The sequence below is a fragment of the Megascapheus bottae genome, chromosome 31, assembly GCF_031878675.1.
Source record: "Megascapheus bottae isolate mThoBot1 chromosome 31, mThoBot2.hap1, whole genome shotgun sequence".
NCBI classification, from domain to species: Eukaryota; Metazoa; Chordata; class Mammalia; order Rodentia; family Geomyidae; genus Megascapheus; species Megascapheus bottae.
This window is the reverse complement of record NC_143539.1, coordinates 6,403,428-6,464,006: the sequence shown is the minus strand read 5'-3', so window position 1 is coordinate 6,464,006 and position 60,579 is coordinate 6,403,428. Positions and strand designations below refer to the sequence as shown.

Sequence of the window (60,579 nt, the reverse complement as noted above, 5' to 3'; positions counted from 1 at the left end):
TAGAGCTCTAACCTTGAGAAAGTCCGAGGACAGTGCTCAGGCCCTGAGCTCAAGCCCAGGACTGGCAAAAAAAAAAGCAGCTGCAGGCTTAGTCTAGTTTCCTTTTTCCTAACAGGAAAACCCAGGAGCCTGCGTTACTGCCATTGATATTCCTGTTTGTGTGTAAGTCTGATCCAATGGCTTATGTGATGGTTCCTTATTATCCTAAAGCAAATCGGAGTGCAGTTCAAGCCAGTAGGCCTTTAACTGCAGAAGAAGCTTTCAACAATGTATTTGCTTTCAATCGTAAACAAGGAACTGTTGGCGATTTTGACTTCACCAAATCAGTGTGTCAACAAAACCAATGAAGATAGAATCCCCAAAGTGGATCGGTTTCATTTGGATAATGTCAAATCCCTTCTCTAACTTTAGAAGTTCGGTGACTTCTGAACCAGCTTTGAATGCTGAATGCTTCTTGGTGCCCAAGGGGAAGTCAATTGCAAACCCAGAAAAAGAGGTGGAATAGAGATACTTTGATAACCGTGTGGGTACCAGAATGAGACACCACTGGGACAGAAGAAATAAAGCATGCAGATTTAGTAAGCCACTGCTTGGATGGCAGAGATGGTGTCAGATCCTAGAGTCACTTGTGCTTGGCCATTCAAAATTAATCAAGAGCCAGTAGGTCATAGAATAGTTTGTAAGCATGCCTTACTAATGTCCATGTCTACTGGATAGGAACTTGTCAGTCATCTGTAATAGTCGGTAGTTTACAATCCTGAACCCCATGTTTGCTCAAACCTCTAGCTGAGTGAAATTTGGAAATTCAGGAAAGTTCATGGATCTGAGGCTGTGTCCCTATTGATCTGTTTAGGTCTACACTGACTCCTAAAATATAATCCTGACAACCCCTTGGTAAAATAGGCTAAGCTTTTAGGGTCCCTAGCTAAGTATGGAGACAACGCCCCTGAGTCAACATGAAGAAGTTATAGAAAATGAACCTTCGCCCATCAACCCCCTTAAATGAAGGGACCAGAAATCATTTTTGGAAGATGAGACAGGATAATCTCAACCCTATACTGTCCTAAAAACCAACGGGGTGCCAGCCAGCAAAAATGCGTAAAAGCAACTAGGAAATTATTGGGAGACTTTACCACAGTCAGGCCTTAGGGTCAGCTTCTCTAACCAGTCTGTGCAGAAATTTGCAGATGACCCAGCAGGAGGGGTGGCATTCCATTGGAGCTGCTTAGAGCTGAGGCTGCTGCTACACATCCTGTCCTGCCTTATTCCACCACAACCCTGCAAAACCCTTGATGGTGGGACATTCTATCTGTGCTAAGTTCAAAGTCCCCTAGGTTTTTGCAGCCATTCTGTAGACTCTGGATGGGTGAAGGTAATTTTCCATCCAGTGCTGAACAGCTTAGACGTAAAAGGTGCTACATGTGAATGAGGGCTATAGGAAAGTAAAGAAGAGAGAAAAAGTTTAGTAAAGAAACCCTTTGGAAAGGAATTGAGCAAACAGAAGAATAGTTTAAGGATAAGGGAGGATCTGGAAAGAATTGTCTTACAAAAAAGGGAGAAAGACAAATCCTAGCACTAGTTAATGGCAATCCACATCTCCCTTGGAACCAGAGCTGGCAGGAGAACTTTGGAATCCCTGGGATAGGACCTGAGCTCACAGCTTCTATGTCTGCCCAGCCCACTCCACTGGGCACATAGGGTGGAGTTCTCCTGTAAAGGAAGATTTGATTAGTTCTCTGGCTGAAGTAGTTATGCAAAACAGGAGAGGGCTAGATTTACAGCAGAAGGGCCTCTGTGCCGCCCTCGGTGAGGGGTGCTGCTTTTATAACAGACAATGGCTAAGGTGAGGGAAGGTTTACAGAGGTGGAGACGGGAACTAGAAGACTAAAATGATTTCATAGAGTTAGTAGAATAGTAGCCAGGGTTGGCTCCTATGGAACAAACAGAATGGGGGAATGTAGAGACCCCCCCCAGACCCACCCCCTTCAGTAACTTCTGAAAACCATAAAACTACTCTCTTGACAGTAGAATGGGACCCAGCTGAGGTGAGAACTTTCCCTCAGTTTCCACCAGCCTGGGAAGCTCCCTAAATCTTATCTCACTCGACCACATGATGGCTGTAATTTTTGCCTTTAAAAAGGCTGTGTAAACCTTGATAGATGACTCCTCCTAGCCTCGCTGCCAAGTGCCTGCAGATGAGTTCCCTGCCTGGCTTGTATCCCGCAATAAACCTTGCTTTTGCATTTCGGATGCTTGTATCTTGGTGGTCTTCTTTGGGGGACCCCTCATCTGGGCACATACAAGCACTCTACCACTAGGCCAAACCCCCAGCCCACCTTTCCTTCCTGACTTTCTTTTTTATGCGGTGGAGTGAGGGTTCATAGGGCTTGAACTCGGCCTGGGCGCTGTCCCTGAGCTCTTCAGCTCAAGGCTATCATCTCCCTACCATTCAGCCAGGCCCACTTCCCATCTTCTAGAGCTTAATTGGAGAGAGGAATCTCAGGTCCTTTTGTGCCCAGGCTGGCTTTGAACTTTGATCTTCAGTAGTTAGGATGACAGGTGAGAGCCACCATGCGCAGCTTTGACTTTCTTAATCTTGGCTTTCTTAGGGAGAGATTCCCATCCACACATCCTGAGGATAAGAAGTAAATCTAAGAATTTCATTTCTACTGTGGAGCCCCTAAGTACATCTCTGTGAGGCTCAGCTTCAGTGCTGCTTTGAAAATCTCCTCCCCACCGGATCTGAATTCAGCCTGGATTCACGAGCCTGAGAGTATGGCATTCCCCCCACCGCACCACGTGTCTTGTTGCTCCTGGCTGTGGGTGTCATGATCTACAGGGGAGGGGGATGAGATTGTGCAATGAGGTGACACAATTAAATAAATAAGAACAAAGGGTTCTCCTATCCCCATGAAGCAGTGAACATGCACTGTCCTACCCATTGCCACCTGTCCCCTCCCCAGCTGCCATGCTGGCCTCAGGCATGCATCTGATCCTGGCATGCCTGAGCACCATAGCTTGAAGCTGTAGTTCTAGAGGAAGCTGCCTCCTGGCCCCAGCCCTCTGCCCCTCCCCTCACAACTAGGGAGTCACCCTTCAGATGTTCAATGTCTTGATTTCAAAATCAGACTAAGTGGTGGCACCGCTCAGTTGAGCTCATGCCTGTCATCCTAGCAGCTCAAGAGACTGAGAGCTGAGGATCTCAGTTCAAAGGCACATAGATCAGAAAAGTCCAAAAATCACGCTGGAAGTGGAGCTGTGACTCAAGTGGTTGAGCACCAGCCTGCAGCAGAAAAGCTCAGAGACAGTGCCCAGTCTGCAAGTTCAAGACCTAGGACCTCAGAGAAAGTATGCAAGACCTAAGTTCAAGTCCCACGTCTGACCCACAACATGAAAATGACACTACTGATATCAAGCTTGCTACTCCAGTCTGCAAGTTCAAGACCTAGGACCTCTGAAAAAGTATTCAAGACCCAAGTTCAAGCCCCAGGTCTGACACACACACACACACACACACACACACACACACACACTTACACACAAGAAAATGACACTAGTGATATCAAGCTTGCTACTCCACTGTACTAATACTTAATGATATGTCCTTTATTTTGACCTTACTGTGTGTGTGTGTGTGTGTGTGTGTGTGTGTTTGTGTGTGTGTGTTTGTGTGATAAAACTGGGCTTGAATCCGGGTCTGGCCACCATCTCTGGGCTTTTGTTTTGTGTTGAAGGCTGATGCCCTACCACTTGAGCCACAGCTCCACTTCTGGTTGTATGGAGATAAGGGTCTTTATGACTTTTCATGTGTGCGCTGGCTCTGATGAGACCTCAGTCTTCTGAGAAGCTTGGACTATAGGGTTGAGCCACTGATACCCAATGTAAAGGTACTTTTAAAAAATCTTTCTTTTACTACTCCGCAGGCTGAGATCTGAGGATCATGATTCAAAGCCAGCCTGGGCTACCACCATTACCCTTGAGCCAAGCCTCCCTTCCCGTTTTGTACAGGTTAATTGAAGATAAAAGTCTCAGGTCCTATTGTGCCTGGACTGGCTTTGAACCTGATCCTCAGATCTCAGCCCCCTGAGTAGCTAGGATGTTAGGCATTGAACATCAAATCCGGCTGCGTTTGTTTTTTTTTTAAATCACCTTTTTAAGATTTCTACTCAGAGTTAATTCATGGCCATTTTTCTGGTATTTCACAAAGGAAGACAAGTGAGGCTGGATGATCGGGAGTGGTCAATAAGGACATAGAATGTAGCAGGCTACCAGTGCTTATGCCTGCATCCTCTCCTCAGGAGGCTGAGATCTGAGGATCCCACTTGAAAGACAAGCGAGGTAGAAACTTCAAGAGACCAACTGTGGTGTCTGACCACCAAAACGCTGGAAGTGGAGTTGAAGCTCAGTTAGCTGGGGTTTGGGAGGCAGCTCAGGTTCTGAGTTCAAGCTTATACACTCAAAATAAAAAAAAATAAGTGGAGCCAGGTGCCAGGGGCTCACTCCTGTGCTCCTAGCTACTCAGGAGACTGAGATGTAAGGGTCATGGTTCCAAGTCTGCCTGGGAAGAAAAGTTCTCCTCCCTCCCCACTCTTATCTCCAGTGAACCACTGACAAACTGGAAGTGACGCTGTGGTAGAATGCTAGCCTGGAGGCCCTCAGAATATGCCCCGTCACCAAGTAAGTAAATAATAAATACAATAAAATAAAAGGGATTTTTTATCAAATCCTTTTATATTTAGTATGTATCAACTCATACACACCTCATGAAAACAGCCAAAGACTGGCCAGTCTCCTTGGTACCAAGAAGCTCAGAGAGCAAAGTCATCTCTTCCAGGGACATGACAATGAAGAAGGAAGATTGCAGCCAGGCTCCGGTGCTCGCACCTATTATCCTAGCTAGAAGCTCAGAGCTGTAAGTCATAGCTCAAAGCCACTGAAGAGAGGATAAGAGATCATGAGACTCTTTTTTTTTGCCAGTCCTGGGCTTGAGCTCAGGGCCTGAGCACTGTCCTTGGACTTTCTCGGGGCTAGAGCTCTACCACTTGAGCCTCAGCACCAGTTCCGGCTTTTTTCTATGTATGTGGTACCGAGGAATCGAACCTGGGTCCTCATGCATGCTAGGCAAGCACCTTAACCACTAGGCCAAACGCCCGGCCCCTTCCATGAGACTCTTATCACCAATGAGTCACCGAATAACAAAATAATCCCCAAACCAACACAAACACACACACACATTTCTCATATCTGTTCTTCATCCTTGTCTTGACCTCAGGGAAACTGAGGGTCAAGGATGGAGAATGAGGAGGGAGATCCTTGGTTGTGCATACCTTCACTTGCTCATTTTGTCCTGAGTCACTATGGCTGACCCATGTCTCCCCCACCGGTAGAGAACCTTGTTGCACGTTCCAGAAAACAGCATGAGAACAAACACAAGCAAACTGTATCCTTCAGTCCTTCTCCTATTGGCCTACAGCAAGCCTACACCTTGGGAGAATCTCAGCTCATGGGAGCCCATCTCAGCTCTCAGGCTACTTCTTGATGCATCTTTCATGAAGCACTCAGGTCTCCAAATGACTCTTATCCAAGTAGAAGAAGAGAAAAAACAACCCAAAACCCAGAGAGGAGATAGAGGCCTAAGCCAGGGACCAGCCCAGGTGTAGCTGGTCCCGCTGATAGGGAGTATAAATGTCTGGCAGGCCCCCTCCAAAACTAACAAACACCTTTTCCATCTCTGGGCTTTGTTCTCTGCCCTTTATGCACTCCACAAAGGACCCAGAGCTCAGAAAACTAGAATAAGAAGCAACAAACTGCAAGTGACAGGCCAGGCTAGGGGTGTCTGTGTCACCCTCCTTCTACCCATCAGTTGTCCTGAAGCAGGCAGACAAACTCTGCAGTGACAACAAAGTTTGTACAGTTACTGCTTGCCAAGGTCTGTGACACAATCCATTTGCACACAAACTCACCGGTTATCGGAGGTTATGTTCAAACCTTCCCATGAAACTTTGGTGACCTTCGCCTGATTGGACTCTTCTCCATTTGAGGTGGCAAGCTCAAGGCCAACCTGGACCTAGTTGACCCTCACAGGACAGCTATGCCTAGCACAGAACTCATGGAATGCAGGGAGGGCTTGGCAAGGCAATGGAGGGTGGAAGGGAGTGAGTTCCAATGCCAGCTTCCTCACACTCTCCCTGGGTCACTTCAGTGGAGATGATGAGGCAGCATCTTCATCACCACCACAACCTAAAGATCATGCAGCCAGGCACCTGTGTGCACCTCGGCAGCTCAAGACTATGGGATCTAAGACCCTGGTTCAAAACCAGTCTAGGCTGGAAAGTCAGTGACGTTCTATCTCCAAGGAACCACCAGAAAAGCAGTAGTGGAACAGTGGCTCAGAGTGGTGGAGCACTAGCCTTGAGCAAAGAACCTCAGGGATAATGCCCAGGCCCTGAGTTCAAGCCTCACAACTGGCCAAAGATTCTTTCGTGTGTGTAATTCAGGCATAAACTCTGGGTTCTATGCAGAAGACAACTACTTGCAAAATAGGCAATAGTTAGGGCCGGGAGTGTGGCCTAGTGGTAGAGTGCTTGCCTAGCATGCACTAAGCCCCAGGATTGATTCCTCGGTACCATATACATGGAAAAAGTCAGAAGTGGTGTTATGGCTCAACTCGTAGAGCTCTAGCTTTGACAAAAACCAAGGACAGTGCTCAGGCCTTAAGTTCAAGCTCCTGGACTGGCAGGGGATAAAAAGGCAATAGTTACAGATAACCATGACAATTGTGGCTATCTAGTAAATCTGAGTGCACATGCCTAGGGGGTGGAAATCCAGTCAGGATTCTTTGCCAGTCGAGGCACTTGGGATTTTCTGCCACATTGGTGGCTATCATTTCCTGAGCCTGGCCTGTCCCTCAGCCCACTGTGACCATGGAATTCTGTCTTTAGGCTGTGTAGTGTTCCGCTGAAATGTGACTCTGGGGGTCAACGGTGGGGACTGGTGGGTGGCAACACTGTGGCCCCCAACATGACCTTCACACCGGGGTATCAAGTACAGCCCATGGCTTGAATCACAGCAGGGCCACAGATGGGCTCAGGTGATCACTGTAGATTCCTGCCGGCTGTCTTCCTCCAAGCTCACAGTTCTGGATCTCTCTTAGCTCATGCCCCTCCAATCCATCAACTCAGAACTTCCCAAAACTCACCTCACTGAAACACTGTAAAATCATAAGCCCCCATCTTCTACCAGTCATTGGAACAAAGCCCACACCTCTCCTGAGACCCTAAAAAACATCCACCCATACTTAGTTAGAGAGACCCTCTATCTGAAGCTCAAAGAAAGTTACCCTGGATGTGGAAGGGAATGGGTACACAGTCTGGGGGCCCTTTCTCCTCCAGGGCCACCAGCCCAGCTGTTTCTCCTTAATTCTGAGGTCCTCTCTTCCCTGGCCCAATGGCTACATCTCAAACTAGGGTGGGGTTCACAGGAGGAGAGAGAGGGAAAATAAGTCACCTGCAAGGAAAACAAGACAGTGTTGAAATCAAGGCCAAAGTCCAGGCTTCCATTCCACAGATAAAAACACAGCAAGACACCAGCCTCAACCACCACCATCTGACTGACTCCCTGGCTTCCACCATGCTGGCCTCAGGCATGCTGCTGGTGGCTGTGCTCATCTGTCTGACTGTCCTAGTGGTGATGTCTGTCTGGCAGCAGAGGAAGCTCTCGGGAAAGTTGCCTCCAGGCCTGCCGGGGCCAGCCGGCAGCAAACCAGGGTTCGCGGATTGGGATTCCTGAAATAGGGGCAAGGACTAGGAAAAAATAGAAGAGAGACAAACAGATGGAGTTCGGGAGGACTACAGCCCAAGTCAGCAGTCCAAGAAGGCTGTGAGCTCCAGACTGCCGCCTAAGACTCTCTTGTTTATTTTAAGTTCTGACCTTAAATACTCTTCTTAAAACTAGGGAACTGCCAGAGGCTACATTCATACAAAATAGTAAACAAATCACATATAGGATAAATGAGAAAGGATTAACATTGCTTAAAGTCATCATGATAAGAACTGATTGACATTGCTTAAAGTCATCCTGATAAGAACTGATTGACATTGCTTAAAGTCATCCTGATAAGAGTTACTTCCTTGTGTATACAGTTGTGTAGGTCCAAGGTCAGGTCCAAGGTCATTGACCCCACAGTCGGTCCCCAACATCTCCCCCGTCTTTCTTTTAAAAGATGCGGACTTGCTTGTCTTAGGTTGGGTGGATCGCTGACTCTGCCTTACCCGTCATGGGGAACTTCTTCAGATCAAGCTGAAGGCCCTGTCTTAGGTTGGTCAGAGAGCGTCCCCTCTTATCCCATCCTTGACTGCGATTCCTCTCGGGGGGGAATTCATCCATCTGGGGCTTAGATCTGCAGAGTTGTTCGATTGGTGACTGTTGCAGATGTGACCATTGGACGGGTACTGGCCATAGGTGTTGATTTGTTCCCAGCCATAGTTGTCACTTTACTTGGAGTAGAAACAACAGCAGTTGGCTTCATATTGGCTGTTGGTGGATCTGAAGTGCTGGCAATTCCTCATTCTTCAGAAGCTGCAGTAGTTTTCAACGTGATCTCTCTCTGCTGTTCTGGGACCTTACTAGTAGGTTCTTGAGGCTCTTTTCTCGGCTCTAAGTGCCTCCCTTGATGCTCTCGGAGTTCTCTCTCCAATTTACTGATTCGACCTTCTTAATGGGACTTAAAAGCTGTCATACGAACATCAAGTTCATTTTTTTTGCTGATCTAATGTTCCATTCTCCCCCTTCTTTAAAACAATGCAATAATTCAAACCTAAATGATTTTCTTGATTAAACCTTGAACATGTTCACTCACTCATTCACACACATTCATACTCAAAGATTTTAAAGTGCAAAAAATTAATATTGGCCATTCATTTTCCGGAAGTTTGTGTCAAGAGAGCTTTGCCAATTTTACTCTTGCAGGTGAGAACCAGGTTCAAAACAAAACTTTAGAAAAACCATAAGGATCCATATTTAAAACTGGTACCAATTTCAAAGACAAAACTGGACAAGAAAAAATATGTAACACGAACAAGACAAAGAAACAGAGACTTTTACACTTAACACAAAAACATGAATTCAGGTCTTTTCCCCATTACTGGATGCATTACTGGAGGGTTGGGGGTGAAGGTCCAGTGAGTCGCTGCTTGGATGACCACTGTCACTCTCCACAATCCGAACATAGCGTTCGGGCAGCCAGCGGGCATCATTTTCTTCCTGTGAGAAAACACATACATGCCCTCTACCCCAGGTTAGAACAGGATCTGGTCCGTGCCATGCACCAGTTAGGGGATCCTTCCATTTTACTAAGGCAAAAGCACGCTGCTCTCTTTTTTCCCAGAATCGCGGAGCAGCAGATAAATTATTTGAATCCAGATTCAAAAAATTTAAAACAAATAAAGCATGATTAAGTATATTCACAGGAGTAACGGGATACGACTCTCCTTTCTGTATTTTAGCAATTTGATGTTTTAATAATCCATTAGCTCTCTCCACGATGCCCTGACCTTGAGGATTGTAAGGAATGCCTGTAATATGAGTGATATTATAAGAATGGCAGAAGGAATGAAATGCTTGGCCTGCATAGCCAGGGCCGTTATCTGTTTTTATTTGCGAGGGAATCCCCATCACAGCAAAACATCGAATTCAGTGAGAAATACAATGTTTAGTAGCTTCCCCAGCAAGGGGGGTGGCCAGGATAAAATTAGAATAAGTATCTACAGTAACATGAACATATTTTAATCGGCCAAATGATGGAACATGTGTGACATCCATCTGCCAAATGTGATTAGAAAGCAGTCCTCATGGATTTATACCTAAATGAGGAGCTGGTGAGAAGGGCACACAGTTGGAGCAAGTTTTAACTATTTGACGTGCCGCTTCTCTAGATAATTTAAACTGTCGGCGCAAGGCTCGGCTGTTTTGATGATGGATGGCATGTGACTGCTTAGCAAGTTCAACTTGAGTTAAATAAACTCTGGTGGCAGAATCAGTAACTGCGTTACCCTCACTTAAAGGGCCAGGAAGATTAGTGTGAGCTCGAATGAAGCCAAAAAAACAGGGGTGGTTGCGAGAACAAAGCAAAGTTTGTACTTGGCGAAATTGGGTCTGGATATTGGAGTTAGTAGTTCCAATAAAGGGAACAGTTTCTATGACTTGAAGAGCACGAATTACATATTGGCTGTCTGAGTATAAGTTAAAGGGCTCGTCTTGTAACAGGATGAGTGCTTGTAAAACAGCCTCTAACTCTACCTCTTGGGCGGAGGAAAAACCCGTAACCCAAGATTGAGTTTTCCCATTAATGGTCAAAGCAGCCGTTCCATTAGAGGATCCATCTGTAAATACTAAAGCGGCAGAAGATAAAGGCGAGGCCCGTACTATGGAAGTAAATAGAAACGTATGACACGCAGCAAATTGGAGGAGTTTGTTAGACGGGTAGTGATGCAAAATTTTTTCCCATATAATTGGCCCAAGCAATGGCCCAAGAATCGCAATGGGCGAATAGCCAATCTTGTTGTTGTGAATTATATGGGACACAGATAAAATGAGGTTCCTGACCTAAATATTTACGGGAATCCACTCGGCACATATGTATCAGATTAGCTACCAATTCGTAGTAGGGGGTCAGCACTTTGCTGGGTGTTGATGGTAGATAAAGCCATAAAAGTGGGCCATCCTGCCACAATACAGCAGTTGGGGAGTGAGAAGTAGCTAAAATGTAAACTCCCCATGGTTTAGAGTAGTCACAATAGGTCACTTGTTGCTGGGAAATTCCCTTTTCTACTATTTGGATGGCCCTCCTGGCGTCAGGATTTAAATTGCGCAAGGATGTAGGGTTGGTATCTCCTTTTAAGAGATCAAAGAGGGGTTTTAACTCTCCTGTGGACAGCTTTAGATAAGGCCGAAGCCAATTTATATCTCCTAAGAATTGCTGAAAATCATGAAGAGTTCTTAAGTGTGAAGTTTTTAATTGTATTTTTTGGCTTTTAAAATAGTGTGGCCTAATATATGGCCTAAATATGTAAAAGGGGGGTGTTCCTGAACCTTTTCAGCTGCTATTATAAGGCCAAAGAGGCTCAGATCTTGCTTTAGTTGTCCAAAGGCTTGTCTTAGCCCAGTCCCCTCCCTCCAATCCATCACCCAAGAACTCCCCAAAACTCACCTCATTGAAACACTGTAAGCCTATAAGCCCCTATATTCCACCAGTCATTGGAATAAAACCTACACCTCTCCTGAGACCCTAAAAAAATCCACCCATACTTTCAGGGTCCTTAATCAGAGAGACCCTCTATCTGAAGTTCAAAGAGAGTGACCCTTGATGTGGAAGGGAATGGGTCCACAGTCTTGGGGCTCTTTCTCCTCTAGGACCACCAGCCCAGCTCTTTCTCCTTAATTCTGAGGTCCTCCCGTCCCTGTCCCATTGGCTACATCTCAAACTAAGGTGGGGTTCACAGGAGGGGAGACAGGGAAAAGAAGTCACATGCAAGGAAAACAGACAGTGATGAAATCAAGGCCAAAGTCCAGGCTTCCATCCCACAGATATAAACACAGCAAGACACCAGACTCAGCCACCACCATCTGACTGGCACCCTGACTGCCACCATGCTGGCCTCAGGCATGCTGCTGGTGGCTGTGCTCACCTGTCTGACTGTCCTGGTGGTGATGTCTGTCTGGCGGCAGAGGAAGCTCTCGGGAAAACTGCCTCCAGGCCCCACGCCATTGCCTTTCATTGGAAACTGTCTGCAACTGAACACGGAGCAGATGTACAACTCTCTCATGAAGGTGTGTGGGATGGGGGCTGGGACAGGTGAGCCCGGATCCCAGGGGCAGGGCACTGACCACAGACGGGGTGAGCCTGAATTTTAAATAGGGGATTTTGTTCTCAGACATGGGGGTGGGTGGGAATCATTAGACTTCAGTTTCTATACAGGTACTGTACTCACACCTGTCATCGGACACTGAGTATTGGGGTTCAAAACCAGTCCAGACAGGACAGTCTGTGAGACTGTTATCTCCTATGAACTACGAGGAAACTGGCAGTGGCACTGTGGCTCAAAGTGGTACAGTGCTAGGTTTGAGCAAAAGACCCCAGGGTCAATGCCCAGGTCTTGAGTTCAAGCCCTCAGACAGGCACAAAAACATTTGTTTGTTTTTCTGAGCAGGAAAAGACCACATGTAGGAATAGGTCCGTCTGTTGACTACCAGTATTGGGTGACTACACCCAATAACTGGAAGCTGGTTCCTCAGACTTCCCATCCACTCTTCCCCCAGATGCGAGATCGCTATGGCCCCGTGTTCACGGTTTACCTGGGCCACCGCCGTGTCGTGGTGCTGTGTGGCCAGGAGGCCGTGAAGGAGGCTCTGGTGGACCAGGCCGACGAGTTCAGTGGACGAGGCGAGCTGGCCATTGCAGACTGGCTCTTCCAAGGCTATGGTGGGTAGGATGCACATGGTGCCTCAGTTTCCCCAGCCTTTCTCTTCTGCATATTTCAAGCTTCTGGCTCTCCTCAGACTGTCCCAATGTCTTTCCACTCTGCCTCTTGGGTCTCTGTGGACAGAAACCCTTCATTCCTTTTGCTTTTGAAAATGCACTTCAAAGTCAGCTCACCTTTTCTGGCTCCTACCTCTCCCCTTCTCCTTCTTTCCCCCTTCCCTCCATAGGCCCGCTGCCTCTGTGCATGGAAATGTGAGGGCTTGCTGTCTCCTCTTCTCTATGCCCAGGGGACCCTGTCTCCCTTGTCTGTCTCTTTCCCCATGATCTGCACACCTTTGGCACTGAGTCTGAGCTTTTCCCTCCCAGCTCAGCAGCCCCCCCTCTCCTGCCCCTAGGACTTTCCTGCTGTCTCCACTTGCTCTCTGCACAATGTGGCCTCTGGGCCTCTCCTGGCTACCCCACGGCCCCAGAGGTGCTCTCTGCAGGTAGAGCGTCCCCTATTTTGTACCCCTTACACTCTATTGGTCACCTGGTTTGACCCTCCCTGCTCCCCAGGCGTGATCTTCAGCAATGGCGAGCGAGCCAAGCAGCTGAGGCGCTTCTCCATCACCACGCTGCGTGACTTCGGCGTGGGCAAGCGTGGCATTGAGGAGCGCATCCAGGAGGAGGCAGGCTTCCTCATCCAGGCCCTGAGGGACACGAGAGGTGAGGAGGGAGAGCAGGGGGAGGGAATGGGACGGGGAGGAAGGAGATCCTAGGACCCAGGCAACCTCTCCCCAAAATCTTTCCTATCACACTGGCATCTGGTCACTTGGTTTGGTCCTTTTGCTCCAAGAAAGTTCTTTCTGGATCCCCCACTGTCTCTTGCTCTCCTCCTTACAGACTAAAGGCTTCACCCCTGTAAACCCTCACCCTCCATTTCTGTATATTTCCTCTCAATTCCCCTGCAGACTCCCACTTTCCACACTTGCAGACTCCCCAACCGTGAACCCCTATATTACTCTCACTCTCCATCCCTGCAGACCTCCATTCTCCACTCCTGCAGACTCCTCATTCTCTACCTCTGCAGTCTCCACCCCCCACCCCTGCAGGCACCTTCATAAACCCCTCACTCTCCACCCTGCAGACCCCCTTCTCCACTCCTGCAGACTCCTCATTGTCCACCTCTGCAGTCTCCACCCTCCAGCCCTCAGGCACCTTCATAAACCCCTCACTCTCCACCCTGCAGGCTCCTTCATAGATCCCACCTTCTACTTGAGCAGAACCGTCTGCAATGTGATCAGCTCCATTGTGTTCGGGGACCGCTTCGATTATGAGGACCAGGAGCTCCTGTCTCTCCTGAGAATGATGCTGGGAAGCTTCCAGTTCACAGCCACTTCTTCCGGGCAGGTAACCTCCCCACACCCCTGCTCCAAGTCTCAGCAAAATCCAGGTCATGGACCTTACTTGAAAATAGCTGGCACTGGTGGCTCACACCTGCCTTCCTAACTGCTCAGAAGGCTGAGATCTGAGATGTGTGGTTCAAAGCCAGCCTAGGACAGGAAAGGCTGTGAGACTATTTTTTGCCAGTCCCGGGCTTAAGATCAGGGCCTGAGCATTGTCCTTGGATTTTTCTCAAGGCTAGAGCTCTACCACTTGAGCCTCAGCACCACTTCCGGCTTTTTCTAAGTATGTGGTACCAAGGAATCGAACCCGGTAGACTGCTAGGCAAGCACTCTACCACTAGGCCAAATTCCTGGCCCTAGGCTGTGAGACTTTTATCTCTGGTAAACCACCAGGATATCAGAAGTGGAATTGTGGCTCAATTGGTAGAGTGCAAGCCATGAGTAAAGAAGCTTAGGGACGGTGCCCAGGCCGTGAGTTCAAGTCTCACAACTCAGAAAAATAACCTAGCATGAAGGCCAGTGACTCAATTCTGTAATCCAGCTACTCAGGAGGCTGAGATCTGAGGATGGAGGTTTGAAGCCATCCTGAGTAGGAAAGTCTGTGAGATTCTTACCTTCAATTAAGTGAGGCGTGGATCAAGTGGTAGAGCACCTGGGAGACGCAGCACAGTCCTCACCAGGACTGGCAGGGCGCATCTGTCAGAGGTTGTAAAGTTGCTTTGCTGCCACCTCGCAGCCCAGGAGCTAAGCAGGGGGTGGTGTTGGCACTCTTCCAGCAGACTCTGTTTTCAGCCCATGGTGGAAATGCCAGGGTGACCAGGAGAACTGGGGATTGCTCACTTGCTCTAGGTGCTGGTGTAAATTTCCAGGTGTACAACATGTCGAGGCTGGTTTTAAGGGGGCCTTGGAGGCAGGAGGATGTCAGATGGTCCCCGTGGCCTGTGGAGTGCACTGACAATGGGGGCAGGGGTGTGATTTTGCTTTTTGTTTTCCTGGAGATTGAGCCCAAGGCCTGTGCATATGAGGCAATCACCTGTCATGTGATCCACATCACCATTCCTTATTGTATTGTATTTATTCATTCATTTATGTCTGTGAGGCAGGGTTGCCTCAACCCTGAGGCTTTTCCTGACTGCAGCTGCAGAGTAGCTGGGATTTAGGTGTGTAATCTGCTGCCTGGTGAATGGAGGTCTTTTCCTTGCTTTCTCCCCATGACCCCCTGTCCTCAGCTCTTTGAGATGTTCTATTCCATCATGAAGCACCTGCCAGGCCCACAGCAGCAGGCCTTTAAGGAGCTGCAGGGGCTGGAGGACTTTGTAAGCAGGAAGGTGGAGCAGAACCAGCGCACCCTGGATCCCAACTCCCCACGGGACTTCATCGACTCGTTTCTCATCCGCATGCAGCAGGTAGGTCCAGCTGCCTGGGGGTGGGCGGAGATCCACAGCCAGGCAGAGGGGCCTCAGATGGGGCTGGGTAGAGAACAAGGCGCTCGGAGATTTATACACTTCATCCTCAGTCATCTACAGAGCGATCCTACTGAGCATGGGTGCTCCTCTACACAACATCATCCGTGGAGACCATGCTGCAGCCAACTGCACTGCATTACCTGTGGTATCCATGCTTTTTTTCTGTTGGTTGTGGGGCTTGAACTCAGGCCCTGGGCGCTGACCCCAAGCTCTCTCTCTCAAGGCTAGTGATCTACCACGTGAGCCACAGTGCCACGTCCAGCTTTTGAGTGATCAACTGGAGAGAAGAATCTCACAGGCCCTTGTCTGCACCAGCTAGCTGTGAACCCTGAGCCTCAGATCTCAGGCGTCAGAGTAGCTGGGATGACAGGTGTGAGCCACTGCCACCTGGCTATGCTACACAGTATTTAGTGCCCATCAGTGCCTTTTGTGTCTGTTGGTGTCCTGGAGGTTGAACTAAGTACCTGTCCTTGAACTTCTTTTGTTCAAGGCTAGCACTCTACCACATGAACTGCAGCACTACTGTTGGTCTTTTCTCTGTATGTGGTATCAAGGAATCAAACCCAGGGCTTTGTGCATGGTAGGCAAGCACTATATCATTAGGTCACACTCCCACCCCAGTTTTTTTTTGGGGGGGGCGGGGAGTTGGTTGTTACCTGGAGTAAAGGGACCCACAGACTTTTCTCCCAAGCTAGCTTCAAGCAACCAATCCTCTGGCTCGGTTTACATACATTAGCCATAGGTACCTGGCCCATCTTAGCTGTTGAATGAAGTTATTTTATATTCACAACAAGGAATCAGAGGCCAAAGAGCGTCGGTGATCTACCTGAGCTCACACAGCATGAAAAGTTGTGCCAGCTAGCTTTCTCCCTATCTGTCTTGAATGCTCGTTGTTTAAGTCATCAAATCCAATGGAAGTGAGTGGTCTAGAGGTAAAGTCCTAGTGCTGGCATACACACACACACACACACACACACACACACCTCAGATAATTAGCAGGGGCATGGAGGCCTGGATCAGTTGGTAGAGTGCCAGCCAGTTGGTGAAAGCATCAGGTACCAGATTGAATCCCAGTCTTCAATCATATATGGAAAAAAAAGGCTGGGTGATGCTATGCACATGGTATTGGAAATATAAACACAACTATATAGACATAATAATTTATGACTCTATAGACATCATGTTTTTTACATACTTTACTATGTATCTATGCCATACAAACCCTCAGCCTAATTTTAGTTATGTTTTAAAATCTAAGTACCAGTGATTTTATAGAGATTCCCTTCTTGAATACTTGTTTGTTAAACCCATCATTTAAAATATGTTATACAAATCAATACTAATAAATTCTTTAATAAGAAAAACAGCTGGGTGCAGGAGATTCACACCTGTAATCCAAGCTACTCAGGAGGTTGAGATCTGAGGATCAAAATTCAAAGCCAGGCTGGGCAGGAAACTCCGTAAAACTTTTATCTCCAATGAATCACCACAAAACTGGTAGTAGTGCAGTGGCTCAAAGTCATAGGGTGCTAGTGTTGTGCCTAGAGGAGGTGTCACTTCAAAGAAGACCATCGAGATAGAGGCGTCTGAAATGCAAAAGCAAGGTTTATTGGGGGATACAAGCCAGGCAGGGAATTCGTCCAAAGGTACTTGGAAGGGAGACTGGGAGGAGTCGTTAATCAGGGTTTACACAGTCTTTTTAAAGGGAAAAATCACAGGATTACACCCATCAGGTGGTCGTGTGAGATAAGACAGGAATTAGGGAGCTTCCCAGGCTCGTGGAAAGTGATGGAAAGTTCTCACGCCAGCTGGGTCCCATTCAACTGTGGGAAACAAATGCTAGTTCCTGGAGCTTCTGGACGGCTGAGTAGGGTTCAGAAGTTCCTGTTTGTGCAGCCTCTGGGTTTACTGAAGGAGTTGGGTCTGGGGGGTCTCTACACTAGCCTTCAGAGAAAGAGCTCAGGGAAAGTTGCCAGGCCTTGAGTTCTTGCCCGATGACTCACGAAATCAATCAATCAATCAATCACTCAGACAAAGGTGAGAAGTATATTTTCACCACAGTCAGAATCATGGGCATAATTCTGAAAAGTGGACAGAGAGGTGGCAGATTAATTTTCCACCTGGACCTCACAGAAGTAGATCCCCAAGAGAATGTTCCAGAAGATTCTTCAAAGGCATGAGAAGTGGGGTGGACTTGAACTCATTTCTTTCCCTACAGGAGAAGAAGAACCCCAACACAGAATTCCACATGAAGAACCTGGTGTTCACCACACTGAACCTGTTCTTTGCGGGCACAGAGACTGTTAGCACCACCTTGCGCTATGGCTTCCTGCTGCTCATGAAGCACCCGGATGTGGAGGGTAAGGCCGGGAGGGGCGGGGACAGAGACTGGGGACGGTGGATCTTAAGAGCTCTGATAAGTCAGCTGCATTGTCTTCATTTGTCCCAAGAACCTGAACCCTCACACAGGCTTTGCCTTAATCAACAGAGCGGGGAGAGTAGCCTGTGGATTTGGCTATTCAAGTCGTAGGCATAAAATCACTGGAATCCGGGTGCTGTGGCTCAGGCTTGTCCTCCTATTTAGTCAGAGGGCTGAGATCTGAAGATCATGGTTCAAAGCCAGTGTAGGCATTAAAGTACAGGAGACTCTCATTTGTAATGAACCATGGAAAAGCTGGAAGTGGACCTGTGACTCAAAGTGGTGGAGCACTAGCCTTGATTGTAAAGGCTCAGGGACAGAACCTAGGTGCTGAGTTCAAGCCTCATGACTGCCAATATATACATATATTATATATATACATCTATAATATTTCTATACATATGCTCCCTGAAAGGATTGGTAAATTCCTGATCTAAACCATGAAAGACCTCACTGCCTGTTTTTCACAGCAGCGCCCCTAAGACTCTTTCTCCCCTCTTCTTTTTCATCAGTCTGGGCCAGGGCGCTGTCCCTGAGCTCTTCAATTACCTACCATGTTGAGCCATAGCTCCACTCTCCATTTTCTGGTGGATAATTGGAGCTAAGAATCTCATGGACTTTCGGGCCTGGACTAGGTTTGAACTGGGAACCTCAGATCTCAGCCTCCTGAATAGCTAGGATGATAGGTTTGAGCCACTGTTGCCTCCCTTAATACCACCAAGAGAGTGAGCCAATGGCCAACAGCTGTTGTGAATGAATGATGAGCCTGTCGTTCATTGTTTAAGGCCTGCACCCAGTTTTGTCTTCCTTCCTCCCTTCCTTCCTTCCTTCCTTCATGTTGTGGGGCTTGAATGCAGGGCTTCGACACTGTCCATGAGTTCTTTTGCTCAAGGTTATTTTGAACACAGCAGCACTTCTGATTTTCTAATGGTTCACTGGAGTTAAGAGTCTCAGGGACTTTCCAGCCTGGACTGGCTTTGAATTGGGATCCCCAGTCTTGGCCTCCTGAGTAGCTAAGATGACATGGCTGAGTTACCAGTGCTCTTTTTTATTTTTTTAAATTCTCATCCCCGCTTCACAGATTTCACATACCTAAACACATTTTCGGGGTTTTTGGGGTTTTTTTTTGGCCAGTCGTGGGGTGTGAACTTAAGGTCTGGGCACTATCCTTGGACAGTTTTGCTCAAGGCTAGCACTCTGCCACTTGAGCCACAGTGCCACATCTGTGTATGTGGTACTGAGGAATCAAATCCAGGGCTTCCTGCATGCTAACTGAGCACTCTATCACTAGACCACGATCCCAGCCCACATTTCCTCTTCTCTCCTCATCCCCAGCCAAAGTCCACGAAGAGATCGATCAAGTCATTGGCAGAAACCGCCAGCCCAAGTTTGAGGACCGAATGAAGATGCCCTACACAGAGGCCGTGATCCACGAGATCCAGAGATTTGGAGACATAATTCCCATGGGGCTGACCCACAGAGTCACCAAGGACACCAAGTTCCGGGAGTTCTTTCTGCCCAAGGTGCCACTAGCCAGACCCCGGGACCCCAACTGTGTTACACTCTCTCCACACCCTGTCTTCCTTCTTAATCAAAGACTTCCTCACCTGCCATGCCCCTTCTTTCCTACTCAGGGACTTTTCCCTCCTGACTCCCCTACCCCAGCTCCCCGCAGAAGTCCCTGCTCAGGAGATTCAAGCCTTCACTTGAGTCTTCTTAAATCAAGAGATGCAAATCCAGCAGTGGTGACTCAGGCCTGTCGTCACAGCTACTCAGGAGACTGAGGTCTGAGGATTGACGTTCAAAGCCAGGACCTGCAGGAAAGTTCGTGAGACTCTGTTTATTAACTTATTTATTTTTAAAGTTCCAGGCCTGACTCATCATTGTCTAGGAGTTTCTTTTGTTTAAGACTAGCACTCTACCCTTGGCACCACAGCAATACTCCCTTGAGAATTTTATCTGCAGTTAACCACACACAAAAAGGCTGGAAGCAGAGCTGTGGGCTCAAAAGAGTAGGACAGCAGCCTGGAGCAAAACAAAGCTCAGAGACAATACCTTTGCCCTAAGTACAAGCCCCAGGTCTGGGACACATACAGACGCTCAGATACCACACAGAGACACACATAGACACAGACCCACAGACACACATGCACACACGTGAGAGAGAGAGAGAGAGAGAGAGAGAGAGAGAGAGAGAGAGAGAGAGAGAGAGAGAGAGAGAGAGAGAGAGAGAGAGGAGGGAGGGAGGGAGGGAGGGAGGGAGGGAGGGAGGAGAGAGAGAGAGAGAGAGAGAGAGAGAGAGAGAGAGAGAGAGAGAGAGAGAGGAACCCCTTATTTACCCAGACCTGCTGCTTAACAACAAAAATCTCCAGACTGCAATAGATCCTTCTAGAGGCTCCTGAACTCACAGTTGTGCATATCTTCCTTCCACGTCTCTCCTCCTGGCCCCACCCCGCATCCCCATCCACTGCCTGGGGAGCCAGGAGCTATAGATCTTCAACCTCCAGCTTCAAGAAGCCTCTACCCTGTTAACATCAACCATCTGGTGTCAGAGAACACAAACTTCTACTCACCCCTAGGGACCTGAACCTCATGGTCCTGAAGCCCCTTCCTCCACCCTCACCCCACCATTCCACATCCTTCCCCCTCCCACCCCTTCCTTGGGAGTTTCAGCCCCTTCATCTTTCCCTCTGCTTCCCCAGGATCCCATTTTTTGTCTTCTTTTCAGGGTACTGAAGTGATCCCCATGCTGGGTTCTGTGCTGAGAGACCCCAAGTTCTTCTCCAACCCCCAAGATTTCAACCCTCACCACTTCCTGGATGACAAGGGACAGTTTAAGAAAAGTGATGCTTTTGTCCCCTTTTCCATTGGTAAGTGACCCGTGTTGGCCACCAGGCCAAAGCTCATAGCAAAGGGCACAGCTGTGGGTGCCAGCCCCCTCTCGAGCCACAGCCTCATTAATACCTTTCTCCAGCTTGGTGGTTCCCCTCAGATCTACTCTGTGATCAACCACATGTACCTGCCCCTCCCCACATAATTCCCAAGCATCCTGTATGGGAGTCTAGGAATGAGAAAAAGGATAATCAGATTTCATTCAGAGATGAGGAAAATCAAGAACAGACTGCGATAGTCAGGTTGTTTGTGGCTCACATCTGTCTTTCCTAAGTGCTCAAAGGAGTCTGAGATGTGAGGTTCATGGTTCAAATCCAGCTCAGGAAGGAAAGTCTGTTAGACTCTTATCTCCAATAAACCACTAGAAAACTAGAAGTGGCCCTGTGGCTCAAAGTGGTAGAGCACTTGCCTGAAGTGAAGAAGCTCAGGAGAGCACCCAGGACCTGAGTTCATGCTCCATGACTGACCACAAAAGATAATGTAAGTGTAGGTGTGGCTCAAGTGCTAGAGCTCCAGCCTTGAGGGAAAAAGCTTAAGGACAATGCCTAGACCACTCACAGACTCAGTAAAGTGAGGCTTATGGGGGATGGGATCCTTTATGAAAAGTCCCTCAGGAAAGAATTTTACAGCCCATACCCTCCCCACCCTCCTACCCCTGTCCTTTAGAACACTCAACTCTGGACTTGGGGTTTGTGAGTGACATGTCAGAGAGAGCAGTTTCATCCCTGCCCTCCCTCCTCTCCTCTGCAGGCAAGCGGTTCTGTTTGGGGGAAGGCCTGGCTAGAATGGAGCTCTTTCTCTTCCTCACCACCATCTTGCAGAACTTCCGTTTCAAGTCCACACAGGCGCCTGAAGACATCGACGTGACCCCTAAAAACGTGGGCTTTGCCACAATCCCACCGACTTTTACTATAAGCTTCCAGCCTCACTGAGCTTTGGGGCTGTGATTGGTGGAGGGGAGAGGAGGGCATGGGAGGGGCAAGAGGTGGAGACACTGGGAGGGGTGAGGAGCAGGGCAAAAAATGAGTGGGACATGCGAGGATGGATAGATCAGATGGGAAGAAGAAGCAATCCAGATGGCTAACCTGTGGTGCATGTCACATTAAGGAAATGAAATGCTGTAGAAGGCCTTCCTCGTGGTCCAGTGCTCACTTCCTGGTTTTGGGGCCCAATCTGCCTGTCACCTGGTTGGAAGGCTTGGCTGTGGTTTGTGATGTCTACCTCTGGGATTGGCATTGTACACTTCCACCCTCTCTGATAGCACACATTCTACCTGCCCTGCCCACCTTTGTGCTGATTGGGTTAAAATAGGATGCAGGAGCCAATGTACTTCCAAAATAAATGAGTTTTTCCATGACAAATGTCCCTGGAGTGTCCTGAGTGACTTCCCTCCCATGAGGGAAGGTTGGGTGTGGCCACCAACTGGCCCTTTGCTTTCTTGGTCTTGTTTTAGTTGGGGCGTGTTCTCTCTGTCCCTCTTGTGGGTCAGGAGGCAAGAAAGAGTAAAAACCCCAAGATTCTGGCGCCCAACGTGGGGCACGAAAAGAACGCTCATTAGAGGTGGAACCGTCAGCGAGTCAAGCCAAGCAGGTTAGGAGGCAAGGGTGTCCCTGAAAAGATGGGGCAAACTCACACCAAGAAGGGCCCTGCGCTCACAGCGTCTAGATTTAAAAGCAGAGGTTTGGAGATTTCAGCTCCCCAGGCTGAGAAGGTCTGGGAGGTCTTAACACGCGCCACTTCTTGGTTAATGGTGGCCAAGCTTTTCAACTGGGCTGCATGGGACCACATAGAGCGCCTGGTGAGAAGGAGGGAGATTAACTTGGGAGAGGACCCTCCCCTCGGGGTCTCTCCAACTTTGTCTGCCCTTAAGGCCTGCTTCTATCCTGGCTCAGTTACATCTAGGGCCAAGGAAACTTCAATGGAGGAGCGCTCAGAGTTGTGGAGAGTTAGCCCTCCTGACAAGGAGAGCTCAGGGTTGTGGAGAGTTGGCCCTCCTGCTGCTCAGGAAAAAAAGGGTTTAGAGCCTCACCCTGAGGAGGGATTTCTGGTCCCTTTGATCCTGGGTTCGGGCCCCTGAGCCCTACAGCAAGTGCAGACAATTGGGGTGTGGAGCGGCCTCCGCCATTTTACTATCCCTCTTCCCGCGAAAACTCTTCACCACCTCATGTTAAACCGGAAGAGGAGGCCAAGCCGCCATTTTACAGCGGCGGCTCCTCCCCCAAACTGGAAGAGGAGGTTAAGCTGCCATTTTACAGGGGCAGCTTCTCCCCCAAAACCGAAAGGGAGGGTTAAGTCGCCATTTTGCTCCTCCCCACCATGGTTGGCATTCTGGGTAAATGCTAACCTTGGGGGCAATAGATCCACCCTAAAAGGTCCTAAGAAAGCAGTCTCTGAGGATGGGCATTATTCGCCCTGGGCCGAAACCATCCGCCAAGGCCTGGCTCACCAGCGGTGCACCACCCAAGACTGGAAAAGTTTAACCAAGGCTGTGCTCCCTGGCCCCCTATACCTCAAATGATGTGCCTTTTTTAACGAGGAGTGCCATGCCCAGGCTGAGAGGAACCAGGCTGTTAATCCCCAGTCCCTGTGACTTATGGGATCTATGAGGATCCAGTGATGACTTTTCCACAGGCCTCCAGCAGGCTGCTATCCCTGCCCCCTACCAAGAGCAGGTGTGGGCTTTGGGACTGGCTGCATGGAAGAAATTGGAAGAAGGCCCCTCAGAGCCTCCAATACTCAGAAGGCTACCAAGGACCTTGCCACCTTTATAGAAAGAGTAGAACGGAGCCTCCAAAGAAAGTTCCCCTAGGGGTCCCTCCAAGAGCAGTTTATGCTGGTCTGGGAAGGGATGACCACAGACCACAAACTGGCCTGTGCAGGAATGAAGGAAAGATCTATGGGGAGGTGGATAGTTGCCACTAAGGATGTGGGCACTCAGACCCACCAGTCGCAGACGCTGGTTGTGGTCCAGAAGCCCAAACGGCTTCACTTGCCTAGGCACTTTCTACCGCCCTTACATCTTTCAGTGGGGCTAGAAGAGGAGTTTGTTATGGGTGTGGCCTGCAAGGCCACTTCAAGATTGCCCTAGGAGATGGCTAAGACCTGATCCCCCACAGGGGCGTCTTTCAGGTCAGACAAAAGGCCTAACTCCACCTAAAATACCCTGTACCCAAGGAGCTACTATCTCCTCTCAGGCCTTAAGTTCCCAGCTCCTAGAAACTGCCGCATGCCCCAGCTTCTGGGCATAGCTGGCCTAGCAGCATCTTAGCAAATGGCACTCCCCGTTTCCTGGCCAGAGCAGAGCCATTCAGCCTCTGTTCTTAAAGAGGACCTGGCCTATAATCTCTAGGGTGAGACAGGATACGGATGTTGTGGCATTCTATGATGACTGCATTAGTTATGAAAAAATTGGCATAGAACTGCTCCCCCAATTCTAGGGGCCACAGTCTAATCGCATGGGTGGAACAGTGGCCTATTGGAAGGAAAAACAATTGGAGCTACTACAGGAACAGCTTCAGAACTCCCCATATTTGTTATCATAAGGATCAGGCAAATACAAGTTTCAAATACAGATTTCTTCACGATCTCCCTTCTGTGTGCCCATGGAGCCACTCAACCAGGGCTCCCAAGTCTTTCATCAATTCTTAATAATTTGTATATTTATGCTATTGAGATAAAGGATTTCTTTTTTCTATAAACAGTGTTTTTCCTTTACTGTCCCTTCTATAACAACCTTTTTTGGAAAAGACGCCCAGGTTTAAAGCCAAGGCCTCCGGAGATAAGTAGAAGTTGGCCGACCACCCTGACTGTCTAAAAAAGTGCACTATGGGCCAAAAAGCTGGACACAGCAAGCTCTCTAGGCCTGGGTGGTCAAGGGACGCCTTGACCCCCTTCTGGATTTTTTGTCAGTAACAGGGCATGCCTGAGAGTCTCACTGGCAAGACATGTCTAAATCTAAATAAGTTGTTTGGTGAGAACGTTCATCTGAGTTCATGTTGTTGTGTTAAATGTAACCGATTGAGTCCCATTTTCTGTTGTTAGTCAATGTCTGGTCCTGTTTGAGAGTAGGTTAGGATGGCCTCAGCCGGCCAGCTACTAGGGAGTGGAAATCTCTGCAGGGGAGGTGCCCCCTGAGTTCAGGGTCCCATGGTCTTTCTGTCACTCTGGTAGTTAAAGGCCAGGCATGCCATCAGAAGTTTAGGAGTTTCTTAAAAGTCTCTGCTTCTCTGTCTTGTTCTTGAATATTTCTGGGAAGTAAAAATTTTGGCCCCACTTCGAGTAGGTCTAGGGCCTGGTATGGCCCCTCCCACTCAGCTGCAGTTGAGGTGAGCCAAGGCCAGACAAAGCAGCTGCAGGCTGGGGCCAGGACTTTGGCCTAGTGGTAGAGTGCTTGCCTAGCATGCACGAAGACCTGGGTTCGATTCCTTGGTACCACATACATAGAAAAAAGCCAGAAGTGGTGCTGAGGCTCAAGTGGTAGAGCTCTAATCTTGAGAAAGTCCGAGGACAGTGCTCAGGCCCTGAGCTCAAGCCCAGGACTGGCAAAAAAAGCAGCTGCAGGCTTAGTCTAGTTTCTTTTTCCTAACAATCTGCTGAAGTGACAGTCTGGAGACTGATGGCAGGATGCAGACTTCAGTCTTAGTTCTTCTAGGTTTAAGACTCCCACCCAACTTTCATCTGCAAAAAGTATTATGGTACAATTGATACCCATCCTAATATGCATCCTTGTGGTTTGTGTGGGTGTGTGTATGCAAATCCTTTTTAAAATGTATGGCTGATATTAATTTTGCGCTCTTTAAGATCTCTGGGTATGAATGCGTGTGTGAATGGGTGTGAGTGAACATGTTCAAGGTTAAATTGTCAGTATCCAAAACAATGGATAAATTCATAATTGAAACACAAAGAGGTTTGCATATTTTCCATTGTCTCAAAGGATTATCACATTATTTTAAAGAGAAACTGGTTAATAGGAGTTTTCTGATTCTAAAATCTGCATTAAAAAATCTTGTACTGTAATGCATAAAGCTGTTTACCTTGAAAGCATTAGTTCAGAGGCATTAGGGAATTTGGAATTTATTTCCTTGAGTTAAAGTTTGGAGATAAGTATCAAAATTTAAATGTAAATTTGTTTATCAGTGTCAGAAGCTTTGCCTGTCTGTCTCTTAAAACTGTGTAGATAATCAAATGCCAAGAGAAAGGACTGAAAGAACTTAAGATAGTCCTGTGTGACCATCTTTGGGGGGTGAGAGATGACCTGGCAAAGGTGCAGCTCTGGGTAAGATAAGCTGGCACAAAGTCTGGTCAGATGGACTGAGTGGACCGATTTTGTCCTTCCTTTCAGACTGACACTGGAAATCTGATGGTAAAGTGGATGACATGATTAGTATTTCTTAAACTTGCCCCCTAATGATTCAAGTCAGATCCCTGCCACATGAACCGACTCACTTAAATTGGAGAGAGATGCATCAAAGATTCCCCTTGGTCCCTATAAACACTTAAAAAAATGTCAGACTTGGAATATTAAAAAATCAACTAATAAAACAAAAAGGGGGAGGCAACCCCCAGGATCAATTGAGGACAGCCATGCTTACACTAAATATTTTAAATTTTTCCAAGGATCAGCCTCTGACTGCCTTTCAGAGACATTGGTCTAATCAGACACTTTACTTAAAGGTTGAAGTCCTTTGGAGAGATCCTCTTACTGGATCATGGAGAGGCCCTGATCCCCTCATTAGTGTGGGGAGAGGATTTGGATGTGTCTTCCTAGTGGAAGAACCAAACCCAATTTGGGTACCGGCTAGAGATTTAAAATATTGTCAGCAAACTAAAAAATAATTACCCAGGAGCACCCCCTCTTGAGGTAGGCCTTCTCCCTCTTGTTCACAGGAATGAGGAGACCATACTGGATGCTCTGTCTACCTCTGGTTGGATCCCTCAGTCACCTTCTTTCTCCTCATCCTGGGCATCATTATCCATGCCGCCCACAAAGACACTAGTTTGGACATACAATCTCAACTTGATTCCGTGGCTTCTGGAGTCCTCCAAAATTGTCCAAGCCTTGATCTGCTTAAAAATGCTGCAGGAGGTTCTCAAATGCCTCCAAAATGAACTTGATGCAAACTATCTGTGGACTGGACTAAATGGTTGGCTCCCTTACCTTCTCCCTTTTGTGGGCGGGCCCCTTGGTTACAGTGGTTTTTGTATTCACATTCAGACCTTGTGTAATCAATAAGCTCCTTCAGTTTCTTAGAGATCCGGATCAGGTTAAAGCTGTTCAGCTAATGGCAGTCTGGCACCAATATGCTGTGCTATGAGATGGCAGACTGGGAATCCTATGAGGTTGGCCCTGGCCCTTACCAGGATGTGCAGGTGTACAGAAGGGTTTCCTTTGCTGACGTTGGCCATCCCCCCTATTTCAAATCTCCATTTGGGTCTGCCAAACCTACAGGTGAATTGTGTGAAGAGCTAGAGTGGTACTCAATGATGGTAAGATCCCCAGAGGGGGACAACCTAAGACAGGCACACTTTTCGAGTAAGGCAAACACCCTCTTAATAAAACAAAAAGGGGGGAGATGTGGGGCTCGTCACTTCAAGGAAATGCAATGCTGTAAAAGGCCTACCTCGTGGTCCAGGGTTCACTTCTTGGTTTTGGGGCCCAACCTGCCTGTCACCTGCGGGAAGGCTTGGCTGTGGTTTGTGGGATTGGCTCCATACACTTCTGCCTTCTCTGACAGCACACACATCCTACCTGCCGTACCCACCTTTGTGCTGATTGGCTCCTGCATCCTATTTTAACCCAATGTACTTCTGGAATAAATGAGTTTCTGCCGTGACAGATCTTCCTGGCGCGTCCTGAGTGTCTTCCCTCCGGCGAGGGAGGGCTGGGTGTGGGCCGTTTTAGTCGGCGTGTTCTCTCTGTCCCTCTTGAGGGTCAGGAGGCAAGAAGGACTAAAAACTAACCTTGCTGAAGAAAATGGGTGTTTCCACACTGGGATTTTTTTCAGAAAGGGAATTTTAATATTGCAAAGACTAACAAAAACAAACCTATTGATCGGGGCAGGGAGATTGGCCTAGTGGTAGAGTGCTTGCCTAGCATGCATGAAGACCCAGGTTTGATTCCTTGGTACCATATACATGGAAAAAGCCACAAGTGGTGTTATAGGCTCAAGTGGTAGAGCCCTAACCTTGAGAAAGTCCAAGGACAGTGCTCAGGCCCTGAGCTCAAGACCAAAAAAACAAACAAACTGGGGCCGGGAGTTTGGCCTAGTGGTAGAGTGCTTGCCTAGCATGCACGAAGACCCAGGTTCGATTCCTTGGTACTATATGCATAGAAAAAAGCTGGAAGTGGTGCTGAGGCTCAAGTGGTAGAGCCCTAACCTTGAGAAAGTCCAAGGACAGTGCTCAGGCCCTGAGCTCAAGCCCAGGACTGGCAAAAATAAAACAAAAAACCTAACAAACCTATTGAAGGAAGCTTGCTGGTCAAGTTCATGTCATGTATCCTGTCATCCCTGCCTGCACAGCTGGTGCAAGGAGAGCTGGGCTCAGGTGACTTTTGCAGATGACCATCAGACTAAGGCTTGTGCTGCTGAAGTTGTTGCTGTGTGCTGCCACACTCGCCTGTCCTCCTAGCTACTAAGGTGGCTGAGATCTGAGGATGTACATGTGGCAGGCGAGGCATGAGGGTAAGTGTCATTTCTAAAGCCTATTAGGAGGTGTGGCTCGGTGGCAGAGCATCAGCCACTGGGTCAGATACTGAGTGTGAGTCCGGGTGTTACTGTGTTTGTGTATGTATGCACGTGTATGCCTGCATGTGCTAGCCTTGGGTTTTGAACTCAGAACCTGGGCACTGTTTGTGCTCAAGGCTAATGTTCTACCACTTGACTCACAGCTTTAATTCTGGCTTTAAAAAATCCAGTTATTTGGTAGTTAATCCTGTTTGGTCTGGATTTAAACCCAGTCCTTAGGGCTCAGCTTCCTGAGTAGCTAGAATCACAGGTCTGAGCCATTAGCACCCAGCTTCTATCGTAATTTTAACTTCCATCTGATTTATTCACTAAGTTAACAAGATTTAGTAAAAGAGTGAGAGAGACAAAGACAGGCACAGAGGCAGACTATTGTTCTTAAACAGTTCGTGACCTCAAAATCACTAAGAAATGATGTCTCCAAATCTTATATTTCTATGCAAGTCAAAGAGGAGCAAAGAAAGGGCCCAGGCTCAGGGCAGCCAAAGGTGGACAGTCTGTTGACCACGCCACAAAGCCGCTCCCTCTATCCCTTTCAAAAACCAACAACTAATTTGCCTATTTAGTTGTCTGTTGTGTTCTCTGACCCCCCAAAACCCAAAACCCAGAGAGGAGATAGAGGCCCAAGCCAGGGACCCCCCCAGGTGTAGCTGGTCACACTGATAGGGAGTATAAATGTCTGGCAGGCCCCCTCCAAAACCAATAAACACCTTTTCCATCTCTGGGCTTGGTTCTCTGCCCTTTATGCACTCCACAAAGGACCCAGAGCCCAGCCCCCTGCAATAAGGAGGAACAAACTGCAAGTGACAGGCCAGGCTAGGGGTGTCTGTGTCACCCTCCTTCTACCCATCAGTTGTCCTGAAGCAGGCAGACAAACTCTGCGGTGACAACAAAGTTTGTACAGATACTGCTTCCCAAGGTCTGTGGCACAATCCATTTGCACACAAACTCACCGGTTATTGGAGGTTATGTTCAAATCTTCCCATGAAACTTTGGTGACCTTCGCCTGATTGGACTCTTCTCCATTTGAGGTGGCAAGCTCAAGGCCAACCTGGACCTAGTTGACCCTCACAGGACAGCTATGCCTAGCACAGAACCCATGGAATGCAGGGAGGGCTTGGCAAGGCAATGGAGGGTGGAAGGGAGTGAGTTCCAATGCCAGCTTCCTCACACTCTACCTGGGTCACTTCAGTGGAGATGATGAGGCAGCATCTTCATCACCACCACAACCTAAAGATCATGCAGCCAGGCACCTGTGTGCACCTCGGCAGCTCAAGACTATGGGATCTAAGACCCTGGTTCAAAACCAGCCTAGGCTGGAAAGTCAGTGACGTTCTATCTCCAAGGAACCACCAGAAAAGCAGTAGTGGAACAGTGGCTCAGAGTGGTGGAGCACTAGCCTTGAGCAAAGAACCTCAGGGATTATGCCCAGGCCCTGAGTTCAAGCCCCACAACTGGCCAAAGATTCTTTCGTGTTTGTAATTCAGGCATAAACTCTGGGTTCTATGCAGAAGACAACTACTTGCAAATTAGGCAATATTTAGGGCCGGGAGTGTGGCCTAGTGGTAGAGTGCTGCCTAGCATGCACCCCAGGATTGATTCCTCGGTACCATATACATGGAAAAAGTCAGAAGTGGTGTTATGGCTCAACTGGTAGGGCTCTAGCTTTGACAAAGACCAAGGACAGTGCTCAGGCCTTAAGTTCAAGCCCCTGGACTGGCAGGGGGTAAAAAGGCAATAGTTATAGATAACCATGACAATTGTGGCTATCTAATAAATCTGAGTGCACTTGCCTAGGGGGTGGAAATCCAGTCAGGATTCTTTGCCTGTTGAGGCCCATGGGATTTTCTGCCATATTGGTGGCTATCATTTCCTGAGCCTGGCCTGTCCCTCGGCCCACTGTCTTTAGGCTGTGTAGTGTTCCACTGAAATGTGACTCTGGGGGTCAACGGTGGGGACTGGTGGGTGGCAACACTGTGGCCCCCAACATGACCTTCACATCGGGGTATCAAGTACAGCACATGGCTGAATCACAGCAGGGCCACAGATGGGCTCAGGTGATCACTGTAGATTCCTGCCGGATGTCTTCCTCCAAGCTCACAGTTCTGGATGTCTCTTAGCTCATGCCCCTCCAATCCATCAACTCAGAACTTCCCAAAACTCACCTCACTGAAACACTGTAAAATCATAAGCCCCCATCTTCTACCAGTCATTGGAACAAAGCCCACACCTTTCCTGAGACCCTAGAAAACATCCACCCATACTTGTGGGCTCAAAGTGGTAGAGCGCTAGGTTTGAGCAATAGATTTCAGGGTCAGTGCCCAGGTCTTGAGTTCAAGCTCAGGGATAGGCACCAAAACATGATTTTTTTTTTCTGAGCAGGAAAAGACCACATGTGGGAATAGTCAGTCTGTTGACTGTCAGTGTTCGGGGAGAAGCCAATACACCCAGTACCCAGAAGCTGGTTCCTCAGACTTTCCCATCCACTCTTCCCCAGATGCGAGATCGCTATGGCCCCGTGTTCATGGTTTACCTGGGCCCTCGCCGGGTCGTGGTGCTGTGTGGCCAGGAGGCCGTGAAGGAGGCGCTGGTGGACCAGGCCGACGAGTTCAGCGGACGTGGCGAGCAGGCCACCTTCAACTGGCTCTTGCAAGGCTATGGTGTGTTGGATGCATATGGTGCCTCAGTTTCCCCAGCCTTCCTCTTCTGCATGTTTCAAGCTTCTGGCTCTCCTCAGATCATCCCAGTGTCTTCCCACTCTGCCTCCTGTTCTCTGTGCACAGAAACCCTTCACTCCTTTTGCTTTTGAAAATCTACTTCAATGTCAGCTCCCCTCTTTCTGCCTCTGCCCTCTCCCCTCCTACCCCTTTCCCCCTCCCCTCTATGGGCAATCTGCCTCTCTGCCTGGAAGGGTAGGGCTTTGCTGTGTCCCCTTCTCTGTGCCCAGGGGACCCTGTCTTCCTTGTCTGTCTCTTTCCCCATGATCTGCACACCTTTGGCTCTGAGTCTGAGCTTTTCTCTCCCAGCTCAGCAGCCTCCCTCTCCTGCTCCTAGGGCTTTCCTGGTGTCTTCTCTTGCTCTCTGCACAATGTGGCCTCTGGGCCTCTCCTGGCTCCCCCAGAGGCCCAGCGGTGCTCTCTGCAGGTGGAGGGTCCCCCTCCCTTGTTCCCCCTACACTCTACTGGCCATCCAGGTCTGATCCTCCCTGCTCCCCAGGTGTGATCTTAAGCAGTGGGGAGCGAGCCAAGCAGCTGAGGCGCTTCTCCATCACCACGCTGCGTGACTTCGGCGTGGGCAAGCGTGGCATTGAGGAGCGCATCCAGGAGGAGGCAGGCTTCCTCATCCAGGCCCTGAGGGACACAAGAGGTGAGGGGGGAGGGCAGGGGTGGGGAGAGGAGGGGAGGAGCGAGGTCCTCGGGCCCAGGCATCCCTCCCCCCACCAGAAAATCTTTCCTGAATCACCACACTGGCATCTGGTCACTTGGTTTGGTTCTTTTGTACCAAGACAGATCTTTCTGGGTCACCCACTGTCCCCTGCTCTCCACCCTGCAGATGTCCACGCTTCACCCCTGTACACCCTTACCCTCCATTTCTGCAAACCTCCTCTCCACCCTCTGCAGACTCCCTCCCTCCCTCCACACTTGCAGACTCCCCCACCGTGAACTCCCATATTACCCTCACTCTCCATCCCTGCTGCTCCCGATTCTGCATTCCAGCGGACTCCTCATTCTCTACCTCTGCAGTCTCTACCCCGTACCCTTGCAGGCACCTTCATAAACCCCTCACTCTCTACCCTGCAGGCTCCTTCATAGATCCCACCTTCTACCTGAGCAGAACCGTCTGCAATGTGATCAGCTCCATTGTGTTTGGGGACCGCTTCGACTATGAGGACCAGGAGCTCCTGTCTCTCCTGAGAATGATGACAGGCAGCTTCCAATTCATAGCCACCCCCACCGGGCAGGTAACCTCCCACACCCCTCCCCAAGTCTCAGCAAAATCCAGGTCATGGACCTTACTTGAAAATAGCTGGCACTGGTGGCTCACACTGTCTTCCTAGCTGCTCAGGAGGCTGAGATCTGAGATGTGTGGTTCAAAGCCAGCCTAGGACAGGAAAGGCTGTGAGACTTCTATCTCTGATAAACCACCAGAACACCAGAAGTGGAATTGTGGCTCAATTGGTAGAGTGCTAGCCATGAGTAAAGAAGCTTAGGGACAGTGCTCAGGCCCTGAGTTCAAGCCCCACAGCTGTGAAAAATAAACAAACATGAAGGCCGGTGACTCAAGTCTGTAATCCCAGCTACTCAGGATGCTGAGTTCTGAGGATCAAGGATTAAAGCCATCCTGAGTAGGAAAGTCTTGGAGATTCTTATCTTCAATGAAACCAGCAAAAAGCTATGAAGTGGAGGTATGGCTCAAGTAGTAGAGCGTGTGAGGAGACACAGCACAGTCCCTTCCAGGACTGGCAGGGCGCATCTGTCAGAGGTTGTGAAGTTGGTTTGCTGCCACCTTGCCGCCAAGGAGTTGAGCAGGTGGTGTTGGCACACTTCCAGCAGGCTCTGTTTTCAACCCATGGAGGAAATGCCAGGATGACCAGGAGAACTGGGCATTTCTCACTTGCTCCAGGTGCTGGTGCAAATTTCCTGCTGTACAAAACGGTGGGGGGCTGGTGTTGAGGGAGCCTTGGAGGCAGGAGGATGTCAGATGGTCCCCGTGGCCTGTGGGAGTGCACTGACAATTGGGGCAGGGGTGTGATTGTGCTTCCTGTTCTCCTGGAGATTGAGCCCAAGGCCTTGTGCATAGGAGGCAATCACCTGTCATGTGAGCCACGTCGCCATTCCTTATTATATTGTATTTATTCATTCATTTACGTCTGTGAGGCAGGGTTGCCTCAACCCTGAGGCTTTTCCTGACTCCATCTGCAGAGTAGCTGGGATTCCAGGTGTGTGTTATGCCGCTTGTGAATGGAGGTCTTTGCTTTCTCCCCATGACCACCCTGTCCTCAGCTCTTTGAGATGTTCTCTTCCATCATGAAGCACCTGCCAGGCCCACAGCAGCAGGCCTTTAAGGAGCTGCAGGGGCTGGAGGATTTCATCAGCAGGAAGGTGGAGCAGAACCAGCGCACCCTGGATCCCAACTCCCCACGGGACTTCATTGACTCGTTTCTCATCCGCATGCAGCAGGTAGGTCCAGCCGCCTGGGGGTGGGCGGAGATCCCCTGCCAGGCAGAGGGGCCTCACAGGAGGCTTGGTGGAGAACATGGAGCTCAGTGAATTATACACCTCATCCTTAGTAATCTACAGAGGGGGTCCTACTGAGCATGGGTGTTCCTCTACACAAACTCATCCGTGGAGACCATGCTGCAGCCAACTGCACTGCATTGCCTGTGCTACCCCTGCTTTTTCCTAATGGACGTGGCGCTTGAACTCAGGCCCTGGGTGCTGAGCCCAAGCTCTCTCTCTCAAGGCTAGTGATCTACCACGTGAGCCACACTGCCACGTCCAGCTTTTGAGTGATCAGTTGGAGATAAGAATCTCACAGGCCCTTGTCTGCACCAGCTAGCTTTGAACCATGAGCCTCAGATCTCAGGCTTCAGAGTAGCTAGGATAAGAGGTGTGAGCCACTGGCACCTGGCTATACTACACATTACTTTGTGCCCATCAGTGCCTTTTGTGTTTGTGGGTGTCCGTGAGCTTGAAGTAAGTGCCTGTCCTTGAACTTCTTTTGTTCAAGGCTAGCACTCTACCACATGAACTGCAGCACTACTGTTGTCCTTTTCTTTGTATGCGGTACGGTACCAAGGAATCAAACCCAGGGCTTTATGCATGGTAGGCAAGCACTCTACCATTAGGTCACACTCCCAGCCCAGTTTGTTATTTTTGTGGGGGTGTTGCTTGTTACCTGGAGATAAGAGACTCACAGACTTTTCTCCCAAGCTAGCTTCAAGCAGCCAAGCCTCCGGCTGGGATTACATATGTGAGCCATAGGTACCTGGCCCATCTTAGCTGTTGAATAAAGTTATTTTACAATCGAACAAAGAATCAGAGGCCAGAGGGCGTCGGTGACCTGCTGAGCTCACACAGCATGGAAAGCTGTGCCATCTAGCTGACTCCCCATCTGTCTTGGATGCTCGTTGTTTAAGTTATCACATCCAATGGAAGTGAGTGGTCTAGAGGTCAAGTCCTAGTACTGACACACACACACACACACACACACACACACACACACACACACACACACACAGAGTGCCAGCCAGTGAGTGAAAGCATCAGGTACCCAGAATGAATCCCATCCTCCAACCATATATGGAAACACAAGCTGGGTGATGCTATGAACATGGTACTGGAAATATAAACACAACTACATAGATATAACAATTTATGACTCTATAGACATCATGTTTTATTGCATAGATTAATATGTATCTATGACATACAAACTCTCAGCCTAATTTTAATTATGTTCTGTAATCTAAGTACCAGTGATTGTATATAGAGATTCCCTTTATAAATACTTGTTTGTTAAACACGTCATTTGAAATATGATGTAAAAATAATTGTTAATAAATTCTTTATTACATAAACAACTAGGTACAGGTGATTCACACCTGTAATCCAAGCTACTCAGGAGGTTGAGATCTGAGGATCACAATTCAAAGCCAGGCTGGGCAGGAAAGTCCATGAAACTCTTTTTTTTTCCCCAGTCCTGGGCTTGAGCTCAGGGCCTGAGCATTGTCCTTGGACTTTCTTAAGGCTAGAGCTCTACCACTTGAGCCACAGCACCACTTCCGGCTTTTTTCTATGTATGTGGTACTGAGGGATTGAACCCGGGTCTTCATGCATGCCAGGCAAGCACTCTACTACTAGGCCAAACTCCCAGTCTCCATGACACTCTTATCTCCAATGGATCACCAGAAAACTGGTAGTGGTTCTGTGGCTCAAAGTGATGGAGTGCTAGCCTTCAGAGAAAGAGCTCAGGGAAAGTTGCCAGGCCTTGAGTTCTTGCCCAATGACCCACAAAATCAATCATTCAATCAATCAATCAATCAATCACCCAGACAAAGGTGAGAAGTACGTTTTGGACCAGGGTCAGAATCCTGGGAGAGGTGTTAGATTGATTTTCCACCTGGACCTCACAGAAGTACATCCCCAGGAGAATGTTCCAGAAGATGCTTCAAAGGTATGAGAAGTGGGGTGGACTTGAACTCACCTCTTTCCCTGCAGGAGAAGAAGAACCCCAACCCAGAATTCCACACGAAGAACCTGGTGTTCACCACACTGAACCTCTTCTTTGCGGGCACAGAGACTGTCAGCACCACCTTGCGCTATGGCTTACTGTTGCTCATGAAGCACCCGGATGTGGAGGGTAAGGCCGGGAGGGGCGGGGACAGAGCATGGTGGTGTGGGGGGGCAGGTCGTAAGAGCTCCGCTAAGTCTGTTACAATGCTCTCATTTGTCCCAAGAACCTGGACCCTCACACAGGTTTGCCGTAATCAACAGAGCGGGGAGAGTAGCCTGTGGACTTGGCTATTCAAGTCGTAGCTATAAAAACACTGGAATCCGGGTGCTGTGGCTCAGGATGTCCCCCTATAACTCAGGGGCTGAGATCTGAAGATCATGGGTCAAAGCTAGCATAGGCTGGAAAGTACAGGAGACTCTCATTTCTAATAAACCACTCGAAAGCTGGAGGTAGATTTGTGACTCAAAGTGGTGGAGCACTAGACTTGAGTAAAAAGGCTCAGGGACAGAACCTAGGTGCTGAGTTCAAGCCTCATGACAAAAATATGTATATATATATATATATACATATATATACATATGATATATTCTAAATATACATCTATACTATTTCTATATATATCCTACCTGAAAGGATTGGTAAATCACTGATCTAAACCATAAAGGACCTCACTGCCCCTTTTTCACAGAGCAACGCCCCTAAGATGCTTCCTCCCTTCTCTTTTTTTTTCTCTCAGCCTGGGCCTGGGCACTGTCCTGAGCTCTTCAGCTACCTACCATGTTAAGCCATAGCTCCACTCTCCGTTTTCTGGTGATTAATTGGAGATAAGAATCTAATGGACTTTCGGGCCTCGGCTCCCTTTGAACTGGGAACCTCAGATCTCAGCCTCCTGAGTAGCTAGGATGACAGTCTTGAGCCATGGCATCTGGCCTAGACTCCTCCTTTAATACCACCAAAAGAGTGAGCCAATAGCCAACAGCTGATGTGAATGAATGATGAGTTGTATGCCTGTTGTTCATTGTTTAAGGCCTGCATCCAGTTTTGTCTTCCTCCCTCCCTCCCTCCCTCCCTTCCTTCCTTCCTTCCTTCCGTCCTTCCTTCCTTCCTTCCTTCCTTCCTTCCTTCCTTCCTTCCTTCCTTCCTGCCTTCCTTCCTTTATGTTGTGGGGCTTGAATGCAGGGCTTCGATGCCATCCATGAGTTCTTTTGCTCAAGGTTATTTTGAATACAGCAGCACTTCTGATTTTCCAATGGTTCACTGGTGTTAAGGGTTTCAGGGACTTTCTAACCTGGACTGGCTTTGAACTGGGATCCCCAGTCTTGGCTTCCTGAGTAGCTAAGATGACATAGGTGAGCTTCCAGTGCTCTTTTTATTTTATTTCTTTAAATTCTCATCCATGCTTTGAAGATTTCAGGTACCTAAACAAATTTTGTTTATTTTGTTTAATTTTTTTCCTCCAGTTGGGGGTTTGAATTTAATGTCTGGGCACAGTCCTTGGACACTTTTGCTCAAGGCTAGCACTCTGTCACTTGAGCCACAGTGCCACATCTGTGTATGTGGTACTGAGGAATAAAACCTAGGGCTTCCTGCATGCTAACTGAGCGCTATACTTCTAGGCCACGCTCCCAGCCCACATTTCCTCTTCTCTCCTTATTCCCAGCCAAAGTCCAGGAAGAGATCAATCGAGTCATTGGCAGAAACCGCCAGCCCAAGTTTGAGGACCGAATGAAGATGCCCTACACAGAGGCCGTGATCCACGAGATCCAGAGATTTGGAGATATGCTTCCCATGGGGCTGGCCCGCAGAGTCACCAAGGACACCAAGTTCCGGGAGTTCTTTCTGCCCAAGGTGCCACTAGCCAGACCCTGGGACCCCAACTGTGTTACACTCTCTCCACACGCTGTCTTCCTTCTTAATCAAAGACTTCCTCACCTGCCATGCCCCTTTTTTCCTACTCAGGGACTTTTCCCTCCTGACTCCCCTACGCCAGCTCCCCGCAGAAGTCCCTGCTCAGGAGATCCAAGCCTTCACTAGAGTGAACTCATAGTTCTGCACATCTTCCTTCCAAGTCTCTCCTCCTGCCCCCACCCCGCTTCCCTATCCACAGCCTGGGGAGACAGGAGCCATAGATCTTCAACCTCCAGCCTCAGGAAGCCTCTACCCTGTGACCATCAGCCATCTGCTGTCAGAGAACACAAACTTCTACTCACCCACAGGGACCTGAACTTCATCGTCCCTGAAGCCCCTTCCTCCACCCTCACCCCACCATTCCACATCCTTCCCTTCCTTGGGAGTTTCAACCCCTTCATCTTTCTACCTGTCTTCCTCAGGATCCCATTTTTTGTCTTCTTTTCAGGGTACTGAGGTGTTCCCCATGCTGGGTTCTGTGCTGAGAGACCCCAAGTTCTTCTCCAAGCCCCGAGATTTCAACCCTCACCACTTCTTGGATGACCAGGGAGAGTTTAAGAAGAGTGATGCTTTTGTCCCCTTTTCCATCGGTAAGTGACCAGTGTCGGCCACCAGGCCATGGCTCACATGAAAGGGCACAGCTGTGGGTGCCAGCCCTCGCTCTGGGCCACAGTCTCATTAATACTTTTCTCCAGCTTGGTGGTTCCTCAGATCTACTTGGATCAACCACATGTACCTGCCCCTCCCCCCATAATTTCCAAGCATCCTGTATGGGAGTCTAGGAAAGAGAAAAGGGATAATCAGATGTCCTTTCGAGATGAGGCAAATCAAGAACAGACTGCGTTAGTCGAGTTATCTGTAGCTCACATCTGTGAGTCCTAAGTGCTAGAGGAGTCTGAGATATGAGTTTCAAATCCAGCTCAGGAAGGAAAGTCTGTTAGACTCTTATCACCAATAAACCACTAGAAAACTAGAAGTGGCTCTGTGGCACAAAGTGGTAGAGCACTTGCCTGAAGTGAAGAAGCTTGGGACAGCACCCAGGCCCTGAGTTCACACTCCACGATTAATCACAAAAGATTATATGAGTGGAGCTATGGCTCAAGTGCTAGAGCCCCAGCCTTGAGGGCAAAAATTTAAGGACAATGCCCAGACTTGTCACAGACTCAGGAAACTGAGGCTTACAGGGGATGAGAGCCTTTATGAAAAATATCTCTGGCAGGAATTTTATAGACCACACCCTCCCTTCGCTGCCTACCCCTGTCCTTTACAGCAATCAACTCTAGACTTGGAGTTTAGGAGTGACATGTCAGAGAGAGCAGTTTCATCCCTGCCCTTTCTCCTCTCTTCTCCTGCAGGCAAGCGGTACTGTTTCGGGGAAGGCCTGGCTAGAATGGAGCTCTTTCTCTTCCTCACCACCATCATGCAGAACTTCCGTTTCAAGTCCCCACAGGCGACTGAAGACATCGACGTGACCCCTAAACACGTGGGCTTTGCCACCATCCCACCGACTTTTACTATGAGCTTCCAGCCTCACTGAGCCTGGGGGCTGTGCTGGGGGGAGGGCGAGGGGAGGGAATCCAGGGGTAAGGGGTGCAGACTAGGGAGGGGTGAGGAGCAGAACAAAAATGTGGGGGATGTGTGAGGATGGATAGATCAGATGGGAGGAAGAAACAATCCAGATGGCTACCCTTGCTGAAGAAAATGAGTGTTTCCACATTGGGATTTTTTTCTGAACGGGAATTCTAATATTGCAAAGAGGAATAAAAACGAAGCTATTGAAGGAAGCTTGCTGGTCAAGTTCATGTCATGCATCCTGTCATCCCTGCCTGCACAGCTGGTGCAAGGAGAGCTGGGCTCAGGTGACTTTTGCAGACGACCATCAGACTAAGGCTTGGGCTGCTGAAGTTGTGGCTGTGTGCTGCCACACTTGCCTGTCCTCCTAGCTACTCAGGTGGCTGAGATCTGAGGATCTGAGTTCGAAGCCAGCCCAGGCAGGAAAAGTCCATGTGACTCTTCTCTCCAGTGAATCAGCAAAAACATGGCAAAGATGTGGCTCAAGTGGTAGAGATCGAGCCTGGAGCAAGGGAGCTGAGGGACATTCCACACACACAGGCTTTGTGTTCATAGCCCATGATTGGCCTAAAAAGAAGGAGTGGGCTAGGTGTAAGAAAGCCAGGAAAATTTTCTGAAAACTTAGAGAAACTTTAATATTGGAGCTGATGTTTGACGTGCATGAGTGTGCCATCTCCGATATCCCACAACTCACTTTCAGTGGTTAATAGTGCAAGAAACTCACTGCCACTCTCTTCACCTGGGAGTCGAGGCACCAGGGGAAATGTCTTGTCAGATGGCAAAGCATCAGCCAGTGGGGCCAGATACTGAGGGTGAGTCCGGGTATTACTGTGTTTAGCACGTGTATGCCTGCATGTGCTAGTCTTGGGTTTTGAACTCAGACCTAGGCACTGTTTCTGATCTTTTGTGCTCAAGGCTAATGTTCTACCACTTGACTCACAGCTTTAATTCTGGCTTTAAAAAATCCAGTTATTTGGTAGTTAATCCTGCTTGGTCTGGATTTAAACCTCAGTCCTTAGGGCTCAGCCTCCTGAGTAGCTAGAAATCATAGGTCTGAGCCATTAGCACCCAGCTTCTATCTTAATTTTTAACTTCCATCTATCTAATTTATTCAGTAAGTGAATAAGATTTAGTAAAAGAGTGAGAGAGACAAAGATAGACACAGAGGCAGAGTATTGTTCTTAAACAGTTCATGACCAAAAATCATTGAGACATGATTTCTCCAATCTTATATTTCTATGCAAGTAAAAGAGGAGCAAAGCAAGGTCCAAGGGCAGCCAAAGATGGACAGGATGCTGACCACACCACAAAGCCCTCCACTCTCTCCCTCTCCAAAACCAGATGTAATTTTCCCATTTTCTTGTCTGTTTTGTTCTCTGGACTTTAGCTGTCCACTCTGACCCCAGAAAGATAGCAGATGCTGCTGCTTCTCCCTTCTGCTAGCCTATACAGTGGAGGAGAAAGACGAGGAGAAGCAGGAAGGAGGAGGAGGAGGAAGAGGAGGAGGAGGAGGAGGGGGAAAGAGAAATTTCATTTAGAGAAACTTTTAACCAGAGCTAGCTATTATCTTAGCATCCCATCCCCTACTATTTTTTCTTAATGGCACTCCTGGTGCTTGAACTCAGGATCAATGCACTGTGTAAGCTTTTTATTTTCTTCTCTGCCAGTCGTGGGACTTGAATTCAGGGCTTGGGCACTATTCTTGGGCTTTCTCATAGCTAAAGCTTTACCATTGGAGCCACAGCACCATTTCCAGCTTTTTCTATGTATGTGGTACCGAGGAATTGAACCCCGCACTTCATGCATCCCACCCCCTTCAGGAAATTCTGAAAACGATAAAACTACTCTCTGACAGTTGAATGGGACGCAGCTGACGTGAGAACTTTCCGTCAGTTTCCCCCAGCCTGGGAAGCTCCCTAAATCTTATCTCACTCGACCACCTCATGGGTGCAATTTTTGACTTTAAAAAGGCTGTGTAAACCCTGATTGATGACTCCTCCCAGCCTGGCTGCTGAGTGCCTGCGGATGAGTTCCCTGCCTGGCTTGTATCCCGTAATAAACCTTGCTTTTGCATTTTGGACGCCTCTATCTCGGTGGTCTTCTATGGGTGTACCCTCCTCTGGGCACAACATTTGGGGGCTCGTCCGGGATCCCCCAGTTACCCCACCAGGACTCTGTGAGGCCTGAAAGGTGTGTTGCTTAGTAATGGGTAAGAGCGCTCGCTGTTTGTCTGTGTCTGTGTTGTTGCTGTTTTCACTTCCACTTTGTAGTAGTGGATCGGTTGCATTTGTATCTGGCAGGCTCTCTCTGGGATAGACGTGTCCAGACAGTGATCCTGGAGGGAACCTGAGACGTCCTGATCCCCACTCTGGGCAAAGGGTCTTTGGACTCCAAGCCGTCTGGGGGCACCAAAGAGGTGTCCATCTGCTTTGGCACACTGAGTCGAGTGTGTTTGGGCAGCTCCCGTGTGAGAGTAAGGGGGTGCCGTTTGGTCCCTGGAAATTTCTGTGAACTTTGTCTCTTTGAATTTGTTGGTTGTTACCTGTTGTGTGTTTGTCTTCAGTCTAAAACTCTTGCCCCCCTGATAGCAGTTTTGCAGGCAGTCTGGCCTTGGCCAGCCAGTTGCCAGAGAATGGAAGTCTCCACAAGAGAGGCGCCCCGCAAGAGTTTTCAGGGCCCCAGGTGTCTTCCTCACTCTGACTGCTGCTAGGCATGCCATAGAAATTTGGGTTTACTTAAAGGTCTCTGCTTCTCTTTTGTTAGGTGTATTTTAAACCGTTGAAAAAGCTTCAGGCCCCTGGGGTAGGTCTCCAGCCTGGTATGGCTTCTCCCACTCAGCTGCAATTGAGGCAAGCGAGGCAGCTGCAAGCCTAGTCTAGCTTAACAACCTGGCTAAAGTTACAATCTGGAGACAATTGATGGCAGGACATAGGCATCAGTCTTGGTTTCCCAGGTTAAAATTTGGTCCTGTAAACTGTCACGTGAGATGGCCTAGTCAAAATTGGGAAAATGACTAGAGTCAGGCTCAAGGTGGGCTAGATGTGACGCTGGAAATTTCCTTGTAAAAAGTTTTGTTTTGAACCTGGTTCTCACCTGCAAGAGTAAAATTGGCAAAGCTCTCTTGACACAAACTTTCAGAAAATGTACAGCTGATAGTAATTTTGCATGCTTTAAGATCTTTGAGTATGAATGTGTGTGTGAATATGAGTGAGTGACCATGTTCATTACATTATTTTAAGAGGAACTAACTGGTTAATAGAATTTTTCTACTTGGTTAGCCCAGAAGCATTAGGGAATTTGGAATTTATTTCCATGAGTTAAAGTTTTAGAAATTTAAATGTGAAATTGTGTATCAATGTCAGAAACTTGGCCTGTTTTAATCAAATGCTAAGAGAAAGGACGGGAAAACTTGGGGTAGTCCTGTGTGACTGACCATCTTTGGGGGTGAGAGGTGGACTCGCAAAGGTGCAGCACTGGGTTCCCATGGTGGAAAACGCCCTAAGGGAGGGTCCACACATGGTGAAAGAAGATAAGGTGGCACAACAACTGTTCCTCTAAACCTGCTCAGATGGACTGAGTAGACCATCTTCGTCCTTTTTCCTTGCAGACTGACTCTGGAAATCTGATGGTAAAATGTAGGTGATGTAATTAGTATTTCTTCAATTGCCCTTTAAAATGTAATACATTGGGGAAAGGGTTTTGAAGAGATATGTTTAAAGGTTTATGTCTTTATGATTTGGTTTCGTGCTACTGGGTTGCAACTGGATGTATTCTAGAAAAAAGGTGTTGGGAGCCAGAGTGGAATCAAACCGTACCTTGATTTGCATCAGACAATTGCTTTATTGTCTTATTGTTTTCTGGCCTTATTCTGTTTAAATGACCTGAGATTTACCATATGAATGTAACACCTGAAAGTTCCCTGGTTTCAAGAAGGGATATAAGCCTTGAGTTGAAAATAAATGGGACTGCAGTCTTTACCTGGGCTGCAGACCTCCCAGACCTCATGTGTTTGTCTCCTATTTTTTCCAGTCCCTGCCCCCTATTTCAGGTACCCCAATTTGCTGCCGGTAGGCCCCGGCAAGTGGCGCCCAAACCGGGACCCTGAAAGTCTGGGATGAAGGTGGGGGACCCCGCTCTGGTGAGTGACACGTCGTAGGACTATTAGGAGAGGATTCGAAGAGAGTGAGAGAGATGGGGGCTGTATTGTCGGAAGTAAAAATTATGGGTCAAGTTAATGTCCGCAGGCTATATGTATCGGTCCTAAGAGGCATACTTGAAGACCACGGAACAGGGGTGGGACAAGGGCAGCTTGAGAGCTTCCTACAGTTTGTTGAGGAGGCATGCCCGTGGTTTCCAGAGGAGGAATCCCTAAATTGAGAAACCTGGCTGAGGATAGGGAAAGGAATTCAAGATTATTATAGTGTATATGGCCCTGAAAAGACCCCAGCAGAGGCTATTACTTTATGGAATTTAGTAAATGAATGCTTAGATCTTCGACATGAGAATGTTGAACTTAACCTTGAATTAAAGAACCCTTCTGAGAAACCTGAGGCTGAGCTGTATGCCACAGCCCGAGAGAATCTAACTGAGATTTTGAGAAGGGAACACCAGAAGGTATTGAGCATAAGAGTTCAGGAAATAGATATGAACCCCCAGCCACAATCTCGGCCGAATCTAATCCTTTCCCCCTCTTCCCGCTCCCTCCGGCTGCAGCCTTGCAGCCCCAACCCCCTTCTCAACCTTTATGCATGTCTAAAGGTCCTAGCAACAAGTGCCTCCTAACAGGCACTACAACCAGGCACAGTGCATCCCAACTAAACTTGGCTCAGGCTGCTAAGAGGAGGGAAGATATTTCAGGGCCTCGATGCTTCCCCGTTTTAATTGATCATGATGAACAAGTATACCATCGACCTGTTCCTTTTAAACTATTACGGGACTTAAAGAATGCCTGCTCCCAATATGGACCAACTGCCTCTTTTACTCAAGTAGCTTTGGAGGCCACGTGTGCTGACATTTTATGCCCAAATGACTGGAAGCAGCTTGCCAGAGCATGCCTTAGTGGGAGAGAGTACTTATTATGGGAAACAGAGTTCACTGCATAGTGTCGAGCTAAAATTGAAGCAAATAGGGCTGAGAACCTGCCTTACACTTTTGATCAGTTGCTAGGAGAGGGAACCTATAAAAACACCAAAGATCAATTGTGCTATGCCATGGAAGCCTATATACAAATAAATGCAGCGGCGAAAGAGGCTTGGAAAAAATTACCAAATTCTAACCGTACTAAAAATCTAGTTGAAATTAGACAGGGACCTGATGAACCTTATCAAGAATTTTTGTCTCGATTAATGGAGACTGCAGACCACCTAGTACAAGATGAGAACGCAAAGAAGGCTATAGTTAGACAAATGGCCTATGAAAATGCCAACACCACCTGTCAGGTGGCTATCAGACCCCATAGGAATAAGGGAGGAATTAGAGACTATATTACACTGTGTGTTGATATAGGACCCTCCCATGTACAAGGCCTCACTTTAGCCGCCGCACCTCAAGGAAAGACTGTTACTGAATTTATAAAATATAGAGGCCAGCGGCATTCTCGGGCTGCGAGACCCCCAGGGAGTTGCTTCTCTTGTGGACAAATGGGACATTGGCAATGCCCACGCCAGGCCAAGTTAGAGAAAGAAACATCACCTGGCACATGTCCATGCTGTGGTAAAGGGAAGCACTGGGCTAAAGATTGCAAGTCAGCAACAAATTGCAATGGCCGCCTATTTTCGGGAAACTGGAGAAGGGGCCAGCCCCTGGCCCCACAAAACTATGGGGAAGTCCCTCCCTCTTCTCAGCCAGAAGTACATCTTCTAACAACCCCCCAAAATCAGTCTCCGGCCTCTTCCGTGCCACCCGGGGCAGCACAGGATTGGACCTCTGTTCCTCCACCTGCTCAGTATTGACCCCAGAGATGGGGATACAAGCTCTCCCCACAGGAGTCTTCGGCCCCCTTCCCCTGGGAGTGGCTGGATTGCTGTTAGGGCGAAGTAGCTCAGCCCTTAAAGGGATACAAATTACACCCGGCATAATTGACCAGGATTTTACTGGAGAAATCAAGGTTATGGCCTCTGCCCCAAGACGTGTAATATCCATCCCAGCAGGACAAAAAATAGCACAGCTAGTGCTTGTGCCTTTACCTCCTGGGGAGACTACCAATTCCTCTGTTCCACGTGGACAGAGAGGATTTAGATCCTCTGATATCTATTGGGTACAGAGCATAAAAAAGGAGAGTAGCGTGCTTTTGCCTTAGTAAAGTGGAAGGATCCCCTAACTGGTGCTTGGCAGGGACATGATCCTGTTCTAACCTGGGGTCGAGGGCATGCATGTGTTTTTTCACAAGGAGAAAATGACGCCCGCTGGCTGCCTGAACGCTGCGTTCGGACTGTGGAGATTGACAGTGGCCATCCAAGCAGTGACTCACTGGGATTACATCCCCAACCCTCCAGTGATGCATAGTGTGGCTTGGGAAGAACCTGAGTTATTTGTGCATGTCAGTGGGACTGCTCCTGATCCACTTGTTCAACACATTCATATGAGCTGTGTTTCTCCTCCTTTTGCTATTATGTAGGGACCTTTTAACATATCAATTGACTCTACACAATTTAATGCGACATGTGACAATTGTTCTTTTACAAATAGTAGGCTATTGAGATAAAGGACTGTTCTTGTTAGTTTGTCTTTACCATCCCTCTCCTTAACAACCTTTTTTTGTAAAAGATGCCCAGGTGAAAAGCAAAGGCCTCCAGAGGTAAGTAGAAATCAGCCGACCCCCTGTATGTCTGTGTTTTGTTTTGTTTTAAAAAGGTGCACTGTGGGCCTAAAACAGAGGCCTGGGTGGTCAAGGGATGCCTTCACCCCTCCCCCCCTTTTGAGTTTCTTGTCGCTAACAGGGCATGCCATTAGAAGTTATTTAAAAGTCTCCGCTTCTCTGTCTTGTTTATGTTACATATTTTTCCTTGTCCAGTTTTGTCTTAAAAATTGGTACCAGTTCTAAATATGGATCCTTATGGTTTTTCTGTGCATACTCAAGCATTCATCCTTGTTATTCATTTGAACATTTCTGGGCCTAGTATGGCTGCTCCCACGTGTCTGCAGTTGTAACAAGCCCTGGAAAAATAAATTCCAGCTAAGTTGCCTTGTAAAAGTTTTGTTTGGAACCTGGTTCTCACCTGCAAGAGTAAAATTGGCAAAGCTCTCTTGACACAAACTTCCGGAAAATGAACGGCTGATATTAATTTTGTGCGCTTTAAGATGTTTGAGTATGAATGTGTGTGAATGAGTGAGTGAACATGTTCAAGGTTAAATTGTCAGCATGCTGTATAAAACAGTGGATAAATTTATACTTATACACAAAGGCAATCCGGTAAGTCTAAGCTTAAAACTTCAAGAAAAGTATTAGGTTTGAATGTTTTACAATGTCTCAAAGGATTATTACATTGTGTTAAAGAGAAATTGGTAAAAAGTATGTTTCTAAAGATCCTGAAATCTGCTTTTTAAAAATCTGGTTTTGTAATGCATAGAGCTGTTTACATTGTAAACACTGCATCATGTTTATCCCAGAGGTTTTAGGGAATTTGGGATTTATTACCTTTAGTTAAAGTTTGGGGACATGTATTAGAGATTTAAATGTAAAATTGTTCATCATTGTCAGAAACTTTGCCTATTTGTCTTTTCTTGCAGACTGACACTGGAAATCTGATGATAAAAATGTGGATCAAAAAAAGGGGGGGGGAAGGAAACTAAGTCCAGACTTAGACTTTTGTTGCACTGATGTTTGTAATTCTTGCATTAGGGAAAAACTGTTATTTGAGTTTAAACTGTTGATGGAGTTCTAGGCAGTAATAATTTAAACTGCAGGAAAAAACAAAAAGTCTCTTCTAATAGGCAAAGGGAGGGCCTTGGGCCCTAGGGGGCCTGGAGGCAAAGGGAGTTCCTTAAGCCTTAAAGGTTTTTAAATGCAAATAAAGACTAAACTGTGAAGAGTTTAAGTTAAAAGTTTTAAAGAAAATTACAAATGGTTTCTGAACAAAATTTAACAGTAAAGTTGTCCTAAAGTTTTGTTTCAAAAAAAGAAACAACAAACAAACAAACAAACAAAAAAACAAAAAAAGAAACAAGGAAAAAAAAAGGAGGGGGAAGGAAGATGGCACCCAGACAATAGGGACGCTGCCTAGCTCTCTCTCACAAAAAGAGAGAACCAGGGAGTCCCACGAGCCAATTATGTTAAGAAATCCACAACAACAAACTCAAAAAGCAATGGAGAAGGACTCAAACTGGAAAAGAAATCCAGATAAAGCTCACATCCAACTTTCTCAAAGAATTCGGAACGCGAAGACCCCTCCCCCACCTCTCTCCGCCGGCTTCAAATCGCGAAAAGTGGCGGCGGGCTGAGGGCGCCAGGCCGGGACCGCTGCAGAAACCAGCATAGAACCGGGCCAGCGAGTGGCAGTACCAGCGGAACCCAGACACGGAACCAGAACAGCAAGCAGCGGAACCCAGACGCGGAACACAGGCAGCGGCGGAGACCCGAGGGGAGTGAAAGACTCCCCAACATCGGGGAACAATCATAGATGGAACGCTGAGGCGTGAGTAGCACAGCGGGTCCCCAAACACATAGGGAAAGCAGAGCGGTGCCAAGCAATAGAACTTAACTCAGACCCCTCCACCCCGCCCGAGAAAGACTGGCGGGAGCAGGGGGGCAACAAATTTAGAATCCTGTCCCTTCCCTCAACAGCCCCCTCCCTCAGGCCATTGACTGGAGATTGATAGACGGGCTACCTAAGACCCCGCACCCCACCAAGGGAGGCAGAGCTGTCCCAAATCCTACCCACCCACAAGGCTCCTCTCCCTGGCCACTGGATCGGGAGAGTGAAGGGCGCTGGGATCCTGCCTTACAACAGCGGGTAGGGTGTGTGGGAAAATAGGAGCCAGCATCTGCCCCTCCTCAATTCTTGAGCGGGGCATCCTCCAGCTGGGAATCCTGAGCAAGACAGCACCAAGGGGCCCCCCACAGTCACAGACTCTCTGACAAAGCAGTGGAAACACAGCAGGGATCTGAAGGGCCGACCAGCAGGAAAGCTCGCCTTCTGAGAATCAAAAAGGCGTGGCTCCGCCCTTGGAGCCCATTTCCTCAGCTGGGCCCCACCCCTGGGAACAGACGGGTCTTCTGCTGGTCCTGCTGAGAGCCCCTGGAAACTCTCAAACCCCAGACCCTTGGCTGGGGGGTGCCCCTGGAAGCAGCACAGGAAAACGTCTGCCCAGCGTGCTCAGACTGAAGCTCGCAGATCCATCCCATGGCCCACTGTGAGGCCACTGGTTGGGCTAAGAGCTAGTCGTGCAGCAACACATAAGTTTTATTCTAATACTTTCCAAACTTTGTACTCAAATACGCTACCTACTTACCAACTTAGGTCAGTTATCCTTATGCTATACCTTTTCTTCATTACTACAATATTCTTACACTCCTACGTTAATCCTCTTGTACCTCCCCTGACCTCTCCCATTCTATTTTTCTATCTCTGGACCTCTGTTCATCTTTCAACCCCTATAATGCATGGATCTACACTTGATGGCTGTTGAGCAATACTGTATATCTAGGTGTTTAATTATTCTCTAGGCTCAGAGGGACTTAAAGACAATAGAGATTGGATTTAGAGGCTTATTGTTTTGGGTATAAATCGCTTATCAGTGGTTGTATTAGACTGGTCTGTAAGTGCACAAAAAGAAAGAGTGATAACACCAATCAAAACTTGTGAACATCTAGTGTCTGCCAGCTACAGAGGTTTAGGTTGGTTATATCTGAAAAACTATAATCGTGTTTAGTATTAATCTTGCTCCCATTTTTAAATGGGCAGAACAAGAAACTCAAGAAAAATGTCAAATCATGAAACAACATCCCCCACCCAATGTAAACAGACAATGGAACAATCACTGGCAAACCTAGAGGAGAGTCTTCCAAGTGCTATACAAATGCAATTGATAAACATCATTAATGAAAAATGTGAAAATATAAAGAAAGAGATAAGGGAGGAAGCCATAGCTAAACAACAGGAAACCATAAACAAGGTGATAAGTGAAAAAGAAGAAGCCATAAAGGAGGCCATAATAAAGGTTTTTCAAAGAAAGATGGATGAATTCATAGAATCCACAAATAAAAAGGTGACCGAACTCCAGCAAATGTCCAAAGAAAATAAAGCTACTGAGCTAACCACTCAAATGGAAATCAAGGAGCTAAAGAAATCCATACATGATCCAAAAGAAGAGATGCAAGGCATCAAAAATGAGCAGTTAGAAGCAAGGGAGATGAAAAATAAAGTAGATAGCTTTGATAGCAGGTTAGACAATGCTGAGGAGAGAATTTCTGGGGCTGAAGATAATTTAGTTATTATAGAGAAAGAACAGAAAATGAGTCAATCCAAATCTAGGAAAAATGAGAGAGCGCTTCAGGAGGTCCAAGATACAATTAGGAAGCCTAATTTAAGGCTAATTGGTATTGAGGAGGGCCTGGAGAAAGAGGTCAATGGTATTGGCAATATACTTCAGGGAATCATCTCAGAGAATTTCCCAAATATCCAGAAGGGCAGGCCCATCCAGATACAAGAAGCTTTTAGAACCCCAAACAGACCTGACCAGAAAAGAACATCCCACCGCCACATCATAATCCGAACTGGATCAATAGAAACCAAAGAAATAATCCTAAAGGCAGCCAGGGAAAGGGATCAGTAATCTATAAAGGCAAACCAATAAGAATAACCCCAGACATCTCAGCAGAGACCATGCAAGCAAGAAGTGACTGGAAGCATATATGTCATGCCCTGAAGTCAAATAACTACCAACCAAGAATACTGTACCCAGCTAAGCTCTCATTCATAACTGAGGGAACAATAAAAACATTCCATTCCAGGGAAAAGCTGCAACAATATGTCTCAACAAAACTAACACTACAGAGAATTCTCAAAGATGTTCTATACATAGAAAACCAAAATAAATGCAATATAGGGAAAGAAATGGCACCTAAACAGCATAACATCTAAGGACCACAAGAATTGTCAAGACACAGGTCCTAATAAAAACTTTTAAAAATGGTAGGAACTAATAAATATCTCTCAATCCTAACTCTCAATATCAATGGACTTAACTCTCCAATTAAATGGCATAGGCTGTCTAGTTGGATCAAAAAGCAAGAGCCATTGTTCAAGAGACACATCTTACCCAAAAAAACAATCATCTTTTGAAAGTGAGAGGTTGGAATAAACTCTATCAAGCTAACGGCCCCCATAAACAGGCTGGAGTTGCCACCCTCATATCAGATAAAATAGACGTCAAACTAAAATTAGTAAGAAAAGACAAAGAAGGTTACTACATACTACTAAAGGTTACATACATACTTCCTCCAGGAAGACATAACGATCCTAAATATTTACACACCCAATCCCGGAGCTCCAAACTTCATCAAGCAAACTTTACTTACACTGAAACCATACATAGATTGAAACACAGTGATTGTTGGTGACTTTAACACACCAATCTCACCTATGGACAGATCAACAAGGCAAAAACTCAACAGAGAAACCTTAGAATGAACAACTATATAGACCAACTAGATCTAACAGACATCTGCAGAATAAATATTCCACCCAGCAACAACACAATATACGTTTTTCTCAGCAGCACATGGAACATTTTCCAAAATAGACCACATGTTAGGCCATAAAACAAACCTGGACAGATTCAGAAACACTGAAATTATTCCATGCACGCTCTCAGACCACAAAGGCATCAAATTGGAACTGAACACACATCTCCACCAACGAAAACCCTGTATCTCATGGAGACTGAACAACACATTGTTGAATCACCAATGGGTCATCAAAGAGATCAGAACAGAAATCCAACAGTTTATGAAATTTAACAATAAGGAGCACACAAAATACTAACTCCTTTGGGACACAGCAAAGGCAGTACTCAGAGGAAATTTTATAGCGCTGAGTGCCTACAACAACAAGTTGGAAAAATCACAAACCAACAAGTTAATGTCTCACCTTAAGATCCTGGAAAAAGAGCAACAAAGCAACCCTAATCCCAGTAGAAGAAAGCAAATTATTAAAATCAAAGCAGAATTAAATGATTTGGAATCCAAAAAAACTATAGAAAGAATCAACAAAACAAGGAGTTGGTTCTTTGAAAGAACTAACAAAATTGACAAACCCTTAGCAAATCTTACCAAAAAAAGAAGAGAGCATATCGAAATAAACAAAATCGCAGATGAAAATGGTAATATCATGACAGAAATTACCAAGATCCAGAATATCATGAGGGAATACTTCTCAAACCTTTACACCAATAAATTTGAGAATCTAGAAGAAATGGATGAATTCCTAGCCAATATTAACATACCCACACTGAACCAAGAAGAACTAAGCCAACTCAACAGGCCTATTTCAAGCTCGGAAATAGAAATGGCAATAAGAGAACTTCCACCTAAGAAAAGCCCAGGGCCAGATGGATTCACAGCTGAATTCTATAAGGTCTTCAAAGCAGAGCTCACACCAATACTCCTCAAGCTCTTCAACGAAATTGAAAATGAAGGTTCCTTACCAAACTCATTCTATGAAGCCAGTATAATCCTCATCCCCAAACCAGACAGAGATTCATCAGAGAAAGAGAACTATAGACCTACTTCTTTGATGAACATCGATGCAAAACTTCTCAACAAAATACTGGTCAACCGTCTACAACTCATCAAAAAAATTATACACTATGATCAAACTGGATTCATCACAGGGAGGCAAAGCTGGTTCAACATACGCAAATCAATTAATATAATTCAACACATCAACAGGAGCAAGGACAAAAATCACATGATTGTCTCAACAGACATGGAAAAGGCATTTGACAAGATCCAACACCCCTTTATGTTAAAAGCTCTGGAGAAATTAGGAATCCATGGAACATTCCTCAATATAATAAAGGCTGTGTATGAGAAACCCACTGCTAGTATTACACTTAATGGTGAAAATCTAAAGCCATTCCGTCTAAAATCAGGAATGAGACAAGGATGCCCACTCTCTCCACTCCTCTTTAACATAGTACTAGAATTCCTAGCCAGTGCAATAAGGCAAGAAGCAAGCATAAAGGGGATCCAAGTAGGGAAAGAGGAAATAAAACTATCCCTCTTTGCAGATGACATGATTCTGTATTTAAAGAATCCTATGGACTCTACTCCCAAGCTCCTTGAGCTGATTCAAAACTTTGGAAGAGTAGCAGGCTATAAAATTAACCCTCAAAAATCAACTGCCTTCCTTTACGCCAACAATGAGAGAAACGAGGCAATAATCAGGAACGCAACTCCTTTCACAATAGCCTCAAAGAAAATAAAGTACCTAGGAATTAGCTTAACTAAGAATGTAAAGGACCTTTTTGCTGAAAACTTTAAAACCCTAAAAAAGGAAATTAAAGCAGAACTAAGGAAATGGAAAAACCTCCCATGCTCCTGGATTGGAAGAATCAACATTGTGAAAATGACAGTCTTGCCAAGGGCTATCTACAAATACAACGCAATACCCATCAATATCCCAATGGCATTCTTTAAAGAAATAGAAGAGGAAATTCAAAATTTCATATGGAATAATAAAAGAGCCCGCATAGCAAAAACACTTCTTAGCAGAAAGAACAGCACTGGAAGAATTTCAATTCCAAACTTTAGACTCTATTACAGGGCTATAATAATCAAAACAGCTTGGTACTAGCACAAGAACAGGCCTGAAGACCAATGGAATAGAACTGAGGACCCAGATATTAAACCACAGACCTATGGCCACCTAATCTTTGACAAGGGAGCCAAAAAAATAGAATGGAAGATAGACAGCCTCTTCAACAAGTTGTGCTGGCAGAACTGGTTAAGCACCTGCAGAAAACTAAAATTGGATCCTTCTTTGTCACCCTGCACTAGAAGTAACTCCAAATGGATCAAAGACCTGTAGGTAAAATCTAACACACTGAAAACTTTAAAGAAGGAATAGGAGATACACTAGGCCTTCTTGGCACAGGTTGAAACTTTCTTAATAAGGACCAAGAATCACAACAAATCAGAGAAAGGCTGGATAAGTGGGACTGCATTAAACTGCAGAGCTTTTGTATGGCAAAGGACATAGCTAGTAAATTAATTAGGAAGCCTACAGAGTGTGAGAAGATCTTCACCAAACAAACAACGGACAAAGGCCTCATATCTAAAATATATCAACAACTCAAAAAAATGAATCACGCCAAAACTAATCTCAAAAGTAACAACCATCCCATTAAAAAATGGGCCCAAGACTTAAAGAGAGTCTTCTCTGAAGAAGAAACAAAAATGGGCTATAGACACATGAAGAAATGCTCCACATCTCTGGTCATAAAAGAAATGCAAATCAAAACAACTCTAAGATTCCACCTCACTCCAGTTAGAATGGCCAGGATCAGGAAAACGAATAATAGGAGATGCTGGAGGGGATGTGGCCAGGAGGGATCACTACTACACTGTTGGTGGGAGTGCAAACTCATTCAACCACTATGGAAAGCAGTGTGGCAGTTCCTCAAAAGGCTAAACATAGAGCTCCCCTATGACCCAGCAATTCCACTACTTGGCATTTACCCAACCATCCAGAATCTAGGGCATACTAAATCCACTAGCACAACAATGTTCATTGCAGCATTATTCACCATAGCAAAGATATGGAACCAACCTAGATGTCCCTCAGTTGATGAGTGGATCAACAAGTTGTGGCATTTGTACACAATGGAATTCTATGCTGCTGTCAGAAAAAATGACATCAACCCATTTGTTAGGAAATGGAAAGACTTAGAAAAAATCATATTAAGTGAAGTAAGCCAGACTCAAAGGAACTTAGGTTCAATGGTTTCCCTCATTTGTCATAATCAGTAGAAACCTTGTGCTCTAGTAGCAGAGATTTGCAACAGAGCAAAACCTTGATACATAAGGCCATATAGTATGAAGCTAATTGAAAGGACCTCCAGGATATTGAAAGAAAAGCCATATAACAAATGATTGTTGTCCTTAATGTACTATGTTATCTCTCATCTCCTTTGCTGTCCCTTGGGTATCTCATATTGTTACAGTATCTCACTTTGTTATCTGATATATTGAATTTATTTGTATTTGGTTATTTGAAATTTGATAGGAAAGGGGGGAAAACCAAGACGGGAGGTGGGTGGTGGGGGGGAGGGTAATGGGTACCAAGACACGTGAAAGGGTATCAATGTATGTGAATTAATGCACCTTCTATCTGGCAAATATCATGTAACCCTTTTATTAATTACAATAAAAAATATTAAAAAAAATAAACAAGGAAAATGAGGACTACCAAAATGGTTGCTTAATTGCTATTTCAGATTACTCTTGTAAGTTACTTTATAGCAATCTCCAGCAGGCCCATGGAGAAGGACAGCAGATCCTCATTCAGATATAAGTTTGGCCCTCACCAAGTTCCAGGTAAGATCATGCTTAAAGACTATTTCTGTGTTGACCACCTTGTTGCTTCAATTGGAGTACTGTGGTCTTTTGTAGGACTCATTGATCTGAAAGCTGCAGTTTTGAGCCTGCCCGGGCAAAGCAAAGCCCCTGTGAGACTGTGGTGTCTAATCTGTCAGCAGGATGCTGGGACAGAGTTGCTTTGGAGCTCGAAGTGGCAGAGTGCTAGCTCTGAGCTGAAAAGCTGGGGGGCAGAACTCAAGCACCAAGCTCGGGACTCACAGTGGCAGGGTGCTAGCCTTGAGCTGGAGAGCTGAGAGACAGCGCCCAGACTCTGAGTTCAAATCCAGCAACCAACAAAGTAAAATGCCAATGGGATGTTTATCCCGGTGTGAAGAGACACTATTGGGACGAAAGTAATAAACCATCCAGAAAGCCTCTGCTTGAATGGCAGAGATGGTGTCAGATCCTAGAGTCACTTGTGCTTGGCCATTCAAATTAATCAGAGCCGGGAGGTCATAGAATAGTTTGTAAGCGTGCCTTACTAATGCGCGTGCCTTTCATAACTGGGCAGGAACTTGTCAATCTTCTGTGATAGTGGGTAGTTTAAAGTCCTAATTGAGCGAATTTTCTATTTGACACCAGCCACAAATTCAGGAAAGTTTGTGGATCTGGAGCTTGTGCCTCTATTAATCTGTTTAGATCTGACAACTGCAGCATTGTTAAGGTTGCAGAGATTTAGTTCCCCAGACAATCAAGAAAATGCCTTTGCAAATGGGTGCTAAGTAAGCTACACTATTGTAGCCAAAGATGGTTTGTGCAGTTGTTAAATGTTAAATATGATCTCTAGTTTGGAGCAAATTATTGTTTCTGATAGCTAATCCTTGCAACCCCTTGATAAAACAGGTTAGGCTTCTTAAGGTCCATGGTCAAGCACAGAGAAAACGACGCCCCTGACTCAGCTTGAAGAAGTCACAGAAGCTGAATCTCTGCCCATCAATCCCCTTTAGATGAAGGGACCAGAGTCATGTTTGGAAAGTGAGACAGGACAAATTAGAGGTATTGGAAAGAGTAGAAATTGCACTTGTGTTTCTTTTAAAATAAAAACGGGGGATATGTTGGGAGCCAGAGTGGAATCAAACTGTACCTTGACTTGCATCAGACAATTGTTTTATTGTCTATTGTTTTCTGGCCTTATTCTATTTAAATGACCTGAGATTTACCATATGAATGTAACACCTGGCAGTTCCCAGGTTTCAAGAAGGGATATAAGCCTTGAGTTGAATGTTAACGGGGCTGCAGTCTTTACCTGGGTTGCATACCTCCCGGACCCCATGTCTTTGTCTCTCTTCTATTTTTTCCAGTCCCTGCCCCCTATTTCAGGAACCCCAATTCGCTGCCGGTAGGCCCTGGCAAGAAGGGAACTAAGTTTAGTCTTTTGAGAAACTGCCATACTGCTTTCCATAGTGGTTGAATGATTTTGCACTCCCACCAACAGTGTAGTAGTGATCCCTCCTGGCCACATCCCCTCCAGCATCTGTTGCTATTAGTTTTCTTAATCCTAGCCATTCTACCTGGAGTGAGGTGGATTCTTAGAGTTGTTTTGATTTGCATTTCTTTTATGATCAGAGATGTCGAGCATTTTTTCATGTGTCTATAGGCCATTCTTATTTCTTCTTCAGAGAAGACTCACTTTAAGATTTTGGCCCATCTTTTAATGGGATGGTTGTTACTTTGGAGATCAGTTTTGGAGTGATTCAAATTTTTAAGTTGTTGATATACTTTAGATATGAGGCTTTGTCCATTGTATGGTTAGTGAAGATTTTCTCCCATTCTGTAGGCTTCCTAATTAAGTTAGTAGCTATGTCTTTTCCCATACAGAAGCTCTGCAGTTTAATGCAGTCCCACTTATCCAGCCTTTCTCTGATTTGTTGTGTTTCTTGGTCCTTGTTGAGAAAGTTTCTACCTGTGCCAAGGAGGCCTAGTGTGTCTCCTATTCCATCTTGTAAAGTTTTCACTTAATGTACTATGTTATCTCTCATTTCTTATGCTGTCCCTTGGTTATCTCATATTTTTACAGTATTTCACTTTGTTATCTGATACATTGGATATATGCATATTTGTTTATTTGAAATTGGATAGGAAAGGGGGGAAAACCAGACAAGGGTGGGGGTGGGGGGAGGGAAATGGGGACCAAGACACGAGAAAGGCTATTGGTGTATATGAAGTAATGCACCTTCTATCTGGTGAATGTAATGTACCCTTCTATTAATTACAATAAAAATATATGAAAAAAGACAAGAGAAGAGAACTAAGTCTGGACTTCTGGTGCACTGATGATGTTTGTAGTTCTTGCATTAAGGAAAAACTTATTTGAGTTTAAACTACTGTTGGAGTTCTGCAGTTTAGGTTACTGCCTAGAAGAAAAAAATGCCTCATCTAAAAGAAGGCCTGGAGACTAAAGGGAATGCCTTGAGCCTTTAAGAGTTTTTCAAATGCTGATAAAGGCTAAAGTGTTAAATGTTTAAGCAAATATCAGTAAAAATTGTAAAGAAGATTAGAAATGGGTTTCTGAACAAAATTTGAAAGTGAAGTTGTCCTAAATGCTTGTTTAAAATTAGGACTACCAAAATGATTGCTTAACTGCTATTTCAGCTTGCTCTTGTATAGCAATTTCCAGCTGGCCCATGGAAGAGCAAGTCCTCATTTAGATGTAATTTTGGCCCTTACCAAATTGCAGGTAAGCTAGCTAAAAAGCATCATGGTGGCATAGAGACAAGAAGTTCTTTGCAGAGGAGACTTGTTAAATTGCACGATTTAAAAAGAACTTCTAAATTATGGATTGCTTTGTCTATTTTGTCCAATTTAACAAAATTTATTAGGGGAAATCATGCTTAGAGACTCTTTCTATGAAGACCACCTTGTTGCTTCTAATTGGAGTAACATGGCCTTATAAAAGACTCATTGATCTGAAAGCTGCAGTTTTTGAGCCAGCCGGGGCAAAGCAGAGTCCCTGTGAGACTGTAGTGTCTAATTTGGCAGCAGAGTGCTAGTGAAAGCAACCTATCAAGATGCAATAACAGTCATTGCTCAGGCTGAGTATGGTGGTGTGGATATTGGGGAAGAAGTAGCTAAGAAAGGATTTGCAGAAAAATGCAAACTTCCTTCCAGCTCTCTAGTCTGATGAGGAAACGAAATCAGACCCTAGGCATCTTACTCTCAGGAATCTCAAGAACACTATTCCCTTGTGGGGGCACCGATCCAACCAGCTGAACTTCAGCAGGACAAAGGGGCCTTTAAATGGGAGGCTGCCTGTTGACTTGCAGGATGAGAGTAATTCAGGAAGTGAAGTGGCATTTCCAAAGGAAAGTTTGGCTGTTGGTAACTTTAATTTAGGATCTAATGTTAGTCTGGAAAAAAACTGAGCAGGACCAGAAACTGATTGAAGAGAATGAAAACTTAAAATGGGAAGACGTTCTAATTTCAACAGACTGCTCAGGAGCTACAGCAAGAGAAACAAAAACTTAAAAATGAGGAAGATGTTCTAAGTTGAACAGACTGTTCAGGAACTACAGCAAGAGAAAGCAACTACTGTGGATTTGAAAAATCTGGCAGCTAAAGTGGAAAGGAAAAGCGTTCAGTAGTGTTAGGAAAGAGAAGCTTCTCTGCAGCATCTTGTAGCGTGGTTCCAGAGCATTCTAAAGGTTTCTGATCTTTCTTTGGAAAAAATCACTGACTTCTCAAGAGAAAATTGATGATACTGAGGACATCTCAGAAAAGACTGAGTCGTGTGTTTGCAAAGAGCTGGAGTTATCTCTAACTGAACAGTTGAAGAAGATCTGTTTAGAGGAAAGGCTCATTGTCACACTACAATCCAAGTATAAGGACAGTGTTGAATTTATATAACCCAGTATGGGTCACTTTGTGTCCATTAAGAAGACGCTGAAAGGCTTGAAAGCTCAACTGAGAACATGGACTCTGGTGGTCTTCTTACTACGAGCCTGGAATGAGATCTTCTTGATGGTGAGCCCATGAAGGTACTTTGTAGCAAGCACACTGTGGTGTGCTCTGAGGTCAATGGGAAGCCAGTTCTTGTAAAGGTCTATTCTGTGGATACAGAAGTAAAGATGATTCAGAGAGCAGCCGCGTATCACAGAGCTTACAGGGAAACGAAAGAGGAGTCTGGGTTACTGCCATTGATATTCCTGTTTGTGTGTTAAGTCTGATCCAATGGATAATGTGATGGTTCCTTATTATCCTAAAGCAAATCTGAGTGCAGTTCAAGCCAGTAGGCCTTTAACTTCAGAAGAAGCTTTCAACAATGTATTTGCTTTCAATCGTGAACAAGGAACTGTTGGGGATTTTGACTTCACCAAATCAGTGTGTCAACGAAACAAATGAAGATAGAATCCCCAAAGTGGATCAGTTTCATTTGGAATGTCAAATCCCTTCTCTAACTTTAGAAGTTCGATGACTTCTGAACCAGCTTTGAATGCTGAATGCTTCTTGGTGCCCAAGGGGAAGTCAATTCCAAACCCAGAAAAAGAGGTGGCATAGAGATACTCGAAAGACTTGTGTGGGTACCAGAATGAGACACTACTGGGACAGAAGCAATAAAGCATCCAGATGCAGTAAGCCACTGGTTGGATGGCAGAGATGGTGTCAGATCCTAAAGTCATTTGTGCTTGGCCATTCAAACTTAATCAAGAGCCAGTAGGTCATAGAATAGTTTGTAAGCATGCCTTACTAATGTCCATGTCTACTGGGTAGGAACTTGTCAGTCATCTGTAATAATCGGTAGTTTACAATCCTGAACCCCATATTTGCTCAAAGCTCTAGCTGAGCGGAATTTGGAAATTCAGGAAAGTTCGTGGACCTGAGGCTGTGTCCCTATTGATCTCTTTAGGTCTACACTGATTCCTAAAATGTAATCCTGATAAACCCTTGGTAAAATAGGCTAAGCTTTTAGGGTCCCTAGCTAAGTATGGAGACAAGCCCCTGAGTCAGCATGAAGAAGCTATAAAAGATGAACCTTCACCCATCAACCCCCTTAGATGAAGGGACCAGAGTCATTTTTGGAAAGTGAGACAGGATAATCCCAACCCTATACTGTCCTAAAAACCAACGGGGTGCCAGCCAGCAAAAATGCGTAAAAGCAACTAGGAAATTATTGGGAGACTTCACCACATTCAGGCCTTAGGGGTCAGCTTCTCTAACCAGTCTGTGCAGAAATTTGCAGGTGACCCAGCAGGAGGGGTGGCATTCCATTGGAGCTGCTTAGAGCTGAGGCTGCTGCTACACATCCTGTCCTGCCTGATTGCACCACAACCCCCAAAACCCTTGGTGGTGGGACATTCTATCTGTGCTAAGTTCAATGTCCCCTAGGTTTTTGCAGCCATTCTGGTGACTCTGGGTGGGTGAAGGTAATTTTCCACCCGGTGCTGAACAACTTAGATGTAAAAGGTGCTACATGTGAATGAGGGCTATAGGAAAGTAAAGAAGAGAGAAAAAGGTTAGTAAAGAAAACCTTTGGAAAGGAATTGAGCAGACAGAAGAATAGTTTATGGATAAGGGAGGATCTGGAAAGAATTGTTTTACAAAAAAGAGAGAAAGACAAATCCTAGCGCTAGTTAATGGCAATCCACATCTCCCTTGGAATCAGACTTGGCAGGAGAACTTTGGAATCCCTGGGATAGGACCTGAGCTCACAGCTTCTATGTCTGCCCAGCCCACTCCACTGGGCACATAGGGTGGAGTTCTCCTGTCAAGGAAGATTTGATTAGTTTTCTGGCTGAAGTAGTTATGCAAATCAGGAGAGGGCTAGATTTACAGCGGAAGGGCCTCTGTGCCACCCTCAGTGAGGAGTGCTGCTTTTATAACAGACAATGGCTAAGGTTAGGGAAGGTTTACAGAGATGGAGACGGGAACTAGAGTATTAAAATGATTTCATAGAGTTAGTAGAAT

General features: G+C 46.6%; 2 protein-coding genes and 2 pseudogenes across 2 annotated transcripts; all 4 read left to right on the top strand.

Annotated features, from left to right (window-relative positions):
• The first annotated feature begins 11,617 nt into the window (after positions 1-11,617).
• LOC150043824 (cytochrome P450 2A5-like) lies at positions 11,618-21,634 on the top strand. The gene is made up of 9 exons (XM_090322997.1): positions 11,618-11,826; positions 12,316-12,478; positions 13,034-13,183; positions 13,707-13,867; positions 15,093-15,269; positions 17,548-17,689; positions 19,084-19,271; positions 20,477-20,618; positions 21,391-21,634. The coding sequence occupies exons 1-9, from the start codon at positions 11,647-11,649 to the stop codon at positions 21,570-21,572; spliced, it is 1,485 nt and encodes a 494-aa protein (XP_090179123.1). The 5' UTR covers positions 11,618-11,646; the 3' UTR covers positions 21,573-21,634.
• An 8,736-nt stretch (positions 21,635-30,370) lies between these two features.
• Positions 30,371-39,102, top strand: LOC150043823 (cytochrome P450 2A5-like). The gene is made up of 9 exons (XM_090322527.1): positions 30,371-30,387; positions 30,807-31,042; positions 31,599-31,748; positions 32,183-32,343; positions 33,386-33,562; positions 35,603-35,744; positions 37,279-37,466; positions 37,975-38,116; positions 38,882-39,102. The coding sequence occupies exons 1-9, from the start codon at positions 30,371-30,373 to the stop codon at positions 39,061-39,063; spliced, it is 1,395 nt and encodes a 464-aa protein (XP_090178653.1). The 3' UTR covers positions 39,064-39,102.
• Positions 39,103-39,861: 759 nt separating this feature from the next.
• Positions 39,862-58,259, top strand: LOC150043822 (serine/threonine-protein kinase 31-like; annotated as a pseudogene).
• A 327-nt stretch (positions 58,260-58,586) lies between these two features.
• Positions 58,587-59,172, top strand: LOC150043821 (serine/threonine-protein kinase 31 pseudogene; annotated as a pseudogene).
• The last annotated feature ends 1,407 nt before the right edge of the window (positions 59,173-60,579 follow it).

Bases quoted from the DNA above. Each gene is read 5' to 3' on its own strand.
- LOC150043824 (XM_090322997.1), top strand. From the start codon at position 11,647: ATGCTGGCCTCAGGCATGCTGCTGGTGGCTGTGCTCACCTGTCTGACT. The intron at 13,868-15,092 runs GTAACCTCCCCA...CCCTGTCCTCAG, and splicing joins CAGCCACTTCTTCCGGGCAG to CTCTTTGAGATGTTCTATTC. The intron at 15,270-17,547 runs GTAGGTCCAGCT...CTTTCCCTACAG, and splicing joins TTCTCATCCGCATGCAGCAG to GAGAAGAAGAACCCCAACAC.
- LOC150043823 (XM_090322527.1), top strand. The intron at 31,043-31,598 runs GTGTGTTGGATG...CCTGCTCCCCAG, and splicing joins CTGGCTCTTGCAAGGCTATG to GTGTGATCTTAAGCAGTGGG. The intron at 37,467-37,974 runs GTGCCACTAGCC...TCTTCTTTTCAG, and splicing joins GGGAGTTCTTTCTGCCCAAG to GGTACTGAGGTGTTCCCCAT.